Raw genomic sequence first — 66,872 nt, forward strand, 5'->3', positions numbered from 1 at the left:
CCTTTTTAATCAAGCAAGAAATTTGAACCGATAAATGGCCTCTCAAACTTAAAGAGCTTTTCCATAAAGGTCGTGACTTCATGAATTAAAGCTACTGGTTATTATGCATGCTGATAAAATAAATGCTAAGAAAAGAAAACAAACTTTTCTTTGATAAAGCCTCAGCATCTTGTTTTTGAAATTCATAAAAATGTCACCTCATCACAAACCATCAAATGATTGATAAACCAATATCAAGGATTCAAATTGATACAAAGAACCATGGAAAAAGCCATTTTAATCCTACAAACGGGTCGATTTCAGTTTTCAAAATACAAGACAATCAAAGGACTGTGTATTTCAAATAACGTGTGTTGGGTCTTTGATCAAAAAGCTTGATTTTTTCAAAAGATTTCCAAAAAAGGACATCTCTGATTTCATTTCAACAAACTAGACTTTGAATAGACATGATCTTTGAAATATGAGAGTTGATTCCAGAACAAGGAAGATTATCAAACACAGAAGAACATTGATTGAGTATGCAAAATCGTTGATAGAAATGACATTGAAGTCCTCGACACTCCTTGAAAAGTTGAGCAGCTGGGGGCAATACAGTGGACCTTAAGAAGGAAAACAAACAGTATCCAGATCAACTGGGGGCAAAGAAAGAATCACATGATGAGTCATCAAAGTCCATCAAAGTCATTCCTGGCATTCACAAAAGCCATTTGGTTGTAAACAGAAGAATGAGCATGTTCAGATCAACTAGGGGCAATGTTGTTCAAAGACAATCCATGATTTAGTGAACTTCAGCAACAATTGATGAGCAACACTGCACTTGAAGGATATTTCATATCTTCATCTTGGGTAAACCCTCTGAAACATGGCTATGACTCCTGACAGATGTTATCGGTCGTGAGTGCATTTGAATGAACATCGAACATATGCACACCACCAAGACTGACTGTGGAACAATGCTGCACTTGAAGGACAATCTCATATTGTCATCCTTTGAAACATGGGTTATCGACAGACGTTACCACGCAACTGCATTGAATGAATGTCAGAAAGGCACCCACCCCGAAGACTGACTGTGTGGGACAATTTGTTTTAAGCCAGATGAGCACTTCACCGCATGAGTATGGGTGATAGAAGTAGCATCATTGATGAGGCCGAGACATTTCTTTCACAATCTGATTAGAAAGAGTTGAAAGGAGTCCATGAGAAGAGCACTGAGCATACAACCATGAGCCTTTGTACTGCAAGCTATGAGATGCATGATTGGATGACTGAATGAGTTCCAAGAAGGCTGATGATAACATGTACTTGAAGAGTACTGTTTCAAATAGAGGCAAGTTCATGACTGATTAACAATTTTGATGGGTATTGGCATGATGATGCACACAATCAATCAGAGGATAATTCTCAGAAGAAGCCAGGAGAAAATCCTTCATGATGAATCAAGCAGTACCACACTTGGGGGCAGGGTCAAGCTTGATGAACGATGCAAGCAGCAATTGTCGAAGACAGCCGGGTTGGGCACTACATTTACAGCTTGAGTGGATGGCTTGCACATGAATGAGCCAATGCATCGAAAGAGCAAGGAAAGCTTTGGAATGAAAACAAAGGCACCCTATGACGATGGAGCATCAAAGAGGGGGGGACCTATATTTCAAATCAGGTAAGGATGCATGCATATCATCTAACCCTAAAAAAAAAAAAAAAAATTTTGCACATATTTTTGAATTGTTACAGGAAAATCCTTAAGGAGGTCCAGCAAGATGGTGGAAAAAGAAAGAAGCATGGTGGTGATGATAATAAAGAATCGGTTTTGATCATGGAATAAAAGGACGATGGGATGAACCCTACTATTAGGAAAATCCCAAAGAAATGAAAAGATCAACCTTGCAATCGGGAAGCCTCGAGTTTTCAACCCTTGCAGTCAGGAAACACCGAGTTTTCAAATCCTATGATCGGGACTTATCAGGAAGCACCAAGTTTTCCAGCCCTTCTTCTGTCATCCCCTCAGGACTTCGCCAGGTAAGTCCTATTTTTCACACTTGTCATATCACATTTTTTCCATCTGGGTAGGTCGCCCATCATAATAAGACCACTTCATCATATTTTTTCCATCTGGGTAGGTCACCCATTACAATGAGACCACACTTCATTTTTTTTCCATTTTTTTGGGTAGGTCGCCCATTACAATGAGACCACACTTCACATTCTTTCTATCTGGGTAGGTCACCCATTACAATGAGACCACACTTCATATTTTTTCCACGTGGGTAGGTCACCCATTACAATGAGACCGCACTTCACAGCATTTTTCTAGGGTTCGTCACCCGTACAATGAGACCAGCATTTTTTTAGGGTTCGTCACCCGTACAATGAGACCACCATTTTTCTAGGGTTCGTCACCCGTACAATGAGACCAGCACTTGTCTAGGGTTCGTCACCCGTACAATGAGACCAACACCAGGGTTCGTCACCCGTACAATGAGACCAGTAGCACTAGGGTTCGTCACTCGTACAATGAGACCAGCTTATTTCTAGGGTTCGTCACCCGTACAATGAGACCGGCTTTTTTCTAGGGTTAGTCACCCGTACAATGAGACCATTTTTTACTTGTTTTGGTTAAATGAGGTCGCCAGATGGGATCTCATGTAGCTTTGGTTAAAGGGAATCGCCAGATGGGATTTCAGGTTAACCGAGTTACACAGTTTAGTTCCAGCAGAATGAGGTCGCCAGATGGGATCTCATGTAGCTTTGGTTAAAGGGAATCGCCAGATGGGATTTCAGGTTAACCGAGTTACACAGTTTAGTTCCAGCAGAATGAGGTCGCCAGATGGGATCTCATGTAGTTTTGGTTAAAGGGAATCGCCAGATGGGATTTCAGGTTAACCGAGTTACGCAATATTTTCGTTCCAGTTGAATGAGGTCGCCAGATGGGATCTCAGGTAAACCCAATGTGTGGGCAGGTCGCCCGTGAAAATAGACTATTGGGAGAGTGTGGGTCGGTCGCCCGTGAAAATAGACTAGGGTGAGTATGTGTGGGCAGGTCGCCCAAGATAATGAAATCATTTTCCTTTTGTTTTCTTTACAAAGCTTACTATGCAAAATTTTGAGAATTTTCGCTTCGTAAGCATTGTAAAGAGGGGCATCTGTTGCTACCAATTTTTTTGAACCCATGTTTTTTATATATTTTCAAAAAAATCCAAAATAGAGAAAAACAAAGAAAAATCCAAAAAATATGTTTTTTAATATATTTTCGTCATTTTAGCATTTTCAACGTCGTCTAAAAAGAATTTAATTTTTCAAACGCGTTCGACTTTTCACGCGTCATTTTTAAAATAATTGATTTTCCGTATTTGAGTCGACGTCGATATTGCTCGTTTTCAAAAAATACAAAAAAACAAGAAAAATCAAAATTTTTACAAAAAAAAGAAAAAAGAAAAATTAAGGGACCAATTTTGAGGCCGAAACAATATTTTTTTGCCTAAGGGAATTTTGAATTTTGGAAGGAGGGGCAACCTAAGAATTTTTTTCTCTTCACCCGAAATTAGCCGTTGCCCCTGGCCCAATACTATTATTTAATCCCTCTCTTTCGGCTAAAAATTAATTACTTAGCCCCACCCATGGTCTTCTTTTCCTTTGTTTTCCGCCGACATGTTGGCCCTCCTCATAATGAAAAAAAAAAAAACCCATATTTCTTCTCATTCCCAGCTTTGCAAGAGGGGGGGGGGGAAGCCATTTTCGTCGGGTCCCGAGAGCAGTGGGCAGAGACCCACGATCCCCAGCTCCTTTGAGATTTTCTCCTTCTCCCCCACTGGACCTCCATTTTTCAGAAAACCCCCACAGCCATAGCTTCCCTTCTCCTCCAAAACCGCACAGCCCCCTCACCATTTTCATTTTTCTTTTCTTCCCCAAACCAGCACCACCCACAACGCCGATCTTCCTCTCATCAGCACCGGACCACCCCCTTCCCTCACTGTCTCCCTCACCCCTCTCTCGGCCACGCCTCTATTTTCATTTGAAAATCAGAGGGACCTTCCCGATTCCCACAAATCCTCTCCTCTCAGCCGTTTCTCCTTCAACCGGTTAGCAGCAGCCCTTCTTCGGCCGACCAGCACCAGACCCTCCCCCCTCTCAGCAGCGTCACCTCCTCCTCCGGACCATCAACGCCATCCTCCAACAGCAGCAGCTCCTCCACAGCAGCACCCGATCTCCCCGCAACTGAAGAACCCCCAGCGACGACCACAGCAGCGGCCGAACAGTCCCAGCGGCAGCGCCCCTTCTCAGTCGTTTCCCTCTTCACTGCTGGCCACCTGAAACGGAGGAGAGGAAGGAGATGACCGATCTGCAGCGAGGCAGATTCAAAAGACCCGCACGGGACAGATCTGAAGAGAACTTGAACAGATCTAAAAAACTAAAATCGACTGTGTTGTGCATTTTCTGTTATTGCAGGTCACCGCCGGCGAGAGAAAGGAAGAGGAGAGGAAGCCATTACAGCCCCTCACGCTGCCCAGATTTCATGGCGGCGCGTGAACCCACGCGCCGCCAGTGACGGTGGCGCGTGGGAAGACGCGCCACCAGCGTTCAGTTGCCCTGAAAATGCTCCCAGCACTGTTTCAGTGGTGCAAAAGGTGTTCCTGTGAATTCCATATTTGTTTTAGGGCTGTTATTGTAATTTTAATGTAATTTTTGTTTGATGTAATTTCTTATTTAGTTTTGAATTTGTATTTGTATTTGTATTATGGAAAGAAAAGACAAGAAAAGAAAAAGAAAAGGAAAGAAACAAAAAAAATAAAATAGTGAAATATGAATGTGTGTGTTTGTATTTTTTATTATATGTTATTGAATTATAAAAATTAAAAAAGGACAAAAAGAATTATTTGTTAATTTAAATATGGTTAAATATCTCAAGGACAAATAAAATCAAGTTGTATTTTCCATGAAAATATGAGGACAAGTTTCTACATATATTCGGGGATTTAATAACTGATTTATTCAAGCCTAAGAATTTAATTAATATTTTAAATTTTCAAATCACATCAGAACACGAAGCAGCTTATCTCAGGTAGGGTGTGTTAGGGGTGCTAATACCTTCCCTAACCACAATCAGTCCCTTACCCATGATCTCTGACAAGACCAGTACATCAGGTTTCCTAGTAGCCCTCAATAAATTACTAGGTGGCGACTCCCACAAACAAATTCAAAGCAAACGCTACAACGAGAAAAATCGCCAGCCGATGCCGCGCGCCAGGATTTTTTTTTGGGGTGCGACAGACTTGACAACATTCGTAGTGACATTCTCCAACTGAAACCGTTTCCTACAATTGAGCAGGCCTATGCTCACGTCAGAAGAGAGGATACTCGACAAGCAGTGATGATAGCAGGGGCAGAGACCGCAACCAGTGGTGCTGTTATGGCCATCAAAGGCTCAAGGTTTGGCCAACCACCAATGCTAGTAATTGGAAAGCATAACCTATCCTCTAAACCGAAGGGTCCTTTTGATGGAGGGAAATGTACACACTGTGGGAACAACAAACACACTCGTGAGACATGCTTCAAGTTGCATGGGTACCCGGAATGGTGGCATGAACTACAAGCTAGGAGGAAAAAAGGTAACACATTACCTGATGAAGGCACTGGTAGAGCCGCAACAGTCACGACAAAACCTCAACTTTCACTCATCCCTATGGCAGACTCCTCCACTTCTAAAGCAACAGGTAACTGTGGACAAAGTTTCTATAGTTCTAACCATCAAGATGAAAGTGAGTGGATTATCGACTCTGGGGCTACGGACCATATGACATTTGATCCTGCAGACTTCTCACACACAACTCAACCACAGAGGACTTGTATTGCAAATGCAAATGGAGTTGCATATCTAGTCATGGGAGCTGGAACCGTGTCACTATCACCCTCACTCACTTTGTCCCACACTCTTCTTGTTCCTTCATTATCAAACAAATTAATGTCTGTGAGCCAAGTAACAGAAGAACTCAATTGTGTGGTATTGATATACTCTAATGTTTGTTTTCTTCAGAATGTTCTCAGCAAGGAGATTATTGGGCGTGGTACTAAGAGAGGGGGGTTATACTACTTAGATGATTTCAATCATGGAAAAGCAAATCATGTACACCATCAACTCAGTAGCAAGGAACGAGAAATATGGTTATGGCATCATCGTCTTGGGCACCCATCATTCGGATATCTAAGACACCTATTTCCGAACTTATTTTTACAATCAATGGATGTTGATTTTAACTGTAAAACTTGTATTCTGGCTAAAAGCCACAGAAATTCTTACTATGCAAGTTTGAATAAAAGCAGTATTTCGTTTGCTCTTATACACTCTAACGTCTGGGGACCTTCCCCACGAACGACTGTAACTGGTTATAGTTGGTTTGTTATATTTGTCGATGACTCAACTCGAATGACTTGGCTTTACCTGATGAAGACAAAGGAGAAGGTGTTCCCAATATTCCAAGCATTTCACACCATGATTCAGAATCAATTTTCAGCCAAAATACAAGTGCTTCGGTCAGATAATGGAGGGGAGTTTGTCAACCAACGATTCAAAGCATTCTTCTAGCAACAAGGTCTCCTCCATGAAACCTCATGTGCGCAGACTCCTCAACAGAACGGTGTTGCTGAACGAAAGAATCGCCATATCTTGGAAACAGCTCATGCCCTTCTTCTCGGCACAAATGTCCCAACTCACCACTAGGATGATGCAGTAAGTGCTGCAGTTTACTTACTCAACAGAATGCCCTCTAAAGTCTTGCACTTCAAAACTCCCCTACAAGTGCTCTCCTCTCATGTTGCACTACCCACCGTGTTGATGCTCCCACCACGTGTGTTCGGTTGTGTGGTTTTTGTTCATATCCATAAAAACCAACGCTCCAAACTTGATCCATATGCTGTTAAATGTTTGTTTCTGGGTTATGGACCAACTAAGAAGGGCTACAAATGCTTTGATCCCATTAACAAGAGACTCTATATCACCATGGATGCTACCTTTATTGAGTCTGAACATTTCTATTCTCCTACGGTCCCCAATTCAGCTCTTCAGGGGGAGTGTAGAAGGGAAGAACTGAATGAACTGAGTTGGTACTTATCAGCTCTAGCCACTGTTAGCACCACTGATAATTCAACAAATCCTGCAGCTACATCCAGTGGTGACAGTCCAGCACAAGCTGGCGAAAGAGAACTTGAGGAGGCTGAAAATGATGTTGAAGGAATACATGAACACCAACTTAATGAAAGCTTGTGAATCAAGAAAGTCAACCAACCCCTCTCTCTACAGTACCTGAATCTCCTACTGAGAACAACCTTGAGGTAAGCTCTTCCACTGTTTCCCCATATACTGCTGACTTGAATACTCCCGTAGAGTATGTGTTACCTTTCAGACACAACAGAGGAAAGCCACCAAACAGGTACTCCCCTGATACCAAAGAAAGGCGATCCAAATTCCCCATCGCCAGTTATGTCAGCACCCAACACCTACCTGATCCAATTCAGGGTTTCACAGAGGTATTATCCTCTTGTCATACTCCAGATAATATAGCAGATGCCTTCGCCGACTCTAAATGGGCACAAGCCATACAAGAAGAGATGGAAGCCCTACAGAAAAATAATACATGGAAACTGATACCGCAACCTGAAGGAAAAAAAACAGTAGGGTGCAAATGGGTGTTCTTAATTAAATACAAGGCAGATGGATCAATTGACCGGTACAAAGCAAGGCTAGTAGCGAAAGGATTCACACAGACATACGATATAGATTATGTTGAGACTTTCTCACCAGTTGCTAAATTAAATACTGTTAGAGTTTTACTATCCCTTGCAGCAAATCTAGACTGGCCGCTACTCCAATTTGATGTAAAGAATGCCTTCCTTCATGGTGACCTTGAAGAAGAAGTTTATATGGATATCCCACCAGGCTTTAGATCATCTTCAGGAACTGGAGTTGTATGCAAGTTGGAGCGAGCTCTATATGGTTTAAAACAATCTCCTCGAGCATGGTTTGGGAGATTTAGCTCAGCCATGAGAAGGTATGGGTTTGTTCAAAGCAATGCAGACCACACCCTCTTCCTGAAGCATCGACAAAAGAGGGTGACAACCTTAATCATCTATGTAGATGATATGATTATCACCGGGGATGACACTGAAGAAATGTCAAAATTACAAGAGCAATTGTCAGCCGAATTTGAGATGAAGAACCTGGGTGGACTTAAATATTTCTTGGGAATAGAGGTGGCAAGGTCACAGAAGGGTATATTCTTGTCCCAAAGAAAATATGTGCTAGATCTACTGTTTGAGGTGGGGTTATTAGAGTGCAAACCAGCAAATACTCCCATCATTCAAAATCACAGACTCACTGAACACACAGACCAAGTACCAACGGATAAAGGACGATACCAGAGGCTGGTGGGAAAACTTATTTACTTGTCGCATACTCGTCCTGATATTGCTTATGCCGTAACCGTTGTGAGCCAATTTATGCATAATCCAAGCGAAGAACATATGAACGCGGTGATTCGAATACTTCATTACTTGAAATCCTCACCAGGAAAGGGTCTAATGTTCTCTAAAAACAACCATTTGTATGTTAAAGGATACACAGACGCAGATTGGGCAGGGAGTATTCTAGATAGAAAATCCACGTCAGGGTACTTTACATTTGTGGGAGGAAATCTAGTTACATGGAGAAGTAAAAAGCAAAAGGTGGTGGCTCGATCAAGTGCTGAAGCTGAATTTAGGGGGATGGCAAAAGGGCTTTGTGAATTACTATGGCTTAGAAGGTTACTAATGGAAATAGGCTACGGTCCTAACACAGAGATGAACTTGTTCTGTGACAACAAAGCTGCAATCGATATCTCACAAAATCCTATTCAACATGATCGAACAAAACACGTGGAGATAGACAGAAATTTTATTAAGCAAAACCTTGAAGAAAAGATCATCCAGTTTGTTTTTGTCAAATCAGAAGATCAACTGGTAGATATATTGACCAAGGCAGTTTCTAGTAGAAATTTTCATGACTCACTTGACAAGTTGGGCATTGAAGATATTTATGCACCAACTTGAGGGGGAGTGTTAGCGTGAGTCATTAGAAGTTACAAGGAAATAAAACACTAGTTGTATCAAACTTCTAGTTGCAGTCGTATATATCAACTCCCTAGTCTTCAGGCTTCAATCTAGGAGAGGCTATTGTGTAAAAGTAGATTAGTTAGAACACGTCTCTTAACTCCTTCCCCTGTATCTCTATATATAGACCGTGAGTCAATTAATAAAGCTAAGTTAGTCTGCTTCTCCAGAAAATCTGACAGTTGTGGTGGAGAATATTCGATCTTGTGACTGGAGAACTGGTTACAATGCAATGACTGGTAGATATGAAGATCTTCTCAATGCAGGGGTGGTAGATCCTTGTAGAGTTTCTAGGTGTGCACTTCAAAGTGCTGTCTCAATTGCTGGGATAGTTCTAATTAACAACTCAAGCTGTGCTGGTTGAAAAAAAAAGAAGCCCAAGCCCGCTGTCCCTTATGTTCCCGGAATTACACCTTGAGAAAAATGGAAAAGAGCTGTTAAAATTGTAGAAAGAAGCTGAAGAAATTTTATTGCTCTGATGGCTCACATCAACAGTTTTGAGTTGGCTGGTCAGAATGAAACTTGAAGGTGAAGCAAGTCTCTTCAACAAGCCTTTACAACTTCTGGGATCACCAGGTGGATCATGCTTGAGACCACAAAAGCATCAAATGCCATAACGAAAGACTTTGCATTTGTCTGGCAATGCTTCGCTCTCCCTGCTGATACATACTATTGCCCTAAATTTTGTGTTTGGTCTCTGTTATATTTGATTTCGTGGTTGGTTTCCTGTCAAGAAACTCACTACTATTCCAGTAACTCAGCAACTAGCCATATAGGAAGAGTAATCCCCATATCCAGATGCCCTCTTTAAAATCTTCAACTGAAGTTAGTCACTGACACAATTCTACAACAGAGATTTTGAACAGAAGCAGCATTCCTTATCACAGTGCTGAGAAGAATATGAGTTTTGAATTTTTAATATGAGTTTTTTTAGATTGAAATACTGGAAAAGTTCGAGGGGGTAGAGATTTGAGATTAGAGGATGTCTATCTCCTATTTTTAATACGAGGTTTTTGCACTTGTGATTTAAAGATTTGTGTTAGGTATTACTTATTTGTTTCTTTCTAAGAGGGAAGCTCTCTTTAGACCCGGAGGAATAAATATGGAATTTCAATGTGACAAATGACGTTATTTGATCTTTCAGGACGAGTTTGGTTTGATTGTGGAAATTTTGTTCATCATTATTGTACGGTCTTTGTGTTGGAATTTGGATTGTTTATTACTCTCCAAAAAAAATATGTAGTAGGAAGGCAATTGATACAAATGAAGGCAATAAATTACATGATTCATGACATTCACCAAGTTCATCTAAAATGATGTTTTGGACGGAATATCTAACATAGACTTGATTATTGAATATCACATTTTGCCAAACAAGTTGCTTTTCACAAACGCCCAAGTATACTGTAAAATTTCAGCCAATAACATTTCTGTGAACCATTATATCTTCCAATTCCATCGTGGAGAATAGCTTTGGCAATGGAGGCCATCGAGCTGTAAGCTCTGTAGAAACCTGTCGCATTGTTGGCCGATAGTGAGGATCGGTCTGCAAGCAAGCAAACGCCAGTTTTGCAACATGTGCCACACCGTCTGCAAGTTCGTTTTCAGGAGGTGGGAGGCGCTGGTCTAAAACATCCTTCAGGAGTGTATTGTAACCGATTGGTGATGATGAGGAGGTGGAAGTAGATAACATCAGAGATGAGATGAAGTCGCCAGGATGCTTTCCCATCATTACTTCCAATGTTAATACTCCAAAGCTATACACATCACACTTCTCATCCACTTTCATTGTGTATGCCAACTCTGCAAAAGAGGCTGGTCATGCTATGTTTTGCCAAAATAATTTACTGCACCTATTTTGTTTTCAAGTGATTTTGTAAACTAACCTAATTGAAACTTAACTACATACCTGGAGCTGTGTACCCAAAGGTGCCAGCAAATGATGTCCAATTGGACGAGTCAGGCATTAAGAGTCTTGCTGTGCCGAAGTCAGAGACATGAGCCTCATATTCTGAATCCAAAAGAACATTGTTGCTGGAAATGTCTCTATGGATAATCGGAGGGGAGCAGTCATGGTGCATGTAGGATAAAGCATTGGCTACGCCTTTGATAAGATTCATCCTTTTATCCCAATCCATCTTTACTGCTTGTTCCTCGTCGTTCAGTACCTTTCTTAAACTTCCCCTTTCCACAAATTCATATACCAAAAATGAGTGTTTGGCATGCGAGCAGAAACCATACAGCTTCACAATATTTCGATGCCGTGTACCCATTAAGACATCAATCTCGCTTCTAAAAGCTTTCAAGCTGCTCATCTCAACTTCTGGTGTTTGGTGGAATTTCTTCACGGCAAGGACTTGTTCTGATGGAAGTACAGCTTTGTATACAACTCCATACCCTCCAGTACCAATGCAATATTTGGAGTCGAATTCCTCAGTAGCCTCAATGATGTCCTCGTAGCGCAGATCCCCACCAGGGCACCATCTCGCGGTAACATCTCTTTGTGGTGTTTCCACTAACCTTTTCTTTCTTCTGCTTTGGAAAAGGATAAGAAAACCTACAATCAGGCCCAACAAACTACCCAGCAAAGAAAATACTGTCCAAAAGACAACTTTGGGGCCCTTCTTGTGCACAGTTTTGTTTTTCATGAGAGCAGAACAAGCCTCCAAACCAGTTGCATTGCCACACAGGTCGGTGTTGTTGCGAATTGCTTCAAATGGTGCCTCGCGAAAGGCTTTGATGTCAGGAATGGGGCCCTCTAGCTTGTTATAGGATACATCCACTTTAGTGAGGCCTTGTAGTCTACTAAAACTGGTTGGAATTAGACCAGATAGCATATTATGGGAGAGGTTTAATACCTCTAGCTGCTGCATCTGTCCAAGCTCCTGTGCTATACTTCCCATGAGGGAATTCCAACTGAGATCAAGACTTTGAAGAGACTGTAAAGACCCCATCTCAGCAGGAATACTCCCTGTCAATCTATTCTTGCTGATATTCAAGAATATCAGTTTTGAACACTTGCCAAGCTGTTTAAGAATTGTTGCGCTAAAATTGTTCGCGGCCAGGCCAAGCCTTTCGAGATCAGATAGCGACGCGACATCGAAAGGAATATCACCTGAAAGCTTGTTATCGTTGAGTGCAAGTTCAATGAACTTTAAATTCCCCAATTCCTTTGGAATTCTCCCAACTAGTTGATTTGACGAGAGGTCAAGAGCTTGTAGATGAGTTGCCTTTCCAAGAGCAGCTGGTATTTCTCCAGATATTTTGTTTCCAGAAATCTTGAAGGTCGTCAGATTGTTAAACTGCTCCCATTTCCATGAAAGTTCACCATGCAATTCATTATCACTCAAATCCATGTAGTACAAATTGGAATGTGTGCCAAAAGCTTCAGAAATGTTTCCACTAAGTTGGTTTCTCTCAAGTCTGAGTCTCACCAAGCTGCTGCAATTTTTCAAGCTTTTTGGGATAGGTCCCGTGAAATAATTGTTCGCCGCAGCAAAATGTGAAAGTAATCCACCAAGGCACACATCTCGTGGTAGATTACCAGACAATCTATTAGAATATATTTGTAAAGTAGACAAATGTGTAAGGTTGTTGATTTCCGGTGGAATTGGACCGCAAAGATTGTTATTCCCAAGAAATAGTCCAGATAAACTTTTTAAATTTTTTAAAGATGACGGTATTGTGACATTTAATTGATTAGACTCCAAAGATAAAGTTGTGAGAGATCTTGTCAGATTTCCAATAAAAGAAATGGGACCAGAAAAATTGTTATTGTTAAGGTTAAGTTGAGACAAGATTTTAAAATTTTCTAAAAAGGTCGGTATTGTACCAGTTAGTTTATTAAATGGTAAAATTAAAATTGTGAGAGATCTCGTCAGATTTTCAATAAAAGTAATAGGACCAAAAAGATTGTTATCTGCAAGGCCAAGTACAGATAAGCTTTTTAAATTGCCTAGAGATGCTGGTATTGTACCGGTTAGTTTATTAGATGATAAATCTAAAATGGTGAGAGATCTCGTCAAGTTTCCGATAAAAGTAATGGGACCAGAAAGATTGTTCTTCCAAAGGTAAAGTTCAGATAAGCTTTTTAAATTTTCTAAAGATGTCGGTATTGTACCGGTTAGCTTATTAAATAACAAAGCTAAAACAGTGAGAGATTCTAAATTTCCAATTTCTGGTGGAATGTCGCCAGAAAGGTTATTGAAAGACAAGTCAAGGATGGAGAGGTTAGAAAGGTTACCTATATGTGAAGGAATGGACCCATAGAGCGAGTTGTTGTGAAGGATAAGGTCAATCAAGTTAGGAAAGGAAGAGAATCTGAGACTATTAAGCGTACCTCTCAAACTAGAATTGGGCAGACTTATGTTGCTGACACTACCAGACTTGTCGCAACTGATTCCGAACCAGTTGCAAGGGCTGTCTCCAGCCCAAGAAGACAGGAGAGATTGGCTTTGGTTGTCAAGACTGACTTTCCATTCTAGAAGAGCTTCCGCTTCCTTCCTTCCATTTGCTACTTCAGCAGCTCCTGTAGCCGAGTAAGCAAAAGAAGCAAAGAAGGAAGCATAAGCAAGTAAGGAAAAAACCAAAAAAGGTATGGAAAAGAGAAAGATGTGGGAAGCCATGGCCTTGGTGGTTTAATTTCTTAAAAAGGATGTATAAAATGATTTGCCCCGCATACGTATATATATGGGAAAGAAATAATGATAGATTATAAATTCAATCTTGACCGGAAATGAAGTCTTCATTAAAAATTTCCGCATTTTGAGAGAAAAAAGAAAAAAAAAAATAGTCAATGAATTAACCCAAGTCAACCAAAATTTTTTATTTTCTTTTTATGATGTTAAGTCAAGAATTTTCTTTATTGAAAATATATTAACAGTGTTTTACCATCATTTTTATATGTTACAAAAATTTCAGTTCATCTTGTGTAGAAACATGTGCCACCTATCCATGAAGATAGATCAATTAAAGGTGGAGGGCTGGAGGTAGAGGTTTGGGAGTGTTTGCAATTTTGAATTTTTTTTGGTTTAAAATGAAATTTTTTATATATATTTTTACATCGTTTTGATATACTGATATCAAAAATAATTTTTAAAACATGAAAAAATTTTGTTTTGATATATTTTTAAGTGAAAAAAACTTTGAACTACCATCATTATCATAATTTCAAATACCGTTATCACAATTCTAAACAGACTCTTCGGGTAGACCATATTAGTTAAGCATGTAAGGTAAGTAAGATATTGAGAAGTAATCCTCAAAATCAAATTACTCATGACTTCAAATGAAAGCAACCAAATAAAAATGAAGAAAAAATCATATTATTAAATTAGTGAGAATTTAATAATATAAAAATCAGGAAATTTCTTTAGACCAATCAGTAATTTGTTTTCTTTCTTGAAAATTTTATTCTTCCCTATAAACCACTCATTCTAAAAATCTGTGATGTGAGACCCTGGTGTTGTGTGTTTGTATTTGGCTTTTTATATCACAAAAAAAAAAATTGATTGAGGCCTCATGGTTTTAAAAGTGATTTTATTAAAAGTTAAATTTTAGAAAAATAAATTAAAAAGCTTGTTCTAGTATTTGGCTATATCATAAAAAATATTAATATTTTTAAAATTTTTAATTAATATATATATAACATTAGTTTTATAAAATGTAACTATACATATTATTGCTACCCAATTTTTACCCATGTTTCAGTAAATTTTCAGAAAAATCTAAAAATAACAAAAAAAACATCGAAAATCCAAGAAATACATCTTTTAATATATTTGCATTGTTTTTAGCATTTTCAGCGTCGTCTAAAAAGAATTTAAATTTTCAGAAATCTTTCGAACGCGTTCAACTTTTCACGCGTTATTTTTAATTTCAAGAAATAAAACAAATTACTGATCGGTCTAAAAGAAATTTCAAAGATCTATGATGTGAGACCCTGGTGTTGTGTGTTTGTATTTGGCTTTTTATATCGCAACAAAAAAAATTAATTGAGGCCTCATGGTTTTAAAAGTGATTTTATTAAAAGTTAAATTTTAGAAAAATAAATTAAAAAGCACTTTCTAGTATTTGACTATATCATAAAAAATATAAAAATTTTTAAAAATTTTAATTAATATATATATATATATATATATATATATATATATATAAACATTAGTTTTATAAAATGTAACTATACATATTGTTGCTACTCAATTTTGACCCATGTTTCGGTAAATTTTCAGAAAAATCCAAAAATATAAAAAAAACATAGAAAATCCAAAAAATACATCTTTTAATATATTTGCATCGTTTTTAGCATTTTCAGCGTCGTCTAAAAAGAATTTAAATTTTCAAAAGTCTTTCGAACGCGTTCAACTTTTCATGCGTTATTTTTAAAATTATTGATTTTCTTCATTGAGTCGACATTGATAGTGCTCGTTTTCAAAAAAAATACAAAAAAATTAACAAAAATCATATGTACAAAAATTAAGTTTGAAAACCTAACAACATTTTTTTCTATAAATACTGGTCCCCTCAACACACACAAAAAAAGGGGGGCAATCTTGAAACATTAGAAAAATACAAAAAAAAAAAACCAAACCCTAAACCTAACCCTATCTCTTTGCAAACAACCACCCCCCTGACTAGTTTGAATTTTTCTCCCCGAGACCTCTTCTCCTGAAGCCAAGACAAGCCGCGCCCCCACCTTTGCCTTTGATTTTTTATACCGGCCACCACTTCCACATCAACCTCTCTCGGCCACAACCCTCCCCCACACACGGCAAAACCAGCCATCACCATTCCCCTATTTGCACTCATCTTCAAAAGACAGCCCTCGCCCACTTCTCCTCTCAACCGAACCGTTTCCCCCATCTCCAACGACCAGCCTTCCAGAGGCAACCGACCAATCGGCCTTTAGCTGGCCACACACCACTCATCTTCCTCTTGAACACAGAGCCTCTCCCTCATAGAAACCAGCAGCCAATCCTCCCTCTCAGCTACCGTGAACTGACCACCCTCTCCTCTCCATTCAACCTCCAATAACAGCGGCCAAAACAATAGCCTGAAGCTGGCAACCGCCAGATCCGTCCACCGTCTTCATCCAACTCCTCCACCATAGAGCAGTCCCCATCATCCTCTCAGACCACAATGGATCTGCCCTCATCAGCACAGATTTGTAGCCACAACCACTCGTAGCTCCGACCTCTAACACTCCCGCCTCCGCTAGATCTGCCATCTGAAGAAGGAAGGAGCATCCACCAGAAAGAGAGAGCCGATTACAGGTCCAAAATTGAAAGGAACCGACTCGAGGAAACATATCTAAAAGAAAAAAAACAAAGTAAAATCAATTGTTTGAGTGCGTTTTTGTTGTTGCAGGTCACGACGGCCTTCACGTCGGCGAAGAAGGGAAGGAAAAAATAAGCCATTCCCGATCCCACTGTGTTCATAGTCTTCCTTGTGGCGGCACGTGAATCTAGGCGTTGCCACTGTTCCGGTAGCCTAAAAACCTTCCTTGACACTGTTCCATTCTGCAGAAGGGTTTCCCTGTAATTTCATATTGTTTTGGGGCTATTAATGTAATTTTTGTTTAGTTATTTTGAATTTGTAATTTGTATTGGGGATGTAAAGGAAAAATGGAAAGAAGAGAAGAGAAGAGAAAAGAAAAAAAGAAAAAATATAGTAAAAAATGTATGTGTGTTTGAATGTTTTTTATGGATTTTTTATTTATTTATGATAAATTACAAAGGCAAAAGAAGAATTTAATATTTTGATTGGCTCACGGTCCAGAATTATTAACTTATATGTAAGTTGTATTTCTAATATCCGATGAAAAAATAAAATTTTAAAACTTCTTTAACACGTTAAAGTTATGAAGCATTTTACCTCAAGTAGAGTGCGTTAGGAGTGCTAATACCTTTCCTAACCACAATTAGTCCCTTACCCCACGAATCTCTAACAAGACCTGTATATCCGATTTCCTAGTAACTGTTGTAACCCATTTTCGAGTCCCCACAAAAATAAAAATAAAATAAATAGCCAAAGGAGGTTAGAAAAATAACAGGAGGCAAAAGCGCTCAGAAAATGGTCAGAATTGGTCAAGGAGTTTAAAAATACAAAGATTGGATTTTTGACAGTATTTTCTTGAAGGATGAGGGCCCTGTTTAGAAGGAAAATTTAAATTTTGAGGAGAAAAGCCCAAATTTGGATGTTTATGGACTTAATTGGATTTACAGGGGATTTGATTGCAAGAAAAATTGATTTTTAAGACAATTTGGGTTAATTAGAAGAAGTTTAAGTTCTGGGGCCAAAATATATTTTTTAGGAATTTACCGGGTCAAATCACGGGCTTAATTGCATAAATATTGAAGTTTAATAGCCAATTAAGGGCTTAATTGTGAAAATCCGAAACCAGGGACCAATTTGGAAAAGGCGCGAAGATAGAGGGGGCTGTATTGAATTGATTCAGGGGCCTAATTGAAAAAATTGGAAGTTTATTGATCAATTAAGGGCTATAGTGCATAAATCAGAGGCTAAGGACTAAAGTGAAAAACGCGGCCAACTAGGGGGGCGGGGGCCAAAATTGGCAGGGACGCAATTGAAATGAACAAAAGATAATTTGGGGCTGATTTGAAATTTGGCGCGTTCTGGCGCCATTTTTAAATGAAACGGCGCGTTTTCTCCAAAACGATGCCATTTCATACATAAAAAAAAAGGACCGAAAGGTGCCGTTTTGAACAGCACTACTCCCCTTTCTTCTTCCCCCCGAACCTGCAACAGGAAGAGGAAAAAATGGTTTTCTTCTTTGAACCAGCCATTCTTTGGACCTTGCGCCCATCGACCAACCTGAAGCACTGGACCACCAACCGAACACAATGGTCGACCACCGGCCGCTCGCCTTGCCGAAAGCAAGGGAGCGGCGCCTTGCTGTCGCGAGTGGTGGCCGACCAGCTGCCCGCGAAACCCGCTCCCAGGCGCACTAATAAAAGGCCCAGCGCCCTTTCTCTCCTATAAATAGAGAAGAAAAGGAAAAGAAAGGGGAGGGAGAAAAGATCCGAAAGGAAGAGGGAGAGAGGACCGAGGGAATAGGAGGAGAGAGAATGAACGAGAGAGAGGGAAGAGAAGGAACAAACGGAAAAGAACAAAAGAAAAAAACAAACCGAGAAGGGACAGAGGGAACCACCGAAAACGAGAAGAAAAGAGGAGAGGGGGAAGAAATCTCTCCTGCCACCGTTTGAATAGCAGCACCACCAACGACCGCCTCCTCCATGCCAGGTACACTTTCTTCCCCCTGCATTTGCTTTTGTTGCAGGCGTTTGCCTCCTGCATGCAGAATCGTTCTACATGCAGGAGGCGGGGGGGGGAGAAAAATAATTCTCCCCCCGCTGGGCTTCTGTTGCTGGGCCACCCCGATGCTGGCCCAGCCTTGCATGTCTGGGTCGGGCCCAGACTGAAGAAGAATTTTTGATTGGGCCGAGATCGGCCCAATCTCCTTTTGGGCCGATGACGGCCCAACCCTTTTTTGTTGGGCTGAGTCCGGCCCATTTGTTTGGGCCGGCCCAGCCCACTTAATATATATATATATATATATATATATATATATATATATCTGTGTGTGTGTGTATTATATATATATATATATATAAAAAAAAATATTTTGAAAAATATTGTTGATTTTCCCGCATAGTTTTTTTTGTTAAAATGGCTTAATAATGGTTTGTATTTCTATACCGTAGAGATACAAATTCAGTATTAAAATATCTGGTTTTCGTCAAAACATCAAAGATTTTCAAAAATAAAAAATGTTTTTTGCTTTCAAAAAATTCAAAAGTCATTGAAAAATATCGTTGATTTTTCCTGCATATTTTTGTTAAGGTGGATTAATATTGGGTTGTATTTTTATACCGTAAGGATACAAACCCAGTATTAAAATACCTGATTTTCGTCAAAGCAAAAAAAAAAAAAGATATATGTATTTACATAAAAAAAAAATGTTTTTGTTTTAAAATACGACCTAGTCTCTCCAATATATATATATATATTATAACATCATGTTTTCACACAACAAAGGAAATTTCAAAACAATATATGTATTATCATGCATTTTGGCTTAATAACCAGTTTATTCAAGCCATGAGAACTAGGCCAACATTTCAAAATTCTAAAAAAATCTTTTTGTTTTCTTTTAGTATTTGGGATTACGAATTTATACGTAAAACGTGTTCCTAATATTATTAATAAAGTTTTGGTATAGACGTTAGAACGGTTAGGTTTTTGCCCGATAAGATAAAGACCTTCTTACCGAGGAGGATTTTTCTTGAACCATAGACAGGCCAATAACTAGAAGTACACTAACATCTTAGCTTTTATCAGACAATAAAACAATGCAGCTTACCTTAGGTAGGGCGTATTTGGGGTGCTAATACCTTCCCTATACGCAACCAGTCCCCGTGCCCGATCTCTGTAACCAGTTAGGGTTCCTAGTGACCAAGATAGAAGTATTGAACCCAGCAATCAAAGCCCTGATTAACTTTTGGGATCCCGATTACAGATGCTTTTCCTTTGGAAATGTGGATTTGTGTCCCACTATAGAGGAGTATGGAATGTTGACAGAGTTTCCCAAACATCTGCACAGGGTTTATTTTCCTTTGAGAAATGACAAGGTGATTCCTGAGTTGTCAAAGTTGCTAAAGATTCCACATTTGAGTAGATTTTTAGGGAAGAATGGCAGCGGTTTAAAGTGGAAATTTCTAGAGGTTGAACTAGAAAGGAAAAAGGAGCAATAAGGGTCCATGCTAGAAAGAGACAGGTTAATCGCTTTGGGAATATATGGTCTCGTGTTATTTCCAAGCTCAATAGGGGTTATAAGTCTAGAAGCTGCTGCTGCATTTGTGGAATATGAAAATACTCAAGACAACCCTACAACCGCCATATTGGCTGAGACCTTTCTGACCCTCAACCATTTTAGGAATACAGGGAAAGGCGCAGTGAGATGTTGTACTCAGTTATTATACATCTGGATGCTAAGCCATGTTGAAACCAAGAAGCCGATCTTTAATAATTTTTGGTGGTTTAACCAAAAACCCTTGAAGATAGTGGAGGAAGAAGAATGGGGAAACCTAGGTGACCAAGGTTGGATGAAAAAACTGCAAGAGTTACCTAGTAGCAACTTTAGTTGGAAGGCCCCTTGGGTTAAATCGGTTGATGTCATAGTAAGTTGTGGACAAAAATGTTGGGTACCTTCAATTGGGATCACAGGTTATGTCAGTTATGCTCTGGCTCTGGTGATAAGACAATTAGGCGGCATACAACACATCCCAAGAGTTGTGGGACTTGCTGAATTTTTCAGGTTTTTCAAGGATCAATCCGCGCGAGAAGTGATTGAAACCATCAAACAAGATTGGAGCCATTTGACTCTAATTCAAAAGGAGTCTGAAAGGATGAGAGACCCTAGCTCAAGTGAAGGATATGAAAAGTGGAGGAATTTGACCCCGATTGCCGCTCCTAAAATGCCATGTTCTGAAGACAGGCCTTCGCGAATTATAGAAGGGTCATTGAAAAGAAAAAAAGGGTCAGTAATGAGGAAGACCTTATGAAGCAATTAGAAAGGCTCCAAATAGAATTGGGAAAGAGTAAGGGAGATAAAGCAGCATTAGAAAGGATGATGATGGAAGGAGATAAAAGCAGAGTGTTGCTAAATGAACAACTCGAATCTAGAGATGCGAAGATAGTGATTGTCGCACGTCGAAAAATCCCGCGGGGCAATCAGCTGGTGATTTTATTATTTATGTTTTGCTTGGTTCGTTGGAGTCGCCACCTAGTATTATGGTCACTAGGAACCTATGGTCTGCGAGATTCTGAGTAAGGGACTGGTTGTGCAAGGGGAAGACGCATCACCCCCAGCGCACCCTACCTAAGGTAAGCTGTAATGTTGTTTGATTGTTTTTTTTTTCTCTAAGTTAGGTTGGTCTTTTTCTAAGGTTCGAGGCAGATCTCTCTTCATGAGAGAGTATCTACCTTATTGGGTTAAATCCTAACCGTTCTAAAATCTGAATTTTAGCATCGCATTTCTACACCTTGTATCTTTAATACCTGAGGGTGTACTTTATCGTGTAATTTTACACCCCACAAATATTAAAGTCTACATTTGGATCCTAAAAAGGATTGGAAAAATATTTTTGACATGTTGGCCAAATCCTAATGGATAAATCATAAATTGGTTACGATATCCATTTTATTTTTTAAAAACATGTAAAAGATGCGATTTTTGTGTTTTTTTGTATTTTTTGTTTTGAAAAATATGCTTGGAAAAATTTTAAGATCTGGCCATATGCAATGAAATATTTTTTTCTTTTAAAAAATGCTTTGATTTTTTTTTTGAAATATTTCGGAGAAAACCAGGTATTTTAATACCAGATTTGTATTTTACAATGTAAATATACAACCCAATATTATGCAAAATGAATAGAAAAATATGCGAGAAGATCACATTTTTTTTTTATGATTGTTTTGAAATTTTTTTGGATTTAAAAAAAATATAAAAAAAAGGAATAGTCCATTGCATGAACAGTAGACACGAATTATAATTCACGTCCACTGTTCATGCGTGAACAGTAGCTGCGAAGAAGAAGAAGAAGAAGAAGGGTGGCTTATCTGGCTGAAGGGTCGTGGCTGCCATCGCTATTCTGGCTGAGGAAGGTGTGCTGCCGGTGGAGCTGGAGGAAGAGACTTTGACGGCAGAGGAAGAAAGAAAAAGAAGAAAAAAAAACAGGCTGGAGGGGCTGCAGCGAGGAGAGAGAAACCAACGGTGGCTCTTGGTGGTCAGCTGGTGATTGCGTTGGCTGCTTGTGGTGTAGATGATGGTGGGAATACCAGTGATGAGGGTGGTAGTGGCTGAAAGCCACGGTGGAGAGAGAAAGAAATAAGAAATATGCAGAAACCAGAAGAAAAACTGGTTTTTTGGCTGATTTTGGACCCGATTTTCTCCTCTCTCCGGCCATCAAATCCGACGCTATTTATAGAAAGTGGAAGAGGGCAATCTTTTCTACCTTGGGGAAACATTTCAGCCCTTGATTCAGTTGGGAAAGCATCTCAACCGTTGGCTCAAAGTGGCACCTCGAGCTGCAAATTTGGCAATCCAAGGCTGCAGACTGCCCGAGGGTGACACTTTGGGCCAATAAACGGAGTCGTTTCCAAGTTTGTTGACCCGACCGGACCACTCTACAAGATAAAGCGGTTTCAGGTGGACATGTTGGTGCACGCTTTGTCGGATTTGGGGAACAAACGAGGTAGAAAATGCGCCTGGAAGTATGCCACTCGGGCAGCTTCACGGGGAAGATGATGAACAGTAACCCGTGTTTTTTTTTTTTTTTTTTTTAGCAAAAACGCGTCGTTTTGTGTTAAAATTTGGGATTTTTGCTGATTTTCAATTTAGTCCTCCATCTTTCAATTTCTTTCAATATAATTCTCTAATTGATCATTAAACTTCAATTTTCTTGCAATTTGGCCCCTGATTTCAATCAATTAAGTTGGTAAAAATTAAATTTGGTCTTCTCAATAAAACTCAAATTTGGCTCCCAATTAATTTGACCCACTTAAATTATAATTAAGTCCTTGCACTTAATTAGATTCTTAAATTGGATCCAAATTAATTCTTAAACATAATTAAAATGTAATTTGGCCTATGATTAAATCAAATTGGCCTATTAAAAATTTAATTACGTCATTGAACTTAATCTTTATGCAAATTCGTCCAATAATCATTTAATTTGACCACCGAATTTGTATTTTTCTATTCTTGGGCATAATGGGGTACAATTAGGCCTTGAAATTCCTCTAAAAATTGCAGGTTGATTTTTGCCTATTTTTGTAGCCCTTTTTTATCAGCTTTCTCCATAGTGCCAGCCTTTATTTTATTTTTTGATTTTTATTTTGAAAATTTGGGGAATAACCCAAAATTTGGTTATGATAGTTGCCCCCCTCTTTACAATGCTTATGAAAGAAAGTTTTGTAAGAGACTTTAGATAATAAGCGTTGTAAAGAAGAAAAAAGGATGAGATATGATTGACTCATCTTGTTGAGGAATGATGAATCCTCTTGAGGGCTAAAAAGCACACTTAGAGTAAAAACTGGAAGATTTTTTTTTTTTTTAAATTCAAAGATTTTGAAATGGTCGAATTGTCATGGGTGACCTACCCAGGTGAAAAACATGAAGATGTTTTAAAGTAGTGAAAAATACAGAGATTTTTCAAAATGGTTTTGTTGTAATGGGCAACCTGCCCAAATGATAGGTTTACAGAGATTTTTCAAAGTGGTGAAAAATGCAGAGATTTTTCAAAGTGGTGAGAAATGCGAAGATTTCTCAAAGTGGTGAAAGATGCAAAGATTTTCAAAGTGGTTTTGTTGTAATGGGCAACCGACCCAAGGTGGAAAACGAAAAGAGTTTTCAAGGTGGTGAAAAATACAAAGATTTTTCAAGGTGGTTTTGTTGTAATGGGCAACCTGCCCAGATGAAAGGTTTAAAAAAATAAAAAGATTTTTTCAAAGAGGTGAAAAATACAGAGATTTTTCAAAGTGGTGAGAAATGCAAAGATTTCTCAAAATGATGAAAAATGCAAAGATTTTTCAAAGTGGTTTTGTTGTAATGGGCAACCGACCCAAGATGGAAAACAAAAAGATTTTTCAAGGTGGTGAAAAATACAAAGATTTTTCAAGGTGGTGAGAAATGCGAAGATTTCTCAAAATGGTGAAAAAATTTGGAGGTGGTGAGAAATGCAAAGATTTCTCAAAATGGTTTTATTGTTATGGGCAACCGGCCCAAATGAAAAAAGTTTGAAAGTGGGGAGAAATGCAAGGATTTCTCAAAATGGTTTCATTTTTATGGGCAACCGGCCCAAATGGAAGATGAAAAGAGTTTTGAAAGAGGTCTGATTATAATGGGTGACCTACCCGGGCGAAAAGGCAAAATGTCTGAAAGGGACGACATGATAGGACTCGATGGGGAACGAGGGCTGAAGAGTGCACTCGAAAGGAGATAGGGTTAGAAAAACACACTATCTAAAAGGTGAGTACTCCAAGGCACACTCTAAAGGAGATAGGGTTGGAAAACGCACTACCTAAGGGGTTGATGGCTCTAAGGCGCATTTAAAAGGAGATAGGGTTGGAAAACACACTACCTAAAGTGGTTGGGCTCAAAGGAGCATCTGAAAGGAGGCGAGGTTGGAAAACGCACTACCTAAAGTGGTTGATTGCCCTAAGGCGCACTTAAAAGGAGATAGGGTTGGAAAATGCAATATCTAAGGGGTTGATGGCCCTAAGGCACACTTAAAAGGAGGCAGGGTTGGAAAACACATTACCTAAAAGGTGTGAGGGCTCGAAGGAGCTCTCAAATAGAGGCAGGGTTGGAAAACGCACTACCTAAAAGGTGAGGGATAAAAGCCACACTCAAAAGGAGGTAGGGTTAAAAAACCCACTACCTAAAATGGTCGATGACCTTAAGGTGCACTAAAAAAGAGGCAGGGTTGGAAAACACACTACCCAAAGTGGTTGATGGCCCTAAGGCGCACTTAAAAGGAGGTATGGTTAGAAAACACATTACCCAAGGGGTGAGGGCTAAAAGGAGCTCTCAAAAAGAGGCAGGGTTGGAAAACACACTACCTAAAGATGGTCGATTTGGCCCTAAAGCACATTCAAAAAAGAGGTATGGTTAGAAAACACATTACCCAAGGGGTGAGGGCTCGAAGGAGCTCTCAAAAAGACTCAAAAAGAGATAAGGTTAGAAAACACACTACCTAAGATGGTTGGGGGCTCTAAAGCGCTCTTAAAAGGAGGTATGGTTAGAAAACACATTACCCAAGGGGTGAGTGCTCCAAGGGGCACTCAAAAAGAGGTAGGGTTGGAAAACACACTATCTAAAAGGGTTAGGGCTCGAAGGCACACTAAAAAAAGTTGATCAAGCATAGCGAATATTGCATAGTGGATCAACTAAAAAAGACTCCAGCTCGGATCTCTCTTATGTCCTTGATACTCAGCTCTGAACCACATCGAAATGCCTTGCAAAAGGTATTGAATGAGGCATATGTACCCCAAGACATTGAACATAAAACCATGGAGCATCTAGTGGGGAGGATCCATGCAACTAACTACCTCTACTTCACGGCTGATGAGCTTGATGCTGAAGGTACCGGACATAACAAGCCCCTATACATTACAGTTAGGTGCAAGGACTACCTCATAGGGAAAGTACTCATTGATAATGGCTTGGCCCTCAACGTGTTGCCAAAGCACATTCTGGAGGAAATGTCGATTGATGAATCTCATATGAAGCCGGTCCAGTACTATGATGCCAGAGCATATGATGGCTCACCTAGGCCAATAATTGGGACTTTAGAAGTGAGCTATATATGGACCATAAATGTTCTAGTGACACTTCAGGTTATGGATATCCACCCTTCCTATAGTATGTTATTGGGAAGACCTTGGATTCATGTAGCGAGGGCGGTAGCTTCGTCGTTGCACCAATGCCTGAAGTACATCATGAATGGGATGTTGGTAACTGTCAAGGCCGAGGAGACAGTATCCATGATAAAGAATGTGGTTGTGCCTTTTATCGAAGCGGAGGATTGCAAGGATAACAATATCCATGCTTTTGAGATCGTGAACACCGACTGGGTGCCGGAGAACACAGTGCTGAGAAGGCCAAGGATCTCAGAAGCAGCAAGGATGGCAAGTCTATGCTTCTTGGACCGTGGGATCCCACTTCAATATAACCTTATTGTCGGGATACAAGAAGGGATTAATCCGACAAGGATGAGAAAAGCTTATCAAAGATTTGGGCTAGGATATCAACCTAACCAAGAGGATTATCGGTGGGCTGCTGGTCGGAGAAGGGCAAGAAGGATGGCTCGAATTAAAGGAAGAGATCTTGAAGAAGAACAGCTACAAATCCCTCCCCTTAGCGTATCGTTCCCCAAGGCGGCATACATAATGCAGCATGATAAAGGCGCTGAAAGTTTGGGTCTAGAATTGACAAATATGACCATAAACACCTTGGAGGAAAATGAGAAGGAAGGAGACGGCTTGAAAGCAGTAACGGGAAAAGGAGATGAAGCACTGCCACAACTGACGATCCATACACTAGAAGAAGTCTCCGCCAAGACCTTTGTGCGCAAGTTGGCTCAAGGCGAGAAGTTTCAGAATTGGGTGACCTAAGAAGCTCTAGTGGTTTTCAAAATGTAAACCAACTTTGCTTGCCTTAACATGTTTTTGTCATTGCTTATGTTTGCTTTTGTTTTCTCTAGTTAACAATCAAGGCTCATGATGTTAGCTAGATTTTATGTTTGTCATGGAGCCCACCTTTTCCTTTGAATAAATGATGAGATCATGCACTTTCAAAATTGTTTGTTTTATACATTTACACCAAGCACTTCCCGCTTTCAGTAATCCTGAAAGCGGATCTCCTACAACATCACACACATTTAGCATCAAGAATAAATGGCCAAACTTGAACGAGCATGTAATAGCTATGGAAGAAGAAGAGTGGGATGAAAGCAATATTAGTGAATTCACCAAGCTAGTAGAACAACAGGAATAGACTTGGAAGCCTGTCACCGAAGAACTCGAAACCATCAATGTGGGCGTTGGTCAGCTCAAGAAAGAGTTGAAAATAGGTACCTTAATTACTTCTAAACAAAGGATAAAAATGATCACCCTATTACAAGAATATTCAGATGTCTTTGCTTGGTCCTATGAAGATATGCCCGGTTTGGATATAAGTATTGTAGAACACAAGATACCATTGGAATAAGGTTATAAGCCAGTCAAGCAGAAACTGAGGAGGGCCCACCCGGACGTCTAGATCAAGGTCAAGGCAGAACTCGAAAAGCAATGGGATGTTGGCTTTCTAGAAGTAGTTAGATATCCACAATGGGTATCTAACATTGTTATGGTGCCTAAGAAGGAAGGGAAGATTAGAGTTTGTGTGGATTTTTGGAATTTGAATGGAGCTAGCCCTAAGGATGATTTTCCTCTACCACACATAGATGTTTTAGTGGATAATGCTGCCCGAAGTTCCACTTATTCCTTTATGGATGGTTTTTCAGGATACAACCAGATAAAAATGGCTCTAGAGGATAAGGCGAAAACAACTTTTGTCACACCCTGGGGGACCTACTGCTATAAGGTCATGCCATTTGGGTTGAAGAACGCAGGTGCAACATATCAAAGAGCAATGGTGACTCTATTCCACGACATGATGCACAAAGAAATTGAGGTGTATGTAGATGATATGATTGCCAAGTCTAAAAAGGGACAGGATCATGTGGAAGTTTTGAGGAAGTTATTTGAGAGGTTGAGGAAGTATGAAATAAGGCTTAATCCTGCAAAATGTTCATTCGGAGTTAAATCGAGAAAGCTATTGGGATTTGTGGTAAGTGATAAAGGTATAGAGGTGGATCCAGATAAAGTAAGGGCCATCCAGGCTATGTCATCCCCTAAGATGGAGAAAGAAGTAAGAGGATTCTTGGGAAGGTTGAACTACATTGCTCGGTTTATAGCTCAGCTAACAACATGCGAGCCTATATTCCAACTACTAAGGAAAAAGAATCTTGGAACCTGGAATGAGGAGTGTGAGGAGGCATTCAATAAAATCAAGCATTATCCACCTTTACTAGTTCCTCCTGTATCAGGAAAACCTCTAGTATTATATCTCACAGTAACTGAAGCAGCCATGGGATGTGTATTGGGTCAGCATGACGAAACCGGAAGGAAGGAAAGAGCTATTTATTACTTAAGTAATTATTAGCAGAATATGACATAGTGTACATGACAAGGAAAGCTGTAAAAGGGAGTGCAATCACAGACCATCTGGCCGATAATGCTATTGAAGATTACAAACCTTTGGATTTTGATTTCCCCAATGAAGATATATTGTCAATAGAAAAGAAAAAAGAGAAGACAGATTGGTGGACCATGTTTTTTGACGGGGCAGTAAATGTATATGATAACGGGGCAGGGGCGGTAATAATCTCTCCTAATAAGAAACAATACCCAATTTCGGTCAAACTACATTTCGAGTGCACCAACAATACAGCTGAGTATGAAGCTTGTATCCTCAGTTTAGAAGCGGCATTGGAGCTAAAGATAAAGAAGATAGATGTATATGGGGATTCAATGTTGATCATCTGCCAGGTCAAAGGGGAATGGCAAACCAAAGAGGAAAAGTTGAGGCCGTACCAGGAATACCTATCTATGCTAGCAAAGGAATTTGAAGAAATTAGATTCACCCATCTGGGAAGGGAGGGGAACCATTTTGCGGATGCTTTGACCACACTAGTTGCTATGACTATCATTGATCTCAAGTGCAAGGTACAACCGGTACACATTGACATTAGAAATGACCCAGCTTATTGTTGCTTGGTTGAAAGAGAGATAGACAGACAACCTTGGTATTACGATATCAAGAATCTTGTGCAAAATCAGGAATATCCGGTGGGAGCTTCTAAAACAGATAAGAAAACCTTGAGAAGGTTGGCTATAGACTTATATTTAGATGGAGAGATTTTATATAAAAGATCTTTCGATGGAACCCTACTAAGGTATTTGAATGAGGCAGATGCTAGAAAGGCATTACGAGAGGTCCATGAGGGGATTTGCTCAACCCATGCTAGTGGGCATATGATGGCAAGGAAAATCCAAAGGGTTGGTTATTTTTGGATTACACTAGAAAAAGACTGTATCGACTATGTCAGAAAATGTCACAAATGTCAAATTTACAGTGACGAGGTCAATATGCCACCAGCTCCTCTGTTTAACTTGACATCTCCATGGCCCTTCGTGATGTGGGGAATTGATGTGATTGGACCTGTAAACCCAAAAGCCAACAATGGTCATAGATTTATTCTCGTGGCTATTGCTACTTCACAAAATGGGTAGAAGCCGGGTCATTTGCTCATGTGACGCAAAAAGTGGTGAAGAAATTTATTGAGAGAGATTTGATATGTCGGTACGGTCCACCAGAAAAGATTATAATTGATAATGCCCAGAATTTCAATGGCAAGATGATAATAGAGCTCTGCACTAAATGGAAAATCAAGCATTCCAATTCTTCGCCATATAGACCAAAGATGAATGGTGCGGTAGAAGTTGCTAACAAGAATGTCAAAAAGATTATTTAGAAGATGGTAGTCACCTATAAGGATTGGCATGAGGTGTTGCCATTTGCCCTTCATGCGTATCGCACCGTAGTTCGAACCTCGACAGGGACTACCCCATATTCTCTGGTGTACGGTATGGAGGCAGTGATGCCTTTGGAAGTGGAAATCCCGTCGTTAAGAGTGTTAATAGATTCCAAGTTAGAAGAGTCCAAGTGGGCCAGAGTGAGACACGAGCAACTGAACCTAATCAGTGAAAAGAGGATGGTCGTAATATGTCATCGCCAACTTTACCAGAAACGAATGGCTAAGGCGTATGATAAGAAGGTTAGACCACGGTTGTTTCAAGAAAGGGATCTAGTATTGAAGAAAATATTGTCATTACCCGGAGATGATCAAAGCAAATGGGCACCAAATTACGAGGGTCCTTATATAGTAACGAAGGCATTCTCAGGAGGAGCGTTGAAGTTAGCTAGAATGGATGGAGAAGACCTAGCTCGACTTGTGAATTCTAACTTTGTAAAAAGATATTATGCTTGATGTAGGCACCTAAATCAATAAAGCAAAGTTTGGCCATTGACTTCTTTCCTTTTTGCATTGATCTCACAACAATCATTTTTGCATTAATCCCAACAGTGCATGTCTTGGTGTTATCTCATCACTCATTAAAAAAGTTTAGCATCGGCTGAACGAATTTCTTCTCTATATAAAAGCTCAGACTAGGATCACACCCTTACACTGGGGCCAATACAAGATGTTTTTTATGAAAAGTTTTACAGAAGCCTATAGATTTGAAAACCAAGCTAAAGCATTTGACAAAAGCATGACAAAAAGACAATAACAAGTCATACATTTTGAGAAAAGGACAACTTGAAGAAAGTCAAGGACTTCTTCTCCAAGAATATGATAAGTAAAAAAAGAGGCAACACGATAGATGAATCCAGCATACGACTTCAAAAGCAAGCTCATGTTAAGAGGGAGTCTCATGAACTAGAAGAAAAGGATGGGGGCCTATGTTTCAAAACCAGGTACGAATTGTTACAGGAGGAATCCTTAATGTAATCCAATAAAATTTTGGACGAAGAAAGAATCATTGAGTTGCTGATAGCAAAGAATCATAGTTTGATTCTGGAACAACGAGAAGAACTTATTAGGGAATTTTCAAAAAAAAAAAAAGTGAGATCGATATCGATATCAGCTTTGGTAATAGGGAATCGCCAGATGGGATTCCAAGTTGTTTGAGATTGCCAGAAGGGATCTTGTTTTTCGATATTGGTCGAAGGAGGTCGCCAGAAGGGACCTCATATTTCATGTTGGTTAAAAGGAATCGCTAGATGGGATTCCAAGTTGATTAAAGGAGATCGCCAGAAGGGATCTCGTATTTCGCTATTTGGAGGTCGCTAGATGGGACCTCATATTTCATGTTGGTAATAAGGAATCGCCAGATGGGATTCCAAGTTGTTTGAGATCGCCAGAAGGGATCTCGTATTTCGCTTTTTTGGAGGTCGCCAGATGGGACCTCATATTTCATGTTTGTTAAAAGGAATCGCTAAATGGGATTCCAAGTTGATTAAAGGAGATCGCCATAAGGGATCTTGTATTTAGATATTCATCCAAGGAGGTCGCCAGAAAGGACCTCATATTTCAGCTTTGAATAAAAGGAATCGCCAGATGGGATTCCAAGTTAAAGGAGATCGCTAGAAGGGATCTCATATTTCGATATTCATCAAAGGAGGTCGCCAGATGGGACCTCATATCTCATATTTCATATAGGAATCACCAGATGGGATTCCAAGTTGATTCAAGGAGATCGCCAGAAGGGATATTGCGTTTCGATTTGGTCAGAGGGGGTCGCCAGATGGGACCTCATATTTCATATGGTTAATAAGGAATCGCCAGATGGGATTCCAAGTTGTTTGAGATTGCCAGAAGGGATCTCGTATTTCAATATTCATCAAAGGAGGTCGCCAGATGGGACCTCATACTTCATGTTGGTTAAAAGGAATCGCCAGATGGGATTCCAAGTTGTTTAAATGAGATCGCCGGAAGGGATCTCGTATTTCGATATTGGTCAAAAGAGGTTGCTAGATGGGACCTCATTTTTCAGCTTTTGTTAAAAGGAATCACCAGATGGGATTTTAAAGGGTTGTTGTAAAGAAAAAGTTTCAGATCGATCAAGCTTCGACCAAATCCGTTTCAGGAGTTCAGTTTGGTTTATCTTTATAAAACTTACTGCGCAAAACCCCTGCTCTGTAAGCATTATAAAGAGGGGGCATCTGTTGTAACCCATTTTCGGGTCCCCACAAAAATAAAAATAAAATAAACAGCCAAAGGAGGTTAGAAAAATAACAGGAGGCAAAAGCGCTCAGAAAATGGTCAGAATTGGTCAAGGAGTTTAAAAATACAAAGATTGGATTTTTGACAGTATTTTCTTGAAGGATGAGGGCCCTGTTTAGAAGGAAAATTTAAATTTTGAGGAGAAAAGCCCAAATTTGGATGTTTATGGACTTAATTGGATTTTAATTGGATTTATAGGGGATTTGATTGCAAGAAAAATTGATTTTTAAGACAATTTAGGCTTTAATTAGAAGAAGTTTAAGTTCTGGGGCCAAAATATATTTTTTAGGAATTTACCGGGTCAAATCAGGGGCTTAATTGCATAAATATTGAAGTTTAATGGCCAATTAGGGGCTTAATTGTGAAAATCCGAAACCAGGGACCGATTTGGAAAAGGCGCGAAGATAGAGGGGGCTGTATTGAATTGATTCAGGGGCCTAATTGAAGAAATTGGAAGTTTATTGATCAATTAAGGGCTAAAGTGCATAAATCAGAGGCTAAGGACCAAAGTGAAAAACGCGGCCAACTAGGAGGGCGGGGGCCGAAATTGGCAGGGATGCAATTGAAATGAACAAAAGATAATTGGGGGCTGATTTGAAATTTGGCGCGTTCTGGCGCCATTTTTAAATGAAATGACGCGTTTTCTCCAAAACGATGCCGTTTCATACATAAAAAAAAAGGACCGAACGGTGCCGTTTTGAACGGCATTGTTCCCCTTTCTTCTTTGAACCACCCGTTCTTTGGACCGCGCGCCCACCGACCAACCCGAAGCACTGGACCACCAACCGAACACAATGGCCGACCACCGGCCGCTGGCCTTGCCGAAAGCAAGGGAGCGGCGCCTTGCTGTCGCGGGTGGTGGCCGACCAGCCGCCCGCAAAACCCGCTCCCAGGCGCACTAATAAAGGGCCCAGCGCCCTTTCTCTCTTATAAATAGAGAAGAAAAAGAAAAGAAAGGGGAGGGAGAAAAGATCCGAAAGGAAGAGGGAGAGAGGACCGAGGGAACAGGAGGAGAGAGAATGAACGAGAGAGAGGGAAGAGAAGGAACAAACGAAAAAGAACAAAAGAAAAAAACAAACCGAGAAGGGACAGAGGGAACTACCGAAAACGAGAAGAAAAGAGGAGAGGGGAAGAAATCTCTCCCGCCACCGTTTGAACAGCAGCAACACCTCCCGGAGCTGCCGTCCACAAGCCACGCCACCGCAGAACCACCAGCGACCGCCTCCTCCACGCCAGGTACACTTTCTTCCCCCTGCATTTGCTTTTGTTGCAGGCATTTGCCTCCTGCATGCAGAATCGTTCTACATGCAGGAGGCGGGGGGGAGAAAAATAATTCTCCCCCCGCTGAGCTTTTGTTGTTGGGCCAGCCCGATGATGGCCCAGCCTTACATGTCTGGGCCGGGCCCTGGCCCAGACTGAAGAAGAATTTTCGGTTCGGTCGAGATCGGCCCAATCTCCTTTTGGGCCGAGGTCGGCCCAACCCTTTTTTGTTGGGATGAGTTCGGCGCATTTGTTTGGGCCAGCCCAGCCCACTTAATATATTATATTATATTATATATTATAATATATATATGTGTGTGTATATTATATATATATATATATATAAAAATATATATATTTTGAAAAATCTTTGAAAAATATTGTTGATTTTCCCGCATAGTTTTTTTTGTCAAAATGGCTTAATAATGGTTTGTATTTCTATACCGTAGAGATACAAATTCAGTATAAAAATATCCAGTTTTCGTCAAAACATCAAAGATTTTCAAAAATAAAAAATGTTTTTGCTTTCAAAAAATTCCAAAAGTCATTAAAAAATATTGTTGATTTTTCCTGCATATTTTTGTTAAGGTGGATTAATATTGGGTTGTATTTTTATACCGTAAGGATACAAACTCAGTATTAAAATACCTGATTTTCGTCAAAAAAAAAAAGATATATGTATTTACATAAAAAAAAAAATGTTTTTGTTTTAAAATACGGCCTAGTCTCTCCAATATATGTATTATCATGCATTTTGGTTTTAATAACCAGTTTATTCAAGCCATGAGAACTAGGCCAATATTTCAAAAATTCTAAAAAAAATCTTTTTGTTTTCTTTTAGTATTTTGGATTACGAATTTATACATAAAACGTGTTCCTAATATTGTTAATAAAGTTTTGGTATAGATGTTAGAACGGTTAGGATTTTACCCGATAAGATAAAAACCTTCTTACCGAGGAGGATTTTTCTTGAACCATAGACAGACCAACCACTAGAAGTACAATAACACCTTAGCTTTTATCAGACAATAAAACAATGCAGCTTACCTTAGGTAGGGCGTATTTGGGGTGCTGATACCTTCCCTTTACGCAACCAGTCCCCGTGCCCGATCTATGTAACCAGTTAGGGTTCCTAGTGACTAAAATACTAGGTGGCGACTCCCATTCCATTTTTCACCACTAAGAGACAAAGAATTCCTTGTCTCACCATACTTTCCACAATAGATAGACATACCACACCCAATGATGAAGGGGTGGTGGTGGGTGATCGCCGCGATGCCGCACACGTGCGACAGTAACCTTCAATAAATTACTAGGTGGCGGCTCCAACAAACCAATCAAGCAACGTATAATGAGAAAAATTGTCAGTTGACGGCGCGCGGATTTGACGTGCGACACATATAATATAAATATTTTAAATATAATATTATAGACATAAATTTATTAAGTAAAATTTATCAATATTTTTAAAACCTTAAAATAATTTTTTTTATTTGTTGAAAAAGACAAATTAGTTAATGGATTAATAGTTAGATATTTGGGATTTTTTGTATGAAGAATTTGTTTACAATGGGGTTTAGGAAATTATCTTTTTATATTGTTTAAGCATTTAGAAATTAAATATAAATACTTTATATTTGTTGCACGTATATGGCGTTGTGGCTATCCATCCACCTTTCAGAAAAAAGTGTAATGATTATCTGGAAAATATAGAAAGATAAGAAATTCTTATCTTTTATTAATGGAAAATTTAAATGGAAATTACTATCTAATATTTTGGTTACTAGAAATTCTAACTGATTTTAGATATAAAAATTTATTATCTAATAGATTTTTTCATTATAATACTGTCATGTAGGTTTAGAGGAATCTTGAAATGCAATCATTCCTATCTCATTTTGAGTCTTGACGTCTCTCACCCTCAGCATTCCAAAAGATAGAGAGTCGTGAGGCAAAACACAAGTTTCTAAATGTGGGAAACTCAACTTGACAGGTTCATAAAAGTTTCTAAATGTGTTTGTTATTTTTTTTCTTATTGCTTGAAACTTCATCACACCTAGCTATTTATAGCCTTATATTATAATCTAACTAGAATTTAAATAACTAATAAAAATAATCCTAATTTATATTGAAAGATAATGTAAAAAAGAATTGCTTAAACCAGAGGTTGTAATGCTATCAATTGAACCAAGCTGTAAATTACGAAGAGAAAGTAAAACTTAAAAAAAATAAAATTATAAGCGTCAATTCTTAATAAATTTAATATTAAATGATAAAATTAAAATTAAAAATAAAAAACGAGAGAAAAACAGAAAATTTTATAGCCTTATATTATAATCTAACTAGAGTTTTAATAGCTAATAAAATAATCCTAATTTATATTAAAAGATAATCTAAAATAGTTGTATCGCATCAGAACTCTTTCATAACTTAGAATTCCTTAAACCAGAGGTTCTAATGCTATCAATTGGACCAAGCTGTAACTTTTGAAGTCATTGGTTCGCATCAATCATTTCCCTTTGTAATAATCCAATTTTTACCCCTTCCAAAAAACAAAAGAATTTGCATCAAAATATTTTATACACAGAACTTGATTAGATTTTTAAAAGAAAGACGGTTGTTCCAAAATAAATAAAAAGAAAAGAAAAGAAAAACGCGATTAAATCAAACAAATAATGAACTCTTAAAAAGCCAGGAATGGGCAGAGCAGTTACAAAGGTTAGGGATAATTTTGAAGAACAATGAGGAGTTCGATTGAAAAGAACAGCGCTAAGGAGGATATGTAAAATGATTTTCCCTGCATACATTGTGTTTTTCTTGTGCAGGAATTTATTTGTCTTGGTCATTGTGTATTATAAAAATTATTATTATAATTTTAAAATTCAATTCGAAAATTGATGGAGACATAGCTGATCACACACTAAAAATGATTGCAAAGGTACAATCTTGGCATGCATCATTCGGATTTCTCAATGGCAAAAAACAGATCGACTCATGTTGGAAGAACGAAGCTGCTTGATATTCCATGTTGTGTTACATGATCAAACATAAAACTAAAGCAGGATCATGTTTCCTCGAAGCAATCTTCTGCTTGCTTTAAAATACTCCAAACTATGTTTCATGAAATTATTGCCGCAAAGTTTTAGATATTGTTTGTTTGTTTTTGAATTTAAAAACAATCTTTAAATGCATTTTAAAAGCATAATTGACTTGAAAAAAATTCAATAAATTATTGTTTTTTAATGGTTTTAATGTATTAATGATATTAAAAATTATAAAAAAATTATTTTTTTATATTTTCAAGTAAAAAATATTTTTAAAAATAATATATAATACATACCCAAACAAACACACACTTAATAGAAAAAAAAATCCAACACTCATTTTACTGAAAATAAATTAATTTTGACCAGAGTCATGTAACTTGAAGTCATGGAAGAGAAACTCCTTTTGGACAGGTACTATTGTTACGTGATATGTTGTCTAAATTTTTTTTTTTTTACTTTTCTTGTCCTTGTCGGTTCATTTCAATAAATCAAATCAATTCAGCTAGCTGTTAATGAAAGATTAGGTAACAGTGACCGATCAGTTTGTTTTATTTCTAGAAGTTTTATTCTTCAATATAAACCACTCTTTCTAAGATTTGAGGCACTAATATTGTGTTGTTATTTGGCTTTGTATATCCTAATAAAAAGTTTTTAATTGAGGCCTCGTTTGCTGGTTTTTTAAATGTTTTCATAAACTTAATAGCGTCTTGAGAGGTGTAGACTATGGGAAGTTTGTATCGAGTGGTAAGTTCCTTTCGGACAGGTCAAAGTAAGAAGATTGAAGATTCCCAGTACTTTAGCTCGGAACCTATTGCTAAATCCTTTTCACTTCTTTTGTCGGTTCATTTCGATCAATCAAATCAATTCAACTAAAAATTGATGGACCCTTTCCCTTTTGCTTTTCCATTCCAGTTAGGAAATCCTTATGGGGATAATTTGTGGTTTGTCCACGTAAAACAAGGACATCCTTTAATCCCGGAATCACGGTGGAAGATCTGGTGATTAATGATGTTTATTCCCTTTTCCTTTTTATCCTTTGAGTTTAAATCTTAGGATTCATTTAAAACAAATTATTAAAATTGCCTTTTCTTTTGGAATGTTACTCTTTGACAGTTTATATGTACCAGGTTTAATTTCTCACAGAAATGTGTAAAAACTACACATAAATATTAATTACAAGAGAAATAAAAGGAATTAGCTAAATAAGCTTCTATAATTGAGGTTCAAAGAGCGCACATATGGAAGGCCGTAGATCAGGGCAGAGGATCCTCAACACAAACCAAGGAAATAAACCTTCTATATATTCTGAGTTCAGTACTTGTATATATAGCCTACTCAAAACTCAAAACTTCTAAATCCCAACTAAAAAAATTAAACTGTTTTCCTCTAATAGCTATGTACAGAAATGGTTATGACAACTATATATTAAACAATTTTATTTTCAACATTAATACTAGTCACTAGATATTAATGTGATTCCATTTATCATGCTGATGTGTTATGTTGGCATCATTTATTTTTGCATTTAAAATTATATTTAGGTGTGTTTTAAAAATATATTTTATTTGAAAAATATTAAATTAATATTTTCTGATATATTAATATAAAAAGTTCTTAAAAACAATCAAACATTCATATCAAATACCAAAACACACATTCATATCAAACATTAATGCACTAGTTGACATCAAATAACTTTTTTTTTTAATTTCTTCTTTTCTAATTTTGATTTTTTTTCTTTTAGTTTTTTATTCAATATTATTAGGCTCTTATAATTTTTCTATTTAAAGAAAACAGTTTTTTTAGTAATAATAGTTTTTTTTAAAAAAAAAATTCTATATAAACGGTTGTAATAAGTTTTTAAAATATATATAAATAAAAACTAAATATTTTTTATATCTTCTAATTATTCTTCTTCTTTGAATATTTTAACTTGTAACAAATCTTATTTTATTTCTTTTCTTGACTATTAAGGGGTGTTTGAAAGTGTCGTAATAGTTGTTTTATAAAGTATTTTTTACTCGGAATATGCATCAAAATAATATATATTTTTTTAAAAAAAATTATTTTTAATATCAGCATTTCTAAAAGATTAAAAAATTAAGCAAAATTGTTTTTCAAATTATTTAGGAATGCCTTTGGGAATGAAATTTCAAACCCCTAGTGCAAGGCAACGAATAGTAATTTTGGATTATATAGCTTTCTAGTACCTAAAAACACAAATATTTTTTGTAAAACAACTGTGAGGTCCCGAAGGTAAAACAAGCAAATATCTCACAGAAAATGCAATTCCAATTTGGCGGTAAATAGAGAAGTAATCAAACGATCTCTTAACATGCAATGCAATGCAACCAAGTCAGGGTGCCGTCTTCGCGAGGGCATATTATCTGCCGTCCAGGTAAAGATAAATATTTCTGTAAACATTCAGGTAAAGGGAACAAAATAAAAAAAATTCATTTTGGACGGTATAGGTTATTGGAATAAAGAAAATGGTACCGTGTGGAAAAGAATATGTATATGCATCCAGACAACTTGAATTTCGATTCCATCCAAGCTAATAGTTGCACATGTAGACTAATTTAAATTGCCATTCTAGAAGGTAAATGCAGTATTTTTCACTATTATTAGAATACTTGCCTTGGGGTTTGGGTCATTTATTCTGTTATGGTCTATTTGAAAGCTTTTTTATAAGAATCTAGAATTATATATATATATATATATATATATATATATATATATATATATATATATATTATTGTTGTATTATCTCATGAATGTATATTAAACGTTATCTACTTATGGAGTTATCGAACTCACCCTCTCATTATTATATTTTTTAGGCTTATAGCTTGTTAACATATTATTTTTGTTGGATCCTTGGAACCTACTTTTGTTGTAATTAATACTTTTCTTTTATATCTAGTTAGTGCTCTATAATTATAGAAACTTGTATTTAACTCTTGTATTAAGACAATCAAATAATATTATGAAGTTAATTTTATTATTAGTATTACAAATAACTCTAATTGAGTTATTTAAATGATAAGTTCATATGCAAGTTTTGATTCGTATAGATATAAAACAATGAAAAAAGATCTTGTTTATGTATAGATCATAGATCCAGAAATCAAGTCGTTATAAATCAAGATGGAATATTCAATTGCATCTTAGGATGAGTAGCGTGGACTAATTTAAATTGCCATTCTAGAAGGGAAATGAAGTATTTGTCGTGATTATTAGAATATTTGGAAAAAAGATCTTGTTCATGTACGGATCATAGATCCAGAAATCAGGTCGTTATAAATCAAGATGGATTATTTAATTGCATCTTAGGATGAGTACACGTGGACTCATTTAAATTACCACTCTAGAAGGGAAATGAAGTATTTGTCACGATTATTAGAATATTTGGAAAAAAGATCTTGTTCATGTACCGATCATAGATCTAGAAATCAGGTCGTTATAAATCAAGATGGAATATTTAATTGCATCTTAGGATGAGTACGTGTGGAATAATCTAAATTGCCACTCTAGAAAGGAAATGAAGTATTTGTCATGATTATTAGAATATTTGGAAAAAAGATCTTATCTATGTGCCGATCATAGATCCGGAAATCAGGTTGTTATAAATCAAGATTCAATTGCATCTTAAGATGAGTACGTGTGGACTAATTTAAATTGCCACTCTAGAAGGGAAATGAAGTATATGTCATGATTATTAGAATATTTGGAAAAAAGATTTTGTCTATGTGCCGATCATAGATCTTGAAATCAGGTCGTTATAAATCAAGATGGAATATTCAATTGCATCTTAGGATAAGTACGTGTGGACTAATTTAAATTCCTATTCTAGAAGGGAAATGAAGTATTTGTCATGATTATTAGAATATTTGGAAAAAAGATCTTGTCTATGTGCCGATCATAGATCCGGAAATCAGGTCGTTATAAATCAAGATTCAATTGCATCTTAAGATGAGTACGTGTGGACTAATTTAAATTGCCACTCTAGAAGGGAAATGAAGTATTTGTCATGATTATTAGAATATTTGAAAAAAAGATCTTGTCTATATGCCAATCATAGATCCAGAAATCAGGTCGTTATAAATCAAGATGGATTATTCAATTACATCTTAGGATGAGTACGTGTGGACTAATTTAAATTGCCACTCTAGAAGGGAAATGAAGTATTTGTCACTATTATTAGAATATTTGAAAAAAAGATCTTGTCTATGTGCCGATCATAGATCCAGAAATCAGGTCGTTATAAATCAAGATGGAATATTCAATTGCATCTTAGGATGAGTACGTGTGGACTAATTTAAATTGCTACTCTAAAAGGAAAATGAAGTATTTGTCATGATTATTAGAATATTTAGAAAAAAAGATCTTGTCTATGTGCTGATCATAGATCCAGAAATCATATATCCATAAATCAGGTCATTATAAATCAAGATGGATTATTTAATTGCATCTTAGGATGAGTACGTGTGGACTAATTTAAATTGCCACTCTAGAAGGGAAATGAAGTATTTGTCATGATTATTAGAATATTTGAAAAAAAAATCTTGTCTATGTACTGATCATAAATCCAAAAATCATAGATCTAGAAATCAGGTCGTTATAAATCAAGATGGATTATTCAATTGCATCTTAGGATGAGTACGTGTGGACTAATTTAAATTGCCACTCTAGAAAGGAAATGAAGTATTTGTCACTACTATTAGAATATTTAGAAAAAAAGATCTTGTTTATTTGCCGATTATAGATCCAGAAATCAGGTCGTTATAAATCAAGATGGAATATTCAATTGCATCTTAGGATGAGTACGTGTGGACTAATTTAAATTGCCACTCTAGAAGGGAAATGAAGTATTTGTCATGATTATTAAAATATTTGGAAAAAAGATCTTATCTATGTACTGATCATAGATCTAGAAATCATAGATCCAGAAATCAGGTTGTTCTAAATCAAGATGGAATATTCAGTTGCATCTTAGAATGAGTACTTGTGGACTTATTTAAATTGCCATTCTAGAAGGGAAATGAAGTATTTGTCACTATTATTAGAATACTTGTGTTAGGGTTTCAGCTACGGACCCATTCTGATAACTTTTTTTTTTTTTTAATGAAATACAGAGATATATTATTTTTGCACCGTTATGTGCTTTCAAAAAAATTATAATATTCCATGATTAAAAAAAATGTGAGACTCTGCATTGGGTGATCATCCTTCGATGCATTTTTATACTATTTTCTTACTAATTATTTTTACTAACTGTGCTATTTCAAAATAAACATTTATATAAAAAGGCAGAAAATTTAATTTCGTTTTGAGAGGTGTAGACTTGGGGTATGAGTGTTTCTCTTGCATAAAAGTTTTGTACCGAGTGGTAAGTTCCTTTTGGACAGGTACAAGTAAGAAGATGGAATATTCAATTGCGTCCTAAGAGGGGTTGAACAGTACTATAGTTTACTTCTTTTTCTTCTTCTTCTTGATTTTTTTTTTTGGTAATAACCGAATTTTAATAAAAAGAAGCTAGAGCAAAAATTGGAGGCTAAGTAGCCCGATGTGCAAGCTCTTTGAAACGATACTGACAATCCTTCCACTGCTATATTAAAATTTAACTACAATCAACATTAAACTTTGGTATTTTTTTCAATTAACTTCTTGATAATTCTAAGTTTAAATAAATCTCAATATTTATCAATTCTTCAATTAAATTCTTGATTTGACTAATTAAACTAATCCAAAATTTAATTAAATTTCCAAACTTTCAATTTATTCATCTTAACTCAAATTTCAATTTATTTTATTTTTATTTTTTCCATCATCATTTTAATTATTTTTATATAAAGTATAATTTTAAAAAAAAATTAAGATATAAATCAAAAAAATCAAAAATTGAATTATAATAACCACATATATCATGATTCCAGGTTCGAAATTTATGTGCCAACAGGCTCAATTTCTTAACCAGTGCGAAACTTCATCAAGCAGGTCATTATCCAAAGCAGGAGGTACAACGAACGCCAGCACCAAGTCCTTCAATCAAATGTGCACCTGTGACAAATAAGAAATCAATGCATCCATTCAGGATGTGATCAAATCACGAGAACTTTGCAGGTTTCAGACAGGCTTACATGATTTGATCAAAATTGATTGATTAACATTATTTTATTCATGTTGTCTAAACACTCTAGAGCTTGGAGCAATTCACTAGTTACCAGGTTTTTCTCCATTCAGGACTGCACTTTCTGCTGGTTCTACACCATAAACTGGATGTGAATGAAAGAAAATCATCCAATGAGATTATAATTAAACTAGAGGACAGTCATCTTGCTCTTCACACACACACTCACACCGCAGAAGGAAAACTTGATCTCTAGTTTCTCTCCTTTAGAAATTTCTCAGGTTCTTTTGAAATAGAATCAGAATTTTAATGACCAAACAATTAACCACAATTTTAGAAGAGTCCTGGCAATTGCTGTTCCAAGCTTTTCTTTTATCGCATAGAACTCTAGAGGGCTGAATTTGTAAAAGGAAGACCACAGTTTTCAATAGCCAACAAAAGAACAGAATAGAAAAAAAGCATGGCAGCAAGCAAGAATGCCAACTAACCATAACGGGCAGTGGAAACTTAAAGGCCTGCAAGAATAGCTTTTGTCATGAATTTTATCAGGACAGAAACAGTTCCAAGTGGGAGAGTCCACGTCAAAATTTTACATAATATTATTGGACTTGTTCTAGAACCAGCTAACATGAACTGTAAGGCCACTACGGCACAAGCAAAATCTGAAGAAGAATGAACACCAGAGATAGCAATCCACTGTCCCCCATATTATATAGAGTTAACTTTCAAGTTGTTATCATTCCATAAGACTAAAACACCACCGCATTTCCCAACAGCATCTATAGAAGCCCATCTAATATCCTGTTATTTCAAAGGAAAGTTGACAAATTTTTCTGTGCAAGCTGCCCGCCTAGTATTCTCCCATCCCGATATCACAATAATCTTTTAAAAATTCAAATTTTTAAAAGAATAGATTTTAACATTTTATTTTTTTGATAGAAAAATATCTTGTTTAAGAAGTCGTCACCTAATATTATAATCACTAAAAACCCTAACTGGTCAATAAAGATTTTATAATACGAAACTAGTTAAGCAAAAGAGAAAATATTATCATTCTTTAAGCATCCTACTTAAGGTAGGTTGTATTACTTGTTTTGTCTTGAATTGCTAAAAGTTTGTTAGTTGATGTTGTGATGGTCTGCTTGTAATATTCATCACTCTGGCGTTAATTTTCAATTACAAATATTTTCAACTTTGACTTTGGTAAATATTACGTAGCAAAAAAAATGGTATTCCTGACTCTGGTATTAGTGAATAAACCAGTAAAATGAGTTTAAATCAAAGCATACATATTTTTTTAAAAGAAAAAATATATCGTATACCAAATTTGCATTTCATAGTAAAAATCCACAAATCAATTTTAGAGTAAAATATCTAAAAAAAATACAAGGAACCACAAATAAATTCCAGAAGGACCACAAACGTTCTCAGAATTTTTTGATATCCAGAAAGGTCTATTTGACTAAATAACAAAATAAAAAGGGATGGAATAAAAGGGTTAAAATATAAAAGTGTGTTTTGCCAGACACACCCTTAGTCCAAAACAGATTGGGCTGGTTGGGCCCGGGGACCGGCCCATTCGGGCCTCAACTTTTTTCTGTTTATTTTTGTTTGTGCTAGGTCTGACCCAGCCTGTACGGGCTGGGCTGGATCAAGAATGGTGCTTTAGACTAGGTCAACATATATAGAGCTGAGAGGCCAACCGTGGACGACCAACACCCAGACACGGTGTAAAATCTTGTCAGATAAATCACTGGAAAATTGGCATTACATCAAAGTTTATGTTAGAAGTTTATGATTTTATGTTATATCATTAGTCATAGTCTGAATGGTTAAACCATTCATTATCTGTAAATATTTAGGTTGGTTGACCTTCTGCTCTTTGTACTTTCCAGGTTAGCTATTTTGTTTTTTCAGTAACAGGGTAGCCATACTTGTGTAAACACTCTGCCTCCTATGAGTGGATAAATTTTTCAACTTTTTCTCTGTTTATGAAGTATGTATGTTTTCATTTCCAGTTAAGTTTGGCGTTCTTTCTCAGCAGTTTGAAAAGGGTTATATGTCACCCCAATTCATCACAAACCAGGAAAAATCTTTGGTGGAGTTTGACAAGGCCAAAGTCCTTGTAACGGATCAGAAGATTGCAAATGTCCAAGAAATAGTTCCTGTGTTGGAGAAGACTACCCAACTCAGTGTCCCTTGTTAATCATTGCTGAGGATATCTCAAAGCCGGTTTTGGAAACACTAGTGTTGAACAAAATGAAAGGTTTGCTCAATGTTGCTGTTGTCAAATGCCCTGGATTTGGAGATCGAAAGAAAGCATTGTTGCAAGACATTGCTCTTATGACAGGTGAACTTGCATCTTTCTTTCCAACTTAAATTGGTTATTGTAAGTTGTGCTATATTGAAATATATTGACATATCAGTTAATGAATTATTTATCTTCCTCGTGAGTTGGGTTCGAGTTACATATGCGAGCCTTCCTATGTGTGCACTGGATGTTCTTATATGTTTGTGTATGACCCTTGCAGGTGCATAAACTTTTGAGTATATCATGTTAATTAAGATATCCTTTGATAATTACCTAGGTCTCAAATATAAGAATCGTTACACTCCTCAATTATAAGAACTATTACTCTTTTTCATGCACTAGAAACAATAAATGTTTTACATGGATGCTTTGTTAAGATTGTAAAATCCTTTGATGATTACCGAGGCCTCAATTAAAAAAATTATAAATTCTTTTTATGCACTACAAATAATAAATTCTTTACTTGGATGCTTGCGCAAGATTGTATTCTGTTCTCGTATGACTATCATAGGAAGGTCATTACATCTGATATGCTGTGTAATTCATGCCATACCAAAACCATCAGGTGCTGATTTTCTCTCTGGTGATTTTGGGCTGACACTCGGAAGTGTAACCTCGGATCAACTTGGCATTGCACGAAAAGTTACCATAACAAGTAATTCAACAACCATAGTTGCTGACTCAGCTACCAAAGCTGAAATTCAGGCAAGAATTTTTCAGATAAAAAAGGACCTCGCTGAAACTGAAGAAATTGTAGAAAGAAGCTGAAGAAATTGTAGAAAGAAGTTGAAGAAATTTTATTGCTCTGATGGCTCACATCAACAGTTTTGAGTTGGCTGGTCAGAATGAAACTTGAAGGTGAAGCAAGCCTCTTCAACAAGCCTTTACAACTTCTGGGATCACCAGGTGGATCATGCTTGAGACCACAAAAGTATCAAATGCCATAACGAAAGACTTTGCATTTGTCTGGAAATGCTTGGTTCTCCCTGCTGATACATACTATTGCCGTAAATTTTGTGTTTGGTCTCTGTTATATTTGATTTCCTGGTTGGTTTCCTGTCAAGAAACTCACTACTATTCCAGTAACTCAGCAAGTAGCCATATAGGAAGAGTAATCCCCATATCCAGATGTCCTCTTTAAAACCTTCAACTGAAGTTAGTCACTGACACAATTCAAGCAGAAAATCACCTATATTTTATCAATTATATTTTCCCTTGACTGCTATATGATTCATCTGTCAATTTTATTTGAACGAGGTTTTGGTCTATTGCCATCTTTAATTGATTTTTGTTTGCTATTGGATGATTGCCTTGTAGTGTTATAAAACATGTTCTGCTGTTTGAGAAGCAGCCTGCTCCATTGTTTTTGTGAGTTTTCAAATGTTTGATTTTTCAACATATTTTCATTTTGTTTCGAATTAGAAGCGCACACGTACATCCTCTATTTCGAATTAGAATTGGTGCTCGAAAACTAAATGAAGTGTTTCAGTTTGGGATTGTGCTTATGTGGCTGCGTTGAAGTGCAGGAGTAAATCTGCTGTAGATAATTATCAATGATGTCAAGAGTACAGAGAACAGAATTCCCTTCTCAATCCCTACTCTAAATATGAAAATCATTGTTTTGCAGACATTCTGAATTTTGATCCTTCCAATTCCTATGTTTCAAATCAACTGCCACAAGGTTCCTATTCGTCTTGAAAATTGCTTTCTACGGAAACAGCCTTTTTATCCACAACAGACGCATCATGAGTGTCTCGTAACTTCTGCTTTGCTTCAAGTAGTCCATTATTATTAGACTTCAGTTTTTGAATCCCAAGCACTGCACTGGGATGTTTTCAGCTGTTATATTCAATTAGGGTTCTGTTAGAGTTTGCTTGAGGGCTAACAACAGAGTTTTTGAGCAGAAGCAGCATTCCTTATCACAGGGCTGGGAAGTACACCACGGATAGGGGGACGATCCATTCAAGAGTTAAGACCTTGTAGTTTTGAATTTTTAATACGAAGTTTATAGATTCAAATCCTGGGCTGGAAAATATTTGTTTTTATTGAAATCCTGGGCTGGTACATCGTAAATTCTTTACAAAATAATACTTGAAGACTTGAATCTTCATGAGTAAGAGATTGGGTGCTTTGCAAGAATATGTAGGTGAAGACCTGACATGTTTTTGCAACGTGTGATTTAAAGATTTGTGCAATATTTCAAAAGCAAGTTTGAAAGCTGTACTTGAGGAGCTTGTCTTACTTATTTGTTTCTTTCTAAGAGGAATAAATATGGAATTTCACGTGACAAATGACGTTATTTGATTTTCCAGGACGGGTTTGGTTTGATTGTGGAAATTTTGTTCATCAATATTGTACGGTCTTTGTATTGGCATTTGGATTGTTTATTACTCTCCAAAACAAATATGTAGTAGGAAGGCAATTGATACAAATGAAGGCAATAAATTACATGATTCATGACATTCACCAAGTTCATCTAAAATGATGCTTTGGACGGAGTATCTAACATAGACTTGATTATTGAATATTACATTTTGCCAAACAAGTTGCTTTTCACAAACGCCCAAGTATGCTGTAAAAATTCAGCCAATAACATTTCTGTGAACCATTATATCTTCCAATTCCATCGTGGAGAATAGCTTTGGCAATGGAGGCCATCGAGTTGTAAGCTCTGTAGAAACCTGTCGCATTGTTGGCCGGTAGTGAGGATCGGTCTGCAAGCAAGCAAACGCCAGTTTTGCACCATGTGCAACACCGTCCGCAAGCTCGTTTTTGTTGGTGGGAGAAACCACTGGTGGTGGCTTTGAAACACTCAGAGGGGATAAAACACACTGTTTTATTACACAAAACCGAAGCTTACAATTACACAACAAAAGCTTAACAATTACACGCCCTCTCTCTCTCTTTCTCTTACTAGTGTTCCTCTCAATTCTCTCCACACATATAACATAAGCTGGGCACTCTATTTATAGACAAAATCAGAATACGAAAATCTATTGTTCCAGGTGTGAAGGCGGCTGTTGACCGGCGGTGTGAAGGCGGCTGGCGGCTGCGGCTGGTGGCTGGCGGCTGGTCGGTGGTCGGTGGCTGGTGGCTGGTTGCCTTCCTTGACCATCTGGGAGCTTCTGGATTGAGTTTATTCAACAAATCTCCCCTTTAAACTCAATCGAGGGATGTCATGCCAAGCATGAATACTTCTTCCTTTAATGCCTTCTCTCTGCTTGTAGCCTTTATCCACTAATTTGGCTTTCGTCTTGTAGACCCTTTTGACACCTATTGCTTTCTTCTTTTCTGGTGGGTCCTTATCTGCATGGAAACAAAATAGAGTTGTATCTTCCATAACCTGAGTGGTATCGTACAACTCTTCAAGGTTTCGCATCTTTCTTGGTCCTTCTGACGAGGATGCTGATGGTGGTGTTGATGATGATGCTCCTGGTGTGTTCCTCCTGTTGAATACAGGGAAACTGTGTGCCGGACTTTGTGGTTCAGCTGCTGGTATAAACACCGGACTTTGTGGTTCAGCTGCTGGTACAATCAGTTCTTCTGCAGGTACAATAGGTTCTTCGACAAGTACTGTTGGTACTTCTTCTCCTTCAAGGATCAAATCAAGATTGATCCATCTGACTGCTTCTTGATCACCATTCCATTCCCAAGAGTTATCTTCTTCAAAGATAACATCTCTACTCGTAATCACCTTCTTCGTGATGGGATTATACAGCCTGTATCCCATCCTTCTTTCACCATATCCCACAAAGATGCATTTCTCGCTCTTATCATCGAGCTTTCTCCTTCTTGCATCTGGGATCTTTGCATATGCCACACAACCAAAGACTCGAAGATGAGTTACACTTGGTTTGTGACCACTCCATGCTTCTTCTGGAGTAACTCCTTGCAAACTTCTGGTTGGGCAGCGATTCAACAGATACACTGCACATGATACAGCTTCAGCCCAGTATTGCTTGGGCAATTTCTTTGCTTTGAGCAGACTTCTTGCCATGTCAAGAATCGTGCGATTCTTCCTTTCTGCTACACCGTTCAGCTGTGGTGTATAAGCTGGTGTCGTCTGATGTCTGATGCCTTGTTGTGTACAGAAGGCTTCAAAGTCATTTGCTGTATATTCTCCTCCTTGATCAGATCTCACTGTTCTGATCGTATAACCAGTTTGCTTCTCCACAATTGCTTTAAAATCTTTAAAACAATTGAATACTTCTGACTTCCTCTTCAGAAAGTATATCCACGTCTTTCTACTAAAATCATCAGTAAAAGTGAGGAAGTACCTATTTTGTCCAGTTGACATAGGCGTTATCGGGCCACACACATCTGTGTGTACTAACTCCAGTGGCCTCTTTGCTCTCCAGTTGACTTCTTTGGCAAAACTGGATCTGTGTTGTTTGCTGAGGACACAACTCTCACAGACTTCATCTGGATGATCAATGTGAGGCAAACCTTTGACCATCTTCTTGCTTGCTAGCATCTTCAAACTCGTGAAATTCAGATGTCCAAGCCTCAGGTGCCAAAGCCATTCTTCACTGTTGGTGATGGCGCTCAAACACCTTGCTGCATCATACTGGATGTTCAAAGGAAACATCCTATTCTTGGACATTTTCACGTAGGCCATTAATCTCCAATTGTTGTCTCTAATTGCTAGATGACAATTCTCCGAGTAAAAGGTATAGCCTCTCTCCAAAAGTTGACCTAAACTGAGTAGGTTCTGTTTTATGGCTGGGACATAATACACATCGGCGATGTAGCTGGAATCGCCATTCTTCATCTTGACTGGGATGTTGCCTTTACCTTTGAATGGAACCTTTGTGGTATCTCCAAAAGTAACTAGACCTTGCTTGGTCTCATCTAGATTACTAAATAACTCTCGGTAGCCGCACATGTGATTGCTGGCTCCAGTATCTAGATACCATATGTCCTCCTTTTTCTTATCATGTCCTTGTTGGACAAGAAATGCAGTTTCTTCTCTGTCATCCTTCTCTACATAGTTAGCTTGCTCACGTATCTCCAACGGAGCTTTTCTTCTGCATTCAGTGCTATAGTGCCCAAACTGATTGCAACTATAGCATTTGATATTCCTCTTGTCACGGTTATTGTAACCGCCTCCTCTTCCTCTGGGAGTGAATGCTTGTTGGCCTCGGCCTCCTCTGGTGGTGTTTCTGCCACCTCTTCCTCTAAAACTTGTATTCCAAGAACCTCTTCCTTGGAATTGCTGGAATCCTCCTCTGGATTGTTGACTTCCTCCTTGAGTGGTGTAGCCACTTGATGAAGTCTCCCCTTGCTCATATCTGTCCTTGAGAGACAACTTTGCTTGTAAGGCATGCTCAATTGCCTTATCTCCGTTTCGCTTTACAATCTTCTGCTCATGAGCTTGCAAAGAACTCATAAGCTCATCAACCGTCAACTTGTCCACATCTTTGGACTCTTCAATTGCGACAACAACAAAATCAAATTTTGGATCTAGGGATCTCAAAATTTTCTCAGTAATTCGAGCATCGATGATGGCTTCTCCATTTCTCCTCATCTGGTTGACTATTACCATAATCCTTGTGTGATAATCAGAAATAGACTCCGAGGACTTCATTTGCAATAACTCAAATTCTCCTCGCAAAGATTGAAGACGAATCTTCTTGATTCTGTCAGCACCTTTGTATTTCTGTTGGAGAGCCTCCCATATATCATGTGACGTTTCAGCGGAAGCTATGATCTCGAACGTATCTTCATCAAGACCTTGGTAGATGATGGTCTTGGCTTTGTTGTCCTTCTTTCTGTTGACTTTCAAGGCTTGCTTCTGTGCCTCTTGTAAAACATCTTCTCTTTCTTTGGACTCTGGTTCATCATAACCAGTTTGTACAATATCCAAACACTCTTGTGACCCAAGAAATGCCTTCAATCTGATGCACCAACTATCATAGTTGTCTTTAGTCAGCTTCGGGATGAGTGTATGTGTACCTTCTGTAGTCATTTTCCTCTTTTAATGACTATATCGCCTTCTGGAAGCCGAATTTGGCCAAACGGACACTGTAGATCGATCCGGAATGGTCCAAATAGTAGGGAACCGGTCTGACTTTGTTGAAATTGGGTCAGAAAATGGGTGAACCGGTCAAAAAATCACTTCTGTACGGCGGGCGGTTCGCTGGGTTGAACCGGGAATATTCTGTGGAATATTCCTTCGGCTCGGCTGAGGCTGGAACGCGGCTCGGCTCGGCGCGAGATACGGCTCGGCTTGTGGTCGGCTGGACTCGGCTTATGGCTCGGCTAGGACTCGGCGTATACGGCTCGGCGCGACTCAAATATGGCGCGCGTGTGGCTCAGTCGTCTTCAACCTCGGGGCGCGTGGTATGCGCGTGGGCGATCTGGCTGAATATTCAGGAGGCGCGTGTGGGCTACCCTGAACTCCGATTTGGCTGATTTTTGCGGCAGTGAGTTCGTCTTGATGAGCTCTACACTGTGGAATGATCAAAACTTGTTTTTGACAATTTTGAAAATTCGGATATACCCCAAAACACTTCTGTTTTCCGACGAACGGGGCTCTGATACCAATTGTTGGTGGGAGAAACCACTGGTGGTGGCTTTGAAACACTCAGAGGGGATAAAACACACTGTTTTATTACACAAAACCGAAGCTTACAATTACACAACAAAAGCTTAACAATTACACGCCCTCTCTCTCTCTTTCTCTTACTAGTGTTCCTCTCAATTCTCTCCACACATATAACATAAGCTGGGCACTCTATTTATAGACAAAATCAGAATACGAAAATCTATTGTTCCAGGTGTGAAGGCGGCTGTTGACCGGCGGTGTGAAGGCGGCTGGCGGCTGCGGCTGGTGGCTGGCGGCTGGTCGGTGGTCGGTGGCTGGTGGCTGGTTGCCTTCCTTGACCATCTGGGAGCTTCTGGATTGAGTTTATTCAACAGTTTTCAGGAGGTGGGAGGCGCTGGTCTAAGACATCCTTCAAGACTGTATTGTGACCAATTGGTGATGATGAGGAGGTGGAGGCAGATAACATCAGAGATGAGATGAAATCGCCAGGATGCTTTCCCATCATTACTTCCAATGTTAATACTCCAAAGCTATACACATCACATTTTTCATCCACTTTCATTGTGTATGCCAACTCTGCAAAAGAGGCTGGTCATGCTATGTTTTGCCAACCTAATTTATTGCACCTATTTTGTTTTCAAGTGATTTTGTAAACTAACCTAATGTAGAAGGTCATATTGAAACTTAACCCAGTGATTTTGTACATACCTGGAGCTGTGTACCCAAAGGTGCCAGCAAATGATGTCCAATTAGACGAGTCAGGCATTAAGAGCCTGGCTGTGCCGAAGTCAGAGACATGAGCCTCATATTCTGAATCCAAAAGAACATTGTTGCTGGAAATGTCTCTATGAATAATCGGAGGGGAGCAGTCATGGTGCATGTAGGATAAAGCATTTGCTACTCCTTTGATAAGATTCATCCTTTTATCCCAATCCATCTTTCCTGCTTGTTCCTCGTCTTTCAGTACCTTTCTTAAACTTCCCCTTTCCACAAATTCATATACCAAAAATGAGTGTTTGGCATGCGAGCAGAAACCATACAGCTTCACAATGTTCCGATGTCGTATACCCATTAAGACATCAATCTCGCTTCTAAAAGATTTCAAGCTGCTCATCTCAACTTCTGGTGTTTGGTGGAATTTCTTCACGGCAAGGACTTGTTCTGATGGAAGTACAGCTTTGTATACAACTCCATACCCTCCAGTACCAATGCAATATTTGGAGTCGAATTCCTCAGTAGCCTCAATGATGTCCTCGTAGCGCAGATCCCCACCGGGGCACCATCTCGCGGTAACATCTCTTCGTGGTGTTTCCACTAACCTTTTCTTTCTTCTGCTTTGGAAAAAGATAAGAAAACCTACAATCAGGCCCAACAAACTACCCAGCAGAGAAAATACTGTCAAAAAGACAACTTTGGGGCCCTTCTTGTGCACAGTTTTGTTTTTCATGAGAGCAGAACAAGCCTCCAAACCAGTTGCATTGCCACACAGGTTGGTGTTGTTGCGAATTGCTTCAAATGGTGCCTCGCGAAAGGCTTTGATGTCTGGAATGGGGCCCTCTAGCTTGTTATAGGATACATCCACTTTAGTGAGGCCTTGCAGTCTACTAAAACTGGTTGGAATTAGACCAGACAGCATATTATGGGAGAGGTTTAATACCTCTAGCTGCTGCATCTGTCCAAGCTCCGGTGCTATACCTCCCATGAGGGAATTCCAACTGAGATCAAGACTTTGAAGAGACTGTAAAGACCCCATCTCAGCAGGAATACTCCCTGTCAATCTATTCTTACTCATATTCAAGAATATCAGTTTTGAGCACTTGCCAAGCTGTTTAAGAACTGTTGCCCTAAAATTGTTCGCGGCCAGCCCAAGCCTTTCGAGATCAGAAAGCGATGCAACATCGAATGGAATATCACCTGAAAGCTTGTTATCGTTGAGTTCAAGTTTAATCAACTTTAAATTTCCCAATTCTTTTGGAATTCTCCCAACAAGTTGATTTGATGAGAGGTCAAGAGCTTGTAGATGAGTTGCCTTTCCAAGAGCTGCTGGTATTTCTCCAGAAATCTTGTTTCCAGAAATCTTGAAGGTTGTCAGATTGTTAAACTGCTCCCATTTCAATGAAAGTTCACCATGCAATTCATTATCACTCAAATCCATGTAGTTCAAATGAGGATGTGTGCCAAAAGCTTCAGATATGTTTCCACTAAGTTGGTTTCTCTCAAGTATGAGTCTCAACAAGCTGCTGCAATTTCTCAAGTTTTTGGGGATAGGTCCCGTGAAATAATTGTCCATCGCACAAAAATAATGAAGTAATCCACCAAGGCACACATCTCGTGGAAGATTACCAGACAATCTATTAGAATATATTTGTAACGAATACAAATGTGTAAGGTTGTTCATTTCTGGAGGAATCATACCAAAAAGATTGTTATTCCCAAGGCCAAGTACAGATAAGCTTTTTAAATTGCCTAGAGATGCTGGTATTTTACCAGTTAGATTATTAAATGACAACCAAAGGGTAGTAAGGTTTCCTAAGTTTCCTAAAGATGCTGGTATTGCACCGGTTAGATGATTAGATGACAAAAATAAACTGGTGAGGGATCTTAGATTTCCTATGGAAGTAGGGATTGGACCTTCAAAATTATTATCGGACAACTGAAGGGTAGTCAGGTTTCCTAAGTTTCCTAAAGATGCTGGTATTTCACCGGTTAGATTATTATATGACAAAAGTAAACTGGTGAGAGATTTCATGTTTCCTATGGAAGCAGGGATTGTACCTTCTAAATTATTATGGAGCAACTGAAGGGTAGTCAGGTTTTATAAGTGTCCTAAAGATGCTGGTATTGCACCGGTTAGATGATTAAATGACAAAAATAAACTGGTGAGGGATCTCAGATTCCCTATGGAAGTAGGGATTGGACCTTCAAAATTATTATCGGACAACTGAAGGGTAGTCAGGTTTCCTAAGTTTCCTAAAGATGATGGTATTTCACCGGTTAGATTATTAGATGACAAAAGTAAACTGGTGAGAGATTTCATGTTTCCTATGGAAGTAGGGATTGGACCTTCAAAATTATTATAGAGAAACTGAAGGGTAGATAGATGTTCAAGCATTCCTACTTCCCTAGGTATGAAACCAGAGAGTTTGTTTCTGTAAAGGTAAAGATAAGACAAGTTGCTTAGGTTTCCGATGGACGTAGGAAGAGCACCACTAAGGTTGTTATTTGACAAATCAAGCAAATTTAGAGATCCCAATGTTCCAACTTCTGGTGGTATTCCACCATAAAGCTCATTTTCATTGAGATAAAGATCAGTTAAGTGGGTCAAATTGCTTATAGAAGCAGGGAGTAATCCTCCGAGATCATTCTCATGCCAAAATATTTGAGAAAGTGAACTCAACATTCCTATTTCCTTAGGGATGGTGCCACTGATATGGTTTACAGCAAGGGAAAAAACTCTAAGTCTTTTCAATGTGCTTATTTCTGACGGAATGTTGCCAGAAATGTTATTGTAAGACAAGTCAAGTTTGTTGAGTTTAGAAAGGTTACCTATATGTGAAGGAATGGATCCATAGAGCGAGTTGTTGCGAAGGATAAGCTCAATCAAGTCAGGAAAGGAAGAGAACCTGAGACTATTAAGCGTACCTTTCAAACTAGAATTGGACAGACTTATGTTGCTGACACTACCAGACTTGTCGCAACTGATTCCGAACCAGTTGCAAGGGCTGTCTCCAGCCCAAGAAGACAGGAGAGACTGGCTTCGGTTGTCAAGAGTGACTTTCCATTCTAGAAGAGCTTCCGCTTCCTTCCTTCCATTTGCTACTTCAGCAAAAGAAGCAAAGAAGGAAGCATAAGCAAGTAAGGAAAAAACCAAAAAAGGTGTGGAAAAGAGAAAGATGTGGGAAGCCATGGCCTTGGTGGTTTACTTTCTTAAAAAGGATGTATAAAATGATTTGCCCCGCATACGTATATATATGGGAAAGAAATGATAGATTTTGTTTCATTATAAATGCACGAGTAAGATTCGGTGGAGATGGATTTTGATTTTGAAAAATTTGACAATATTAATTTTGATTTTTTTTTATCAAATCTTAATTTGTTTTTAATTTTTATCTTTGGATCCTAATCTTGATTTTTTTTTCAAATTTGGTACTCAATCTCTTATTTTTTTTTGGATTCTTTTATTAATTTGATTTTTATTTTTAATTTTACCCCTTAATTAAAAAATTTAGATTGTCATCTTATTTTTTTTTTCAAATTAGGTTTTTATTTTTTTAATTGCTATTTTTTTTCTTTTTTAAAAATTAACTTTTTTATTTATTTCACCAGTCAACATTTTATTTATTAATTAGGGAGCTGGTCTTAATGATGTTTCTCAAAGCTTTTAGACTCGGCTCGGGAGTCGATTCGGGGGCAAATACCAAGTCACAAGTCAAGTGGGTTAACTTGAGTTAACTCAAGTCAATCAAATCTTTTTATTTTATAAAAAAAGTTAAAATGCAATCATTTTTAAAAAATAAAAATATAAGAAAATAGTTAATAAATTAACCAAATCAACCAAATTTCTTATTTTCTTTTTATGATGTTAAGTCATGAATTTTCTTTATTAAAAATATATTGACAGTGTTTTAAACATTTTTTTATATGTTACAAAAAAGTCAATTCACCATGTGAAGAAAATCGTGCCACCTATCGAGGAAGATAGATCAATTAAAGGTGGAGGGCTGGAGGCAGAGGAAGCCACCCAGCCAGTTAGCATCTTCATTAGAAATGAACTGTCCTTTTGATGACTTCAAATGAAAGCAGCCGAGGAGACAAGCCGAAAATTTCTAATTTAGACCGATATGTAATTTTTTTTATTTCTTGAAATTTTATTCTTCAATATAAACCACTCATTCTAAAAATCTATGATGTGAAACCTTGGTGTTGTGTGTTGGTATTTGGTTCTGTATATCCTAATAAAAAAAATTGATTTAGGCCTCATTACCTGGTTTTAAAAATGATTTTATTGAAACCTACATTTTAGAAAAATAAAATAAAAAACCACTTTTTATTGTTTTTTCTATATCATAAAAATTTTAATATTTATTTTTTTCAAGTTTATCTAATATATATATATATATATAGAACATTAGTTTTATAAAATGTAACTATACATATAATATAAATATTTTAAATATAATATTATTGACATATAAGCTTATTAAGTAAAATTTATTGATATTTTTAAAACCTTAAAATAATTTTTTATATATATTGAAAAAGACAAATTAGTTAATGGATTAAGAGTTAGATATTTGGGATTTTTGTATGACAATTGTTTTTACAATGGGGTTTAGGCAATTATCCTTTTATATCCTTTAAGCATTATAAAAATAAATACAAACACTTTACATCATACATACCCATGCATAAATATTAAATTTTAATGTCATACCCCTACATAATAATTAAAATTAAGAAATATAAGTATATTTACCATATAAACAACCATAAATATACTTGTTAAATAAGAAACATAGATTTTCTTATTCTAATAAAATGTAAATATTTAACAGTAAAAAGATAGTGTTTGGTTACTGTTGTGTAACAAAAAAGATGAAGACAGTAAAGACTAAAACGCATTATGCTTTCTTTTAAATATTGTTAAATTTTCATAAGTTTCAAATATTATCTGTTACACACCATAAATCTCAACAAGTAGGTCAATAAAGAGTTTTATGCTTTGTATGAACTAAAAACGAAAGAATCAAATAATTCAAAGTTAGATATTTCTTTTTTAAAATCTTGAAGTTTGGTTCCTTGTTAGATCATATATTAGACAAGTTATGAGATTTTCTATAAAGAAGTTATAATGATGTAAACTTCTTTAAAAAACTATGGTATTTCGGCATAAGCATATGGTAGATCAGACTTTAGAGTATGGTCTATTACTCTTGTCTATAAAAATATCCCTATAGAATAAGAATGGCAAAGAAATAATTCATTTTGGACGGTATAGGTTATTGGAATAAATAAAATGGTACCATGTGGAAAAGAATATGTATATGCATCCAGACAACTTGAACTTCGATTCCATCCAAGCAAATAGTTATACATGTATATTGAACGTTATCTATTTATGGAGTTGTCGAACTCATCCTCTCATTATTTATATTTTTTTGGTTTATAGTTTGTTAGCATATTATTTTTGTTGGACCCTCAAAACCTGCTTCTGTTGTAATTAATACTTTTCTTTTATATCTAGTTAGTGCTCTACAATTATAGGATCTTGTATTTAACTCTTGCATTAAGACAATCAAATAATATTATGAAGTTAATTTTGTTATTAGTATTACGAATAACTCTAATTGAGTTATTTAAAGGATAAGTTTGTATATAAGTTTTGATTCGTATAGATATAAAACCATGAAAAAAGATCTTGTTTATGTGCTGATTATAAATCCAAAAATCAGGTCGTTATAAATCAAGATGGAATATTCAATTGCATCTAAGGATGAGTACGTGTGGACTAATTTAAATTGCCACTCTAGAAGGGAAATGAAGTATTTGTCATGATTATTAGAATATTTGAAAAACAAATCTTGTCTATGTACCGATTATAGATCCAGAAATCAGGTCGTTATAAATCAAGATGGAATATTGAATTGCATCTCAAGATGAGTACGTGTGGACTTGTTTAAATTGCCACTCTAGAAGGGAAATGAAGTATTTATCACGATTATTAGAATATTTGTGTTGGGGTTTCCGCTATGGACCCATTCTGATGACTTCTTTGAACTGATTTTATTTTGTTTGTAGAAATTCATTTCTATCTAAAATTATTTTTTATAATTGACTTGTATGATTCAAAGTCAGGCCACCAGAGAAGATTAGGGACTGACTGGACTCGTCTATGATTCAAAGGGTTGGGAAGAAGCGGCATCATCGATCGGAAACTAACAGGAAAAAAATTAGAAGTGTGTTTGGTAATAATCTACTCAAATCAATTTGTTTTGATGATGAAAGTATTATAATAAGTTAGTATAATTTAGAACTCGACTCCTTTAGTGATAACGTTTTGATTGAAGCTATAGAATTGTTTCCAACTAAAAATATTTATAACTTTACTTTGACTCAAGATGGAATAATTAATTGCGTGATAGTAGGAGCATGTGTAGACTAATTTAAATTGTTATTCCAACATTTATGTTGATGGAATATTTAATTGCGTGATAGCAGGAGCATGTGTAGGCTAGAAGGTAAATGAAGTATTTGTCACGATTATTAGAATATTTATATTGGAATTAGAATATATGTTCACTTTATCTCTAAGGTGAGTAAATCATATATATATATATATATTGTTTCTAGAAAACGGTTACAGAAGAAGAGGAGATCAGCGGTGAACAGATTCTAGAGCTAGGCAGTTACAATAAATTAGTAATAATAAATCATGTAACAGACTCTTCTAGCCTTGGTTCATCAGGGTAATTTTAGCTATGGATCCATTCTCGGATGATTGTTTTATGAAATATAAGAGATGTATTATTTTGCTGCTTAATAAGATTATTATATTCTATGATTAAAAAAAAATACGAAATCTGAATATTATTAAGAGATGAAGACTATTGTATACTCCCAATCCTTGACTTGGTCATTAATCAAGATGGAATATTCAATTGCGTTTTAGGAGAAGCATGTATAAACTAATTTAAATTGCCATTCTAGAAGAAAAATAAAGTATTTGTCACGATTATTTGAATACGGACTTATTCTGACAACTTTTTTTTTTAATGAAGTACAGAGATATATTATTTAGCACCATTATGTGCTTCAAAAAATTATTATATTTCATGATTAAAAAATATATACGAGACTCTGCATTGGGTGATCATCCTTCAATGCATTTTTATATTATTTTCTTGCTAATTATTTTTACTAACTGTGCTATTTCAAAATAAACATTTATATATAAAAAAAAAAAAGCAAAAAAAATTAATTTCGTTCTGAGAGGTGTCGACTAGGGGTATAAGTAAGAAGATTGAATATTCAATTGCGTCCTAAGCGGGATTGAACAATAGTATAGTTTACTTGCAAGTGGGAGAGTCCACGTCAAAATATTGTGGCAGAGGGGGCTGCGCAAGACTAAAACACCTGGTGGGACTAAAACACCACTAAGACTAAAACAATCCACTGTGAAGTTGTTATCATTCCATCTAATATCCTGTTAGATTTCTAGCAATCCACTGTCCCCCATATTCTTTGGAGTCAACTTTGAAGTTGTTATCATTCCATCTATAGAAGTCCATCTAATATCCTGTTATTTCTAAAGAAAGTTGACAAATTTTTCGGTGCAAGCTGCCCACCTAGTGGGATCACGACCAACTTTACAAATTTAAAGAATTTTTAAAAGAATAAATTTTTAAAAGTTTTTGACATCTTGCTTTTTTTACAAAAAAAAAAAATCTTTAACGAGTTTCCACCTAATATTATGATCAATAAAAATCATAATTGGTCAATAAAGATTTTATAATATGAAAATAGTTACGGAAAATATAAGATATTATCACTCTTTAAGCATCCTACCCGAAGTTAATTGCATTACTGATTTTATTTTAAATTGTTAAGAGTTTGTTAATTGATGTTATGATAATCTGCTTGTAATATTCTTGTCTTTGCTGTTAGTGAATTTTCAATTACGAATATTTCCAACTTTGATGTTGGTAAATATTACTTAGCAAAAAAATGATATTCATAACTCTGACATTAGTGAATAAACTAGTAAAATAAATTTAAATCAATGCATACATTTTTTTAAATGAAAAAATATATCTTATACTTGATTTGCATTTCATAGTAAAAATCCATATATCAATATTAGAGTGAAATATCTAAAAAAATACAAGGACCCACAAATAAATTCAAGAAGGTCCACGAATATTTTCGGAATTTTCTGATATCCAAAAAAGCATGTTTGGCTAAATAACAAAATAAAAAGGGGTGGAATAAAAGGGATAAGACATAAAGGTGTGTTTGGCAGTTTGCCAAACACACCCTAGGCCCAAAACAGATTGAGCTGGATGGGCCGGAGACTAAGCCCATCCGGGCTTCATCTTTTTTTTTTGGATGGGTCTAACCCAGCCCATACAGGCCGGGCTGGACAAAGCCAGCCCACACTAGTGACCCCGCTGGCTGAGGCATGCATGAGTGAATAGTTCACGTATTTTGTGCCACGCCAGTGATCAGGCTGGGCTGAGGCAGGCATGCGTGAATAGTTCACGTATTTTGTGCATAGTGCGACCTTCGCACAATACTGAACTTATTTGAATTTTGCAAAGGAAAAGGAAGCTTACGTGTTTCAGGGGCCACTGAAGAAGGAGGAATGTTCTTTCTAGCTGATGTTACTGAAAAAAAAATGGTATTCCTTACTCTGACATTAGTAAATAAACCAATAAAATGAATTTAAATTAATGAATATATTTTTTTTTAAAGAAAAAAAAATATATATATATATATATATATATATATATATCAAATTTGCATTTCATAGTAAAAATCCACATATCAATTTTAGAGTGAAATATCTAAAAAAATATAAGAGACCCACAAATAAATTCAAGAAGATCCACGAATGTTTTTGGAATTTTATGATATCTGAAAAAGCTTATTTGGCTAGATAACAAAATAAAAAGGGGTGGAATAAAAGGGGTAAAATATAAAGGTATGTCTTGACCCCAAATAGATTGGGCTGACTGGGTCTAGGGACCAAGCCCATCCGGGCCTCAGCTTTTTTCTTTTTATTTCTATTTTGGGCTGGTAATTATAATTACCTTCGCACACTACCAAGCTTATTTGAATTTTGCAAAGGGAAAGGAAGCTTACCTGTTTAGGGGGGCTACTGAAGATGGAGGCTTGTTCTTTCTGGCTGATGTTACTCTCCCCTCTTCTTGCTTTTCTTTTGCTTTCTTTGTCCTCCTGTTCTGGTCTTTCTCTCTGTTTATTCCCTCTCTTTTGTTTTCGTCTGTCCTCTGTTTACATCACCAGTTCTTTGGTTTTTTTGCTCCTCTGTTTTTGTGATTTTTCGTCTGTCCTCTGTTTACATCACCAGTTCTTTCGTCTGTCCTCTGTTTACATCACCAATTCATCTCTCTCTATAAACTAGCCTCTGTTTAACATGATCCGCGAAAAATAGTCGTAATCTTAAAATCAGTTTTTGACATAAATAAATAAAAACTAAATATTTTTGACATATAAAGGGTTGTAATAAGTTTTTGAAACATATAAATAAAAAACTAAATATTTTTTATATCTTCTAATTTTTCTTGTTTAACTTATAACAAATCTTATTATATATATTTTTTTTGACTATTAGGGGATATTGGAAAGTGTCGATTGTTTTATAAATTATTTTTTACTCGAAAATATATTAAAATAATATATTTTTTTTTTTTAAAAAATATTTTTTATATCAATATTTCTAAATGATTAAAAAAAATTAAGCAAAATTTTTTTTCAAATTATTTAGAAATGCCGTTTGAAATGCAATTTCAAATCCTAGTGCGAGGCAACGAATAGTAATTTTAAAATTATTAGAATATTTATGCTGGGGTTTCAGCTATGGATCCATTCTCGGATGATTTTTTTTTTTTTTTTTTATGAAATACAAGATATATATTATTTTGCACCATTATGTGCTTATTTAATAAGATTATTATATTCCATGATTAAAACAAATACGAAACTCTGCATTGGGTGATCTACTTATATATATATATATTTCTTGTTTTTTCTCCTAGTTTTTCATTGCTTGTGTTAAACAACAAATCTAACTCTATCTCTCCCTTAATTACCCTAATTATTTTAGGTTTTATCTAGCTATGATGTGAAATCGGAACCTTACAATTAATAATAGCTAGCTTGCACCCCACCATTCCATGACTCCATTACTAAAAGATGAAGACTATTACATTTAATTTTTTTTTTAAAATAATTTTTATTTTTTTTTATTTTTGTGTTTAGATCGTTTTGTTGTGTTAATGTCAAAAATAAATTTTAAAATATATATAAAAAATATTATTGCAATGTATTTCAAAACAAAAACACACTTTAAAAAAATAATTATTATCAAAAATATTTAAAAAATCTCTAAATCTAGTAGGTTTCTTTTAGCAGCTTGACTAGAAATTTTGTACATATTTGCGCTTTTGTACAAGTACAAAGAAGATGGGATATTGCAAAAAACTGTCTAACCTTTCATTCTATTTATTTAAGTGTCTAAAATTTGATTTTTATTTGATTTTATTTTTTTGAGGGCTGATTTTGAAAAATATTGCCTTTATAAGATGCATTGACACGTGGTAAAAATAATCTCATAAAAATTAAATTTTTTTATATAAAAATTAGTTGCCAAGAATTTAAAATAATAATAAAAAGAAAACAAAGTAAACTAATCACACCAAAGTTTTGGTGAACCCATGACTTTATTTCTGCAAATCTTGTACTATTAAAAATCCTTATGAGCCTTGAACATAACCCTGTTAGGAAGACCATGAAGGGATTCCCTCCAGACAGACCTCTAAACAAATCAAATCCTATGTATAAGAAGTTTTTATCAATTAAATTCAATCATAAAGCGAGGCGATGAAGAATGAGCTCGAACGATGTATCCCAATCACAAATCTTTTTCTAACCATCCAAATTTCCCATACTATGCCAAAGGCTTAATAGCATTATTATTGCATTGCTCTGAAATTTCCCTTTAACAAGTGAAAACCATGTAAGTAATAATAGTTCATGAAAAGATGATCCACAGTTTTTATAGCTTCATCACAAAAAGGTTATATAGATTAGAAGGAGTAGCTACACATACCAAGACAGAACAAACACCAGTTCTTTCTTGCTTCCACCGCTTAGAATCCGTAACATTTTGTTTCAAATGAGTACCTTTAATTTGGTCTAGAAGGCAACGCAGTTGGCCCATCTCTGTATGCCTCAAACCTCTCTTCCAAAATAATTTCCAATGCCAACCTTCATTAAAATAATCACCGGCCATATCTGAAATCATAGCTTGTGGTGATGTAGAGAAGGCAAACAATCGCGGATATTGAAGCTTTAGAGGTCCATGATCTAGCCATGAATCTATCCAAAAAATGCGTCCTCGTTCCGTTTCCAACTGAAAAATGACAACAATTTTTCAATCATGCCGAAATGTCACCTTCATCATGTATAATGGAATATATACCAGACCATATACCTGGAAGAGAGTACTGAGAAAAATAAAGGAGACCATTTTCAAAACTAGTCTAATACTTGCTGTTAATAACATCCTGCCATCCTCTATTGTGTTGGTCACGGAGCCTCCATAACCATTTGAAAAGAAGAGCTTTGTTTTTTCCCTCAATAGAACCCACTCCTATGTTGGGTATACGACCAAAGTGTCACATTGGCTAGAAATGGGGAGGATCAAGGGTATACAAGGATGAACAAATATCTCCATTGGTATGAGGCCTTTTTGGGTATAGCTCAAGAGCAAATCCATGAGGGCTTAGGCCCAAAGTGAACAATATCATACCAATGTGGAGATAAGTGGTGTCCATAGTCCCTACAAGTGGTATCAGAGCTAATGGTTTAAGTGGTGTTTGATTTTTTCTCACAAATGAAAGTTGTCAAAATTGTGTTTTGACCATACCACTGTGTAGAGGAGGAAGAGACGAAGCCACTGTTGAAAACCACGTCGAAATCGGACGTCGGGCGTGTCCGCACGCGCCGATGCGCGCCACGCGTCACACGCGTCTTCTTCGACCAGATGGGCTGACCCGACCCGAATACCAGACGACCCGACCCGCGTGGCTAACCCGGATAAGGATGACGTCAACATGATGTAATTATGGCGTCAGCAGCACAGTAGAATGACCCAGGATAACATCAGCATGATGTAATGGTGACGTCAGATACACAGTCAGCATGCCATGTCAGCACCTGTCAGAGACACGTCAGCACAGTGGCCCCCACATGCCATGTCATTAGCCGCGAGCCGAGCCGAGGGAAAGGATTCTGTGCAGCAGAGTCTACGTGCAACCGGATCTGAGAGTGAATCTAAGCCGTTGATCAGGCCAGAAATGTTTTGATCAAATCTTAGCCGTCTGAAGTGCGATTTGGACGATTCAAGACATGTTTCCAGCTAATTTGATCATTCTGGATGCAATGGTATGGTCCGGTCGTTGAGATTTGAGACCGAAAATGACAGTGGTGAATTATGAAAGAGAGATTGCCTGATCAGGAGGCATCTGAGGGTCTGGATTGAGGTCGATGGAGATTAAGAAGAAAAAGGTGCACATGTTTACCCAATTACATGTGCTAAACTGTTAAATGGGAAAATGTAATGCCTTGATGAAAGGTAAAATTGGGACACTCTGGACACCCGGTTATGTGGACATTTAGAGGTGGAGAGTGAAAATTGACGAAGACCAATCTTGACGAATCCAGCACTAGTAGTCTCGCTAGATGTTGAGAAATCATGTATTAAAACTGTATATTCCAGATCAATTGTAAAGAAAAGCCGCAACAAAGCTAGCAAATGGTTGTATATATGGAGAGACAGTACGATGGATAGATATGGCCTAAGAAGTTCTGTCTAGGAGATTGGGTTTTAAGCGGGACCAGTGTGACCCCTCCAATCTTTCCTGGGAACTTGCTTAGTGGAAGGATTATCCATACGGTACTATTTTCGTGTATATAGCAGTTTGTAATGAAACGGTTGAAGACTAGCAGGATGACGGCACAAAGGAACAGTTGGGTTCCGTATGATCAAGGATTTGATGGAGTGGTGATTTCTCCAAAGAAGTTAGATTCGGTGACTGTAATTTCTCGAGGGGAGATTGATGAAGACCCTGATAATGGAAGAGAAATACAGCAAGGGGATAAAGATTGGCACCCTATTTTGACTTGGATAGGTGTTGTGACATGATGAGCTGCTGTCAAACATAAGCAAGGAATAGAGAGAAATCTGGAGAACAGAAATTGCACGAGGGCACACGGAGATTGTGCAGGAGTACCCGAGGGATTCAATGAGGTACTGTAATGAGACAACAAATGCAAGGAGAAGAAGAGTTCCCAGATGAAGCTCAGAGCAGAGACTAAGTGGCTAGGAAGTCTCTTATGCTCTTGATGAAGACAACAGGCGAGGACCTTTCCAATGCATGCAAGGATGGAAAGATGAGCTGTTGCAGATGCATCTAATTGAGGGGGTGCAAACGCCTATGATAAAAGGCGACCGCCTATAAAAGGCGAAGACACCAAAAAGAGGTGGTGTAGGTGGAGCTGTCAAGCAGAAAGGCGTAAAAGCTCCAAACATAGAAATCAAGGTGGAGGATTGCGAGGAGTATACCGCAATTTTCTCTTTCTATGTAGTTAGTGGCAGTAATCTCTCCCAAGTCCACATGGTTGTTGTAACCCATTTTTGGGTCCCCATAAAAAAATAATAAATACAAAAAAAAAAAAAATGTGCGCAGTACTGGTCGCAGTAACCCGTAGATTAATTCTCTGGTTACTGTATACACAGTAACCCGGTTACTATGAGCACAGTAACCAGCCCATGCAAAAAAAAAAAAAAAACAGAAAAGGGCTAAACGGTGCCGTTTTGAACGGCACTGTTCCCCTTTCTTCCCCGCCTAACATACAGTAGTAAAGAAGGAAAAAAGATGTATATTTAATGGCGTTGGTCCCTCCAGCCCACCGACCGCCGGTCCCTCTAGCCCACCGACTGAAGACATTGGTCGACCGCCTACCGCACCGCCGAAACTGAGGGAGGCACGCCTGGACAGCCACGCCCGACCAGCCGCCGCATGACCCCACGATGAAAAAAAAAAAACACATGCTCACGGGCTATAAATAGGGAGAGGAGGAGAGAAGAAAGCAGAAGAAGAAGAAGCAGAGAAAAGAGTCCAACATCACCACCACAGGTAGCCTTTCCCGTCGTTTTTTCTGTTCTGCATACAGATGAAAGATTAATTAGCGAGTTACTGTGCTGTGCACAGTAACTCGCTAATTAATTCACGGTTACTGTGCATGTGCACAGTAACCCGCAGATTAATTCTCTGGTTACTGTGCACACAGTAACCCTGTTACTATGTGCACAGTAACCAGCCCATGCATTTGGGCCAGGTTCGGCCCAACTCATGTATTTGGGCCTGACCCGGCCCATTTCAAAGAAAAAATCAAAAATATTTGTTCCAGCATTTTATAATTTTTCCGCGTAATTTTTATGTCATTTTGATTAATATTGGGTGATATTTTTTTTTATGTTGTTAAAAATACAAAAATCTGATTTTCAAATACCCGGTTTTCGTCAAAAAAAAAAAACTTCCACAAAATACAAAAAAATTAAAAAAAAAGAGAAAAAAATGTTTTTGTGCATACGGCCAAGTGTCTCAAAGCTAAAAATTCATATTGTATTTTTCATACACAAAAAAAAAAAAATATTTTAGCATGCATTTTGGTTTTAATAACCAGTTTATTAAAGTCAAGAGAATATTGGCCAATATTTCAAAAACAACAAAAAATTTATTTTTGGACAATAAAACCTGGGGTATGACATTACACGTAATGCGTATTCCGGATATTTAATTCTTTTTTTGTTTGGACAATAGAACCCGGGGTATGACATTACATGTAATGCATATTTTGGACAATAGGAAACCACAACATGACTTAGATTTTATTAGACAAAACAATGCAGCCTACCTTAGGTAGGGCGTAGTTGGGGTGCTAACACCTTCCCTTTACGCAACCAGTCTCCGTACCTGATCTCTCAAGACCAGTTAGGGTTCCTAGTAACCAGAATACTAGGTGGCGACTCCCAGTCCATTTTTTCACATATAGAGACAAGAATTTCCTTGTCTCTCCCTATTTGCCAGGAATAAATATTTTCCATTTTTTTTTCCTGTAAGGGTGGACGATCGCCGCACCGTCGTACACGTGCGACAGAATG

General features: G+C 37.2%; 1 protein-coding gene and 1 pseudogene across 1 annotated transcript; both read right to left on the minus strand.

Moving 5' to 3' along the window:
* Nucleotides 1-10,332: 10,332 nt before the first annotated feature.
* Nucleotides 10,333-13,797, minus strand: LOC118056446 (uncharacterized). The gene is made up of 2 exons (XM_073404743.1): nt 11,048-13,797; nt 10,333-10,941 (listed from the first exon to the last, which is right to left on the minus strand). The coding sequence occupies exons 1-2, from the start codon at nt 13,761-13,763 to the stop codon at nt 10,553-10,555; spliced, it is 3,105 nt and encodes a 1,034-aa protein (XP_073260844.1). The 5' UTR covers nt 13,764-13,797; the 3' UTR covers nt 10,333-10,552.
* A 32,969-nt stretch (nt 13,798-46,766) lies between these two features.
* On the minus strand, nt 46,767-54,866 carry LOC118056299 (uncharacterized; annotated as a pseudogene).
* Between the last annotated feature and the right edge of the window lie 12,006 nt (nt 54,867-66,872).

This window comes from Populus alba, chromosome 15 (genome assembly GCF_005239225.2).
Source record: "Populus alba chromosome 15, ASM523922v2, whole genome shotgun sequence".
Classification (NCBI taxonomy): domain Eukaryota; kingdom Viridiplantae; phylum Streptophyta; class Magnoliopsida; order Malpighiales; family Salicaceae; genus Populus; species Populus alba.

Coding starts and splice junctions, on each gene's coding strand:
- LOC118056446 (XM_073404743.1), bottom strand. CDS start 13,763: ATGGCTTCCCACATCTTTCTCTTTTCCATACCTTTTTTGGTTTTTTCC. Junction 10,942..11,047: donor CTTTGGGTACACAGCTCCAG/GTATGTAGTTAA, acceptor CCTCTTTTGCAG/AGTTGGCATACACAATGAAA.